The 66,738-nt window shown below is 37.5% G+C and overlaps 3 protein-coding genes across 3 annotated transcripts; 2 read left to right on the top strand and 1 right to left on the bottom strand.

Annotated features, from left to right (window-relative positions):
- The first annotated feature begins 17,654 nt into the window (after window positions 1–17,654).
- LOC122304242 (peroxiredoxin Q, chloroplastic) lies at window positions 17,655–19,592 on the top strand. The gene is made up of 4 exons (XM_043116392.1): window positions 17,655–17,915; window positions 18,042–18,179; window positions 18,469–18,558; window positions 19,161–19,592. Exons 1-4 carry the CDS (start codon window positions 17,721–17,723, stop codon window positions 19,377–19,379), a joined length of 642 nt encoding a protein of 213 aa, XP_042972326.1. The 5' UTR covers window positions 17,655–17,720; the 3' UTR covers window positions 19,380–19,592.
- Window positions 19,593–19,990: 398 nt separating this feature from the next.
- On the bottom strand, window positions 19,991–24,556 carry LOC122304241 (probable flavin-containing monooxygenase 1). Its single transcript, XM_043116391.1, has 5 exons — window positions 23,756–24,556; window positions 22,964–23,204; window positions 21,072–21,250; window positions 20,617–20,966; window positions 19,991–20,524 (listed from the first exon to the last, which is right to left on the bottom strand). The coding sequence occupies exons 1-5, from the start codon at window positions 24,188–24,190 to the stop codon at window positions 20,182–20,184; spliced, it is 1,548 nt and encodes a 515-aa protein (XP_042972325.1). The 5' UTR covers window positions 24,191–24,556; the 3' UTR covers window positions 19,991–20,181.
- Window positions 24,557–59,818: 35,262 nt separating this feature from the next.
- Window positions 59,819–60,866, top strand: LOC122304243. Its single transcript, XM_043116393.1, has one exon. The coding sequence runs from the start codon at window positions 60,111–60,113 to the stop codon at window positions 60,690–60,692; it is 582 nt and encodes a 193-aa protein (XP_042972327.1). The 5' UTR covers window positions 59,819–60,110; the 3' UTR covers window positions 60,693–60,866.
- The last annotated feature ends 5,872 nt before the right edge of the window (window positions 60,867–66,738 follow it).

Genomic DNA, 66,738 nt, shown 5'->3' on the forward strand with positions numbered 1-66,738 from the left:
CGATAAGGTGGGGAGCAAATCGCCCAAGTTCTATGAATCTCCGGGCATACTGTTCCACTGCTGTGCCCCCTTGGACCAAATTTGAGAACTCTCTTGCCTTTTGCTTCCTTACCACTACGGGAAAGAAGCGGTCATTAAATTCTTTCTTGAAGCGCTGCCAGGTCACAGCAGCGAAATATCCCAATTCTGATTCCAGCATCACCCTCTTGGTATCCCACCAATCAAACGCGGTACCTTGCAACAGATAGCTGGCGTAGAGTACCTGTTGCACCTCGGTGCAACTACACACCTCAAATGTTCTTTCCAGGTCTTTGATCCATTTTCCAGCTTGAAGTGGATCCTCTTCTCCAGTGAAGTGTGGGGTTCTATGCACTAGGAAGCGCTCATAGGTGCATCCGGCTTGCACCATGCTACTGGACCCTCCTGGGTATATCCAAGGCCCTCCCTGATGTGGCCAAGGACCTCCTAGTTGTGGCCAAAACCCTCCTTGCTGTGGACAAGGCCCTCCTTGTTGTGGTCAGGGACCCCCTTGTTGTGGCCAAGGTCCTCCTTGTTGTGGCCAAGGTCCTCCTTGTTGTGGCCAAGGCCCTGTCTATTGTGGCCTAATATTCTGCTGCATAAACTCCGTCATCTGCCGTATTGCTTCGGCTATGGAGTCATCTCTTGAGGTATTGTCCCGTGGCTTCTGAGTAGATTTCCTTGGTCTCCCCATTCCCTGCCACCACAACCTTTGACCCCCTTTCAGAAAACAAAACAAATAAAACCAACAACAAACAAAAACAGAACCAAAGACCAACACCACATCACATAAAACAAAAGAAACCAACTTGCAAAAATATAACTAAATAAATAAAAACAAACAAACAAGCTCAAACAAATAAAGCAATTAAAACAAATTAAATAACTGTACTTAACATAATTTTTAAAACACAACCTAAAAAAAACATTCTGGTACTACCTACGGGACATGTGGTTTTACCCAGAGCCAAACCGCTCTGATACCACCTGTGACGCCCCCAAATCCCCACGCATGGACACGGGGAAATCGAGACATCCGGATGGTGACAACCCGGGTCATCACCCTATCGACAAGTACCAAGTGTGTGCAAAAGCAACATATGTGTACGAAGAAACACGCAGCGGATAACGAAAGTCACAACTAAGTACCAAAATTTTCTTAATATAATATAAGCTGTTTAAAACATACATAATTAAGTATTACAAAAAACACAAATATAGTTTTAAACCAAACTATAAAGCATAACTTCGACTCAAAACTCCGGCGAAGCCGCATCCTCGGGCTCAGCCTCCTCCTCCTCCTCGAATCCTGCACCAAAATCTACAGAACCAAAAATGGTACCGTAGGTAAGTAAAATCCAAACACCACCAGATAAAAGCATATAGAACTCAAACAATATGCATGAAGTGATGCCAATGCGCAAACCCATAAAAACATATTTTTCTACGCACGCCCAAAATCCCATTTGGCCCAAAAACATATCCTTTCCAAATATCACGCCAAAAGTCACATTTGGCCCATATCCATCTCAAACCATTATCCAGTTTATCCGTATGCACCATGACCTCTCCTAGGGGTCATCCACACACCCTGGCTCTAGTGCCACACCGCAGAGTACCACCACGCATGTGACACCTAACGAGCGATGCCCAGTTCTGCGCCCCACGTGTTTGTAGCCAAGCATCCTCTAGCCCTCGCCAGCGAAGGGCCACGGAGTCGATGCGTAGAGCGATGCCCAGTTCCACGCCCGGCGCGTTCATAGCCAAGCATCCCCTAGCCCCCGCTCTCGTCGTCGCCCAACGACAACCCAGGGGACATCACTCAGTTTATTCCGCTCCCGAGTGACTAGAGGAGTTCCACCGAGATAATACTCCATCCCGGCTTGGGGTCGTGATACACACGCACCCGTAGGTCCACTTACGCCAATAAAACAGGCTTTTCTCAATTAAATAAAAACGCACGTGCATGCACCATGTAAATGCCATATCAATGCACAAAAATAACCAACCAACATAAATTTATAAAACAAGCAACTCCGTCCTCCATCCATCCGACCCCCGAACTCCTCGGACTCAGTCCGGAATCAACCAACCAGCAGATAAATTATTGAAAGAGCAATATATATTTAAATCTGAAAATAGGGTTTGGAAAATACTTACAATGCTATATGGTATTTTTAGAAAGCTTGCGGCGTTGCAAACGGTGGAGAAAAAGCAACGTAACAGTGAAAATTCACTGTGGCCGTGGGTTGTAAAATACCCATTTTTGAACGGGGACAAACCAGGGTTTGGGATTAATAGGAAATGGTCTAAGGATGATTATGAAGCTATTGGAAGTGGTGGTTGGCCGTGGGTGGCAGCGAAAACGGTGGAGGGAGGCCGGATTTCCCAAAATGGAAAGCTAGCTCGTAGGAGCTGTTCCGATGGCTATTAAGGGCCGAAAATGGGTGGGTTAGGAGGGCAAGGGACCGGTGATGAAGTGGTGAAGAGGTGGTGGCCGGAGGTGGAGCGACGGCGGCGGATCGGGGCAAAATCCATGGGGCTTCAAGGGCATTTTCCGGCCAAACGGCTGGCCGGATGGAGCTGAGATTCGGTGGGGTGGTGCGCCGGAGGGAGAGGCTTCGACCGGTGGGGGTGGTGTGCCGCACGGCGGCCGGACGGCAGTGGGTCGAGGGGCTGAGCTGGGTTACGGCGTGGGAGAGGAGAGAGAGAGAGAGAGAGAGAGAGAGAGAGAGAGAGAGAGAGAGAGAGAGAGAGAGAGAGAGAGAGAGAGAGAGAGAGAGAGAGAGAGAGAGAGAGAGAGACGGATGGAACGCGGGAAGAAGAAAAAAGAAAAGGAAGAAGAAAAGAAAAAGAAAAAGAAAGAAAAAAAGAAAAAGAAAAAGAAAGAAGAAAAAGAAAAGAGAAAAAGGGAAAAAGGAAAAAAAGGGAAAAAGAGATGTAGGAAAGAAATGAGGTCCAATCCTCACTCCGGGAAAACAAAACAAAACCGCCGAGAAAGAGATTAAAAAAACCGTAAAACAAATAAATAAATAAAACACAACATCCATCAAATAAAAAAAACTAAATTTAAAACGCAATAATTTAAAATAAATAAACTAATATATTAATTAAAATAAAAACAACCCTTCAGTGAAAATACATGCAGAAGCGGGTCATCACAAAAGGACTCCCATCAACTCACACCCCAAAGCCCATGAACCATCAATTCATACTCATGGCCTTTTTAAGCCCAACAAGGCCCAAGGCCTTGTTTTGCTTCTTTTCACTCTTCAATATGAAGGCCCACTACAGCATACCATGGGTTTCCTCAACCATAGCTCACCCTTAGTAATTCCTTGAACCCAAATTCAGTTTTGAAATTTTGTTAGGACTATTAATCAACCTACCCAGGATTAGTGATCTTTAAACATTGTTTTGAGCTTAATTTTATTTCTTAATCTTTATAACCTTTTTAATTGAAATTTTCTTGTTCCACTATTTAAATACATCATTCTTATATTATATTAAAATCCTAGATAAGCCTCCACACATGTCATTAAGGAAAATGATATAGCAAACTGCAAACTACACCATTCGGCACACATGTGTGTCCTTTTTATGTGCACTGAACTGTTTTACCCTTAAGTCCAATCTTTTTTGCATTTTTCTCAAGGGCACTATGGTCCTTAAACACCTCATGAGACCCCTTTAAACCCATACCAAGCCCTAGGCGAGTTTGGTTTCAAGAACCAAACCAAAACCAAATTGCACCTTGGGTGCTAGTTGGATGGAGACCAAGTTGGTTGAGTTTCAACCTCCCATCTGCCCTTGGCTGAGCCACCACCCCACGCCACCTCCATCACCACCCAATTTTCAAGAGGTCTTCTTGGCCATCATGAGCTTTGGACTCATTTTTCCTAGCCAAAGAAAACACAAACCGAAATCTGCTCAAGAAAAACCATTCACCCATTGAAACCATCTACTTATGTATGATGATTATCTATTTTCCTTTCTTTTTCTCTGCACCAAGACTAGACCAGCTTCTTTAGGCTCAATGTAGTACCTGACTTGATGAAGTCATGGTGATTTGCGGCCATTATTCCCACTGCACAAGATGACACCAGCTGATGAAGACAATCTGAAATTTTCAGCCAACCAATCCCCAAGCGCTTAGGCCAATGTCTCCTCCCCTTTGCCTACCTATAAAAGGCCCGTTCAGCCCTTTATTTCCTCCACACCTCAACTCCAGTTCCTCTTGAACATTTGAGAGCCATCTCCCCCTTAGTTCTTGAGAGCAACTGAAAGGTGTGTATGAGCTTGAGTGTTCTCGAAGTTCTTGGTATTCTTGTGTTGGAAGCTTGAGTGGGCCACGAAATTTGTGAGTTTTCTTGCCCTAGATCTTAGTTTACATATCAAGTCTTGTTCTCAAGTGTTAGAATTAATTTTAGTTAGGTTTAGATAAGGTTACCATGTTTGATTCAAAATCGGGTTCATTAAGAATAGTTTAAAAGTTTAAATTCTTTTTAGTGGAAAGGCTAGGGCATGTCTTACCATTTTATGTTATGATTTATTAATGTTTTAGAATGATCATTGAATGTTTGATTTTGAAATTAGAAGCATGCCATGATAAGTTTTGATTATCAAGCATGCTTGGTTTTGATTTTAGCCACTACGAATTTTCAAACTCAGGAAGTTTGTAAGTTAGTTTCTAACTTACTTTTAAATAATTTATTCATGATTTTGTTGTAAACGCCACATTCATGTTAAATGTCATTTTGAGCATGAAATATCATATGATATATCATTGAACATTTGATTACTTGCTTACATGACATGTAAAATTTTCACTATTTTAGCATATCGCATTAGCATTTTTTTCATATGTTGAACTTGATTGTTTCACATAATATTGATTCAAAAAAATACAAGATGGATTTTAGCATCGAATAGACTTGATTTATGTTTTGGAGAGCACGATGAGAGTTGATTGATCTGCCTCTATACTTCCTCATCCGCATTCGATCTGAATCATGACTAAAGATAGTCTACTGTATGCATTGATAATTTCTATTGTATGCATTCGATGTGCTAATGACAGAGTGGAGACAACTACAGATTGGGCCCTTAACAAGATCACTTTTAGCAAGAGCAAGGGCCACTTGCGGAAGGCTGGCATTAATGTTGTAGCGGCACAAGGTATTGGCACGGAGTGTGATCTAGCTTCTACGGATGCCAGTGCTGATATAGAGGCTGCAGGGACTACTACTAGGGAGATGCGATCCTTGCTCGATGAGTATTGAACACTTATGATCTAGGACATAGAGAGGATCACTACGCCCATCATGGTTCAACTATAAGAGATTGAGGACACATTACTGTGATGTAGAAGGACTTGGATAATCTTACATAGTTGTATTATTTTGTATCAACTTAAATAATATTTATTTTTAAAATATTTAATTATTTTTCAATAAATTTCTATAACTAAATTTATATTGATTGTCTACGCCATAGTTCTAATGAATCTTATGAGCATTCAAATGGATTATAAATCCGTTCGAATGTAAAATGACCATTCGAATAGGATAACAACCATTCCTGCTAGATATATTTATAACTTCCCATTAAAAAAATTGTTCAAATGATTGTTACAACATTCGAATAGAAAATTACATACCGTTGAACAATCTCAAAACCCATTCGAATGAAAATCTCGCATTTGAACAATTTCTAACTTTCGCCTACCACAATTATGTATACTTTCTAGCCATGACTATTATTCAAATAGTTATGTCAATATTCAAATGTGAAATACCATACTTTTTGAACTTGTTTTGGAATGTTCAAAGGTCTCATCAGGTCTCTGACTAAACTGACTAATTTGCTCTTGCAAAAACTGAGTTCTCTGAAAAGAAAAATTTTTTTGTAAGAATTCACGCTGCATATCAGACCAACTAGAAATAGAATTAGGCCTCAAAGAATTAAACCAAATCTTCGCTTTATCCTTTAAAGAGAAAGGAAACAAACGAAGTCCCATGATAAAAGTGGTGCAAGCCAACTCAAAGTCTGTCAAATGCTGGTAAGGGCTCTCAGAATCCATCCCGTGGAACTGAGGTATCACTGACATCATGCCATGCTTAATAGAGAAATTAGATGCATTTTCAGGTAAAACTATGCATGATGGTGTAGTGGTGCGAGTGGGTTGCAAATAATCCTTGAGAGTGCATGGTGCAGGTGCAGCCATGTTTTCTGGTTCAATTTCAATTTCCTCACCTGACTCACTAATAGAAAAGATAGAAGAGGTATCTATCTCCAAACTGTGTATACTACTCTCAACACTCGATGGGACTCTATGCAACCTATTTGAACTGTCCCTCACCCATGACATGAAACATCAGTGTAAAGAGCATAACAAAAAAAAATAACGAGTTTAAATTTAAGTCAAAATACTTTCCCCAGCAACGGCGACAAAAACTTGACTCACTCAAAAATGAGTAGCACTAAAGCTATCCCAAGTGCAGGAGGATGTCGTGTAATAATTAGGAATAAATTCCTAGATCGTCTCCTCAGGGAAAGTTACTTAGAAATCAAACTTATTAAAAAATGTGAAAAACTTCACAAAGAGAAAATAAAATGATGGTATGTGCAATGGATGGGAGAGGACACTAGTCTTGGACTAGATTCATATTTTTGGATTTTGATTGTCGGATCGGAATGTAAAGGACTAATAGATTAAACTCAGAAATTGATAAAACTAAATTAAGAATTAAACTAAATTATGAAGTAATTGACAAACCATGCACTGAAATTGAAAAGCCCCAAAATCAATGTTCTAGGGTTCATCATTATGTTCAAATCACAAATTCTCAAATTAACCACCGTAATTGTAATCAATACTAAAATGAAAGTTTAACAAAACGATAAAAATAAATAACATGAATTGAATGAATAACAAATAAATTTCTCAAACGTCTAAATCAAAATTCTCTAAAATAATTCAGAAACTCAAAACTGAAATGAAATAGCTAGTAGGGAATTGAAAAGATCAAGCCAGTTGAATGGAGATGAAGATTCAAAGTGGTGAAAGAGGCTGAGCTGCAGTGGCAATTGGACCCCTCAAGGAGTTCTTCAATCTGCTGCAGTGTGAGTGAATGATCCAGTGGAAATTGTGTGGCTGCGTGAATGATCGATTGATTGAATCTTCCTCTTTGAATCTGAACGAAAATCAAAGGAAAAATGAATTCTAAGCGTTTCTCTACTCAAAAATCGAGTTTTCCAGCGCAAGAGTCGTGGCTCTAGAGTGAAAAATTGCTTTTATATGGTCTCACGGCGGAAAACCTAAAATCTGTCAAAATACGATGTTCGCTCGAGCGGGGTGTCGAGCGCGCGTCGAGCGTTCGACTCTGCCTGATTTCGCTCGAGCGGCCAATGTCTCCGCTCGAGCGATCTTTGTTTTTCAGCAACCCGCTCTAGCGGCCTGTCGAGCGAACATCGAGCGTTCGACTCTGCCTGAATTTGCTCGAGCGGCCAAATGCCTCCGCTCGAGCGATCTCTTTTCCCGCATCTCGCTCGAGCCCACTGTCGAGCAGAAGTCGAGCGTTTGAATCTGCCTGGCTTCGCTCGAGCGGCGGCTTCTGGCCGCCGCTCGAGCGAAATGTACCATAATCCATATTAATTGGCAGTTGATAAAATTAGAGCAGAAATTCATGCTTTTAATCAATTAAAATCACAATTTTGATTTATTCATTTTTCCATATAAAACCAATGATAAAGTAATAAAAGAATTAATATATATTGGTTCCAAAAGCATTAAAAATGCAATAATTCAACTCAATCACACCCCCCAACTAGCATTTTGCTAATCCTTGAGCAAAATAGTGAAAATTAATTGAGATGAATATTGCATAAAGATCGAAATTCAAACAAAAACAATCAAACACAATTCTGAATTCTCACAAAAGTGACACGTTACTACTCAACCCCCAAGGGTTATACCCACCAAGACTATCTTAACAATCTTTCACATAGAATTAAGGCAAATGTCTCAGAACTCAAATGTGTGTGTGGAGCTAGATCGGTTGTGTGTTCCTCATTACTAGCCATGATTTGCCATAGGATTTTTCAACCTTAAGATTAATCATTGCTGATTCTAACTACCTCAAAGCCCAAGGGTCTAGTAGTTTTCACGCCAGCTCTGTTTTTAAAGGTTGGACACTCAACCCCCAAAGTCTTGGGTAACTGTTTCTATCCCTTTTTACTTAGGAAAGTTCACTAAGTTGCCTTTATTCTTTTTCTCTTTGTTTTTTTTTCTTTTTTTTTTCTTTTTTTTCTTTTCATTCTAATCTTTTCAAATCCTTTTCCCTTTTTTTTTTCTTTGTTTTCTTTTTTTTTTCTTCTCTTTTTTTTTTCTTTTTGGCATGGCTCGGTAGTCCTGCAGTTTACTTCTCCAGTGTTAAATTAATGAATGGTAAATAAGGAACACTACAAGCGTAAGCATGTGCAAAATGTCCTTCAAAATTTGCCTTTTGTTCTACAAAAATTTTATCAAGTTTCATCTCAAAAAGCATAACATCTCGGTGTTTCAAGCCACATATCAACAAAATATGATGCATCAAAAATCATGCTCTATGTTTAAGCTTGAAAATAAATCTTCACAAATGATCCCGCTCAACTACTCCACCAAGATGCTCAAATTTCACAAATCTTTTTTTTTTTTTAAACTGTGCACACATGCTACCCCCCAACTAGTGAGAGACATAGTCCTCAATGAGTCGAACGAAAGAAAAGAAAGTGCACAGAACTAAGCAAGCAAAACAAACAATCAACATGAAATATAAAATCAAAGCAAAAGAACAAATAAAAACAAAGCAAGTAAAGAAAACTGTAAAGAAAGAGAAACAAATCAAAACACTTCCCTGGGGTCTTGCACAAGCAAGATCTCTTCATGTGGATCAAAGACCTTCAGAAATGACTTTAGACGTTGTCCGTTGACAGTGAAGCTATTACCATTCTTCGGATTGACAATGTCTACCGTACCATGAGGATGAACGGTCTTTACAATGTACGGCCCACTCCATCAGGATTTCAACTTTCCAGGAAAAATGTGCAAGCGAGAGTTGTAAAGAAGAACTTCCTGGCCAAGTGTGAAATGCTTTGGATGAATTTTCTGATCATGCAGAATTTTCATGCGCTCCTTTGCAATCTGAGCGTTGTCATAAGCATTCCAACGAGCTTCATCCAATTCATTGATCTGCAATTTTCTCAACCCTGAAGCTTCATCAAGTGACATGTTAACATGTTTTATGGCCCAAAGAGCTCGATGCTGAATATCAACAGGTAAATGACAAGCTTTACCATAAACTAATCGATAAGGAGACATCCCTAGATTTGTTTTAAAAGCTGTCCTATAAGCCCACAAAGCATCAAGAAGTTTAACCGACCAATCTTTCCTATTAGGCTTGATGGTTTTCTCTAAAATAATTTTTATCTCTTTGTTTGCCAATTCAGCTTGCCCATTTGTTTGAGGGTGATAAGGGGTAGAAACTCTGTGTGTAATACCATATTTCTTCACAAGTGTAGAAAATGGTTTATTGCAAAAATGAGAACCCCCATCACTTATAATAACTTTTGGCATGCCAAAACGAGCAAACAAAGATTGCAAAAATTTCAGGACAACATGATGGTCATTTGTTTTGCAAGCAATGGCCTCCACCCATTTTGAAACATAATCCACAGCTAAAAGAATATATGTGTTTCTAAAAGAAACCGGAAAAGGTCTCATGAAGTCGATTCCCCAACAATCAAAAATTTCTAAAGTCAGAATAGGGGAAAGAGGCATCATGTCTCTTTTGCTAATGGATCCCAATTTTTGACAAGGCTCACAAGCCTTGCAAAAATTATAAGCATCTTTAAACATGGAAGGCCAGTAAAAACTGCTTTGCAAAATTTTTGAAACTGTTTTCTTTGCTGAAAAATGACCACCACATGCACCCATATGACAAAATCTCAAAACAGAAGAAAACTCATCATCAGGAATGCATTTTCGAATCAATTGGTCCAAACAATATTTAAAAAGATATGGATCATCAAAATAAAAGTGTCGTACCTCAGAGAGAAACCGACGCTTATCTTGGGTGGACCATTCAGAAGGCATTCTCTCAGTCACCAGATAATTGACTATGTCAGCATACCGGGGAGCTCTATCAACCACAAACAGCTGCTCATCCGGGAAACTATCATCAAGAGGAAGGCTGACATTTGAAGAAGGAGATGATGACAATCTAGAGAGGTGGTCAGCTACCACATTTTCAACTCCTTTCTTGTCCTTAATGTTGATGTTGAACTCTTGAAGTAATAAAATCCAGCGAATCAAGCGTGGCTTTGCATCTTTCTTAGCCAACAAATACTTAAGAGCAGAGTGGTCAGTGAAAATAATAACAGGAGAAACAAGAATATAAGTCCGAAATTTATCAAGTGCAAAAACCACTGCAAGCAATTCTTTTTCAGTAGTGGTATAATTTTTCTGGGCATCATTCAAGGTCCTACTAGCATAATAAATCACAAATGGCCTATTATCCACCCGCTGCCCCAAAACAGCTCCTAAAGCATAGTCACTAGCATCTGTCATAATCTCAAAGTGAAGGTCCCACTGCCGAGGTTGCACAATAGGTGCAGTGGTAAGCGACTTTTTCAAGGTATCAAAAGATTTTTGGCACTCATCAGTCCAAACAAATTCAATATCATTTTGTAAAAGAGTGCACAAAGGTTTTGCAATAGAACTAAACCCTTGAATAAACCGCCTATAAAAGCTAGCATGACCAAGAAAAGAACGAATATCCCTAACTGTCCTAGGAATAGGAAGTTTAGATATTAATTCAATCTTTACCTTGTCAACCTTTATACCCTCAGAAGAAACAATATGCCCCAATACAATGCCCTGAGTGACCATAAATTGGCATTTCTCCCAATTAAGTAAAAGATTTTTTTCCTCACATCTCTGGAGAATACGTGCCAAATTATGCAAACAACTCTCAAAGGATTTTTTAAAAACAGAGAAATCATCCATGAATATTTCACAAATGTCATCAATCATATCAGAAAAAATACTCATCATGCATCTCTGAAAAGTAGCTGGAGTATTACACAAACCGAAAGGCATTCTAGTAAAAGCAAAAGTGCCAAAAGGACAGGTGAAAGTGGTTTTCTCCTGATCCTCAGGTGCTACAACAATTTGATAATAACCAGAATAGCCATCTAAGAAACAATAAAATGCATTACTAGCTACTCTTTCCAAAATTTGATCCAAGAATGGTAAAGGAAAATGATCCTTCCTACTGGCTGAGTTAAGTTTTCTATAGTCAATGCACATTCTCCAGCCAGTAACCATTCTAGTTGGAATCAACTCATTTTTATCATTTTTTATGACAGTCAAACCAGATTTCTTTGGTACCACTTGAGTTGGACTTACCCACTTACTGTCTGAGATGGGATAAATGATACCCACTGCGAGTAGCTTAAGCACCTCCTCTTTCACAACTTCCTTCATGGTAGGATTGAGCCTACGTTGAGCATCACGAACTGGTCTAGCATCGTCTTCAAGATGGATTCTGTGGGTACATACAGCGGCATCAATGCCTTTGATGTCAGCTATTGTCCAACCAATTGCACCTCGATGCTTCCTTAATACTTCAATCAACTGGGTTTCATCCTTCTGATTTAGCTTTGAGGAAATCACCACCGGAAAAGTGCCTTCTTCAGGACCAAGGAACACATACTTTAAATCTTGAGGAAGTGGTTTCAGTTCCAACTGGGGAACTTCTTCCTCTGAAGATTTAAGCATGTCTGGTGGTGGTAGAGCTTCAAACTGGGGTTTCCATCTTGCTCCCGCAAATTGTACTTCAAGTGGTAAAGATGAATCTGCAAAACAATCAAAAAAATCAAAGTCATCTTCATTGATATGATCAATTTTCTCATGAAGTAAAAATTCAGGTGTTTGAAAAATATAATCATCACCAGAGAATGGAGAAGTTGAGCAAGTAAAATCTGTTGGTGTCAAACTCTCTACAGCATTTAGATCGCTTGTGTCATCAAAATGTGCTGGCATCTTGCAAGCGTTGAAAACGTTCAACTCAAGTGCCATGTTCCCAAAGGTAAGCTTTAAAACTCCACTTCTGCAATTGATCAATGCATTTGATGTAGCTAGAAATGGTCTTCCTAGGATGACAGGAGCTTGATAAATACTAGAGACTGGCTGCTGCATGTCAAGAACCACAAAATCCACTGGGTAGTAGAATTTGTCCACCTGGACCAACACGTCCTCTATAATACCCCTCGGTACCTTAACTGATCTGTCAGCCAGCTGTAGCATGATGGAGGTCTTTTTCAGCTCACCTAATCCCAACTGCTCATATATTGAGAACGGCAGCAAGTTCACGCTACTCCCCAAATCAAGTAAAGCTCTCCCAATGCGTGATTCAGCAATCATAATGGAAATGTTAGGAGAGCCAGGATCTCCAAACTTCTGAGGAGTCTCACTCAATATCAATGCACTAACTTGCTCCATTAGGAAAGCTTTCTTCTTCACATTCAGCTTCCTCTTCACTGTGCACAAGTCCTTCAAAAATTTTGCATATGAAGGCGCTTGTTGTATGGCATCCAAGAGTGGAATATTGATCTTCACTTGCTTGAAAATCTCTTGGATCTCCGTGTGATACTTGTTCTTTTGGCCAGCTGCCAATCTCTGAGGATAGGGAACCACAGGTTGGTATCCCTTACTAGTCTCAACATCTGCACTCACAGGCTTCTTCAGCTCTGGTCTCACTACCTCTGGTTCTTTCTCAACTTCATCAGTCTCTGTTACATCTTCAGGTGTAGGACCAACTACCTGTGTGTCTATAGGCATCTCTGGTTGGGGAACTTCCTTCCCACTTCTCAAAGTAAGAACTGCCTTTGCTGTCTCAATAACATCCCCTGAGACATTATGCACTTGTTGTTGTTGCTGCCTATACACTTGAGGATTAGGCTAAGGCTGTGCTGGAAATTTCTCTTTCTCTAGGGTGCTCAAGGTTGTGCTCATCTTATTAATAGTGCCTCGCAACTCATTTATGGCCTGAGTATTCTAATTATTTGTGGTGGCCTGAATCTGCATGAATTGCTGAAGTGTATTGGCCATATGAGCCATACTGTCATCTAGAGTCTTCTTTGCAGATGATGAAGGCTGAGAACTCTGTGCAGCTACATGAGGCTGAAATCCAGGAGGAGCTACATAAGGATAGCTCTGAAGATTCTGATATGGTGGATACTGGTGCTGAGGAGCACCTTGACTAAATGGCTGCTGCTAAGGTGGTGGGGACCGACCAGGCTGATCATTTCTCCATGAGAAATTTGGGTGATTCCTCCACCCCGGATTATATGTGTTGGAGAAAGCCTGATTCTGTGCTCTATTAACCCAGTTAGCTGATTGCATCTGCTCAGACCCACCTTCTTGAAATACTGGCATAATCGGGCAGTCTTGGGTCTTATGGGTTGAATCAGCACATATAGAACATGCCTCTACTACTTTCACAGCCTTCACTTTTTCCATTTCCATGACCTCTAGTCTTCTAGTCAATGCAGCTATTCGGGCCTGAACATCGGTGTCCTTTTTAAGCTCATATCTACCCCCTCCAGATATAGCCCTCAGTGGCTGTGCTGCTAATGGAACTCGATCAGTACGAGTGTTCTACTGTTGTGCGCTCTCAGCAAGGTAGTCAAAAAATGATAGTGCTTCATCAGGTTCTTTGCTGAAGAACTCCCCATTGCACATTGTCTGAACAAACTGCTTGCATTCTGGAGTAAGACCAGTGTAAAAATAGCTCACCAACCTCCAAGATTCAAAACCATGATGTGGACAGATGTTCATCAAATCCTTAAATTTTTCCCAACTGGCCTGAAAGGTCTCATCAGGTCTATAACTAAACTGACTAATTTGCTCTTGCAAAAACTGAGTTCTCTGAAAAGGAAAAAATTTTTGTAAGAATTCACGCTGTATATCAGACCAACTAGAAATAGAATTAGGCCTCAAAGAATTAAACCAAATCTTCGCTTTATCCTTTAAAGAGAAAGGAAACAAACGAAGTCTAATGAATTCATCAGTAACAACCCTAGTGATAAAAGTGGTGCAAGCTAACTCAAAGTCTGTCAAATGCTGGTAAGGGCTCTCAGAATCCATCCCGTGGAATTGAAGCATCACTGACATCATGCCATGCTTAATAGAGAAATTAGATGCATTTTCAGGTAAAACTATGCATGATGGTGTAGTGGTGCGAGTGGGTTGCAAATAATCCTTGAGAGTGCGTGGTGCAGGTACAGCCATGTTTTCTGGTTCAATTTCAATTTCCTCACCTAACTCACTAATAGAAAAGATAGAAGAGCTATCTATCTCCAAACTGTGTATACTACTCTCAACACTCGATGGGACTCTATGCAACCTATTTGAACTGTCCCTCACCCATGACATGAAACATCAGTGTAAAGAGCATAACAAAAAAAAAATAACGAGTTTAAATTTAAGTCAAAATACTTTTCCCGGCAACGGCGCCAAAAACTTGACTCACTCAAAAATGAGTAGCACTAAAGCTATCCCAAGTGCAGGAGGATGTCATGTAATAATTAGGAATAAATTCCTAGATCGTCTCCTCAGGAAAAGTTACTTAGAAATCAAACTCATTGAAAAATGTGAAAAACTTCACAAAGAGAAAATAAAATGATGGTATGTGCAATGGATGGGAGAGGACACTAGTCTTGGACTAGATTCATATTTTTGGATTTTGATTGTCGGATCGGAATGTAAAGGACTAATAGATTAAACTCAGAAATTGATAAAACTAAATTAAGAATTAAACTAAATTATGAAGTAATTGACAAACCATGCACTGAAATTGAAAAGCCCCAAAATCAATGTTCTAGGGTTCATCATTATGTTCAAATCACAAATTCTCAAATTATCCACCGTAATTGTAATCAATACTAAAATGAAAGTTTAACAAAACGATAAAAATAAATAACATGAATTGAATGAATAACAAATAAATTTCTCAAACGTCTAAATCAAAATTCTCTAAAATAATTCAGAAACTCAAAACTGAAATGAAATAGCTAGTAGGGAATTGAAAAGATCAAGCCAGTTGAATGGAGATGAAGATTCGAAGTGGTGGAGGAGGCTGAGCTGCAGTGGCAATTGGACCCCTCAAGGAGTTCTTCAATCTGCTGCAGTGTGAGTGAATGATCCAGTGAAAATTGTGTGGCTGTGTGAATGATCGATTGAATGAATCTTCCTCTTCGAATCTGAACGAAAATCAAAGGAAAAATGAATTCTAAGTGTTTCTCTACTCAAAAACCGAGTTTTCCAGCCCAAGAGTTGTGGCTCTAGAGTGAAAAATTGCTTTTATATGGTCTCAGGCGGAAAACCTAAAATCTGTCAAAATACGATGTTCGCTCGAGCGGGGTGTCGAGCGCGCGTCGAGCGTTCGACTCTGCCTGATTTTGCTCGAGCGGCCAATGTCTCCGCTCGAGCGATCTTTGTTTTTCAGCAACCCGCTCTAGCGGCTTGTCGAGCGAACATCAAGCGTTCGACTCTGCCTGAATTCGCTCGAGCGGCCAAATGCCTCCGCTCCAGCGATCTCTTTTCCCGCATCTCGCTCGAGCCCACTGTCGAGCGGAAGTCGAGCATTTGAATCTGCCTAGCTTCGGTCGAGCGGCGGCTTCTGGCCGCTCGAGCGAAATGTACCATAACCCATATTAATTGGCAGTTGATAAAATTAGAGCAGAAATTCATACTTTTAATCAATTAAAATCACAATTTTGATTTATTCATTTTTCCATATAAAACCAATGATAAAGTAATGAAAGAATTAATATATATTGGTTTCAAAAGCATTAAAAATGCAATAATTCAACTCAATCACTATAGTATAATTTTTAAAGGATCAATGAGCTGCAAAATGTGGCGGCACAGTAACGTAAAAGTGAAAAATGGACAAGGGTTGTGGGTCTCAAAAATCCAACTTTTGAACAGGAACAAATGAAGACTTGGGATGGGCTTAGGAGTGTTGATGAAACTAATGGTGGTAGTGGTTGGTCGTGGGTGGCAGCGTGGAAGCCAAAAAGCCCAAATTGGAAAATGAGTTAAAGGGGTTTCAACGGTGGCGGTTCGAGGCTAAGGAAGGGTGGGTTAAGTAGCTAGGAGGTCGATGGTGAAGTGGTGGTGGCCAGCGGCGGCGCTGGAGCACAAAAGTCATGCAGCTTGGTGGTCTTCGTGGGAGCAAACGGTTAAGAGTTAAGGGTTGAGCATGGTAGAGGATGATGGTCGGTGGGAGGGGAAGTTGTGGTGGTAGTGGTGGCGCCATTGAGCGGTGCAGTAAATTAATGGCCCTTTTGGGCTCTACATGGATAGGAGAGAGAAGGAGGGTGTGGGGTTGGTGGCTGAGGTGGCTGAGCTTGTCGGAGGGTGGTGAAGCTAATGGGCTGGGTGGTGTCGTCGGATGATTGGGCAAGGCTGGGTTGGGAAAGGTTGAATGGAACGGAAGAGAAAAGGGGAGGGGGAGGCTCGTGCACGGGAGAAATACAAGGGAGGAAGAAAGAAAAAGGAAGAAAAAGAAAAGAGGAAGAAAAAGAGAAAAGAGAAAAAGAAAAACAAAGAGAAAAGAAATGAGATCCAACATTTTTAACTTAACGTTTCAAAACTGATCTAACGAAAAAAATTTCAAAACGGCAAGTTTAATAAAATAATTTAAACGCAGTAACTAATTAAAATAAAGTAATAAAATAATTTAGAAGACAGAGCAATTTAAATAATGAACTATATTTTTTAAAAAAAAAAAGAAAAAGAAAACACTTTAAATTAAATTTCACATTTAAAATTCATAAAATAATGCCACTTAAATCATCTAAAATTTAAAACAAAAAATTCCATAATCTTACTTAATAAAATAATTTATTTAATTAAAATACACATAAATACGAGATATCACAACTTATGTCATGCATTCTAAATAAGATATTAATGATAAGGTCTAATTAATAATATATGATCTCTTGAGAGCATAATTAAGCCTTTAAATAGATTTTGAGGGGAAAAGAAAACTCTTAAAATTTCCTATCCCTCTAAATGCGAAATGATATTTATAATCTTATAGTGAATAAATTATGTATACTTTTTTTAAAAAAAAATGAATAAACCTAAAAAATTTATATGAAAAAAATACTTTTCAATAATGAATCCCTTTTTTTAAAAAGAAATATATAAAATTTATATATTCTAAAACTGTATTTAATATTATTACAATGAAAATAATATTAGATCACGCGGTAGGGACAAAGGAACTAAAACTTCACAAAATATTAAATCAAACTATCTCACTACAATTTATAAATTATTTTTATTATTATATATTAACAAAATTCTCATTTCATCTCTTTAATTACTTATAAATTTATATACCAATAGCATCCGAGTTATAACTAATTACCTAGTGGTTCGAAGTTACGGTTGGGCCAGCTGGACATAGGTGCCTCAGGGATCATCCGAGGTTAGGGTCAGCAATCTTCCACGACACAAGCTATTCTATCCCCAACCCCTATCTTTCCCAACTAAGCAATGACACAAATTGTTAAAATATAAAGGGAACAAATACGAAGTGGCTTATTGCAGAACTTTTCAGTGCGCTCTCTAGTCTATACCCATGGCTACACTCACTCTCCCAAAGCACTCTATTCCCTCTCTGCTCCCGACTCAAAGTCCCACACACCCATTGTCTCATAACTTCCCAATACTCTCCAAGTCATCTCAATCTCAGTTTTATGGCCTCCAGGTCTCTTATTCTCCCTCTCGTTCAATCCCCTCATTTTCTTCGATGAAGGGTTCCATTTTTGCCAAGGTACATTACTCAAAACATATGAAATTTTGTGCCAGAGTTGGTCTTTCTGTAAAGCGTTGAAACATTTTTGGTTACTACTCACGAGTGTGTGTTTGTTTGTCTGTGTATGTGTATGTTTCTTTACAGGTGAACAAAGGTACGGTCCCACCATCGTTCACATTGAAAGATCAGGATGGAAGGAATGTGAGTCTCTCCAAATTCAAAGGCAAGCCAGTGGTTGTCTATTTCTACCCTGCAGATGAGACCCCTGGCTGCACAAAACAGGTCCTTCCATAGCAATATCTTTTTTCTTGTTTATCTTGCATATTAAATTTTGCCAGGTCCAAGTTAGCAATCTGGAATGACATTCCCTAACTTATAAAAGGTTATACTTGTGCCCCTAAAATCAATGTAAGTGCCATGGTTAATGGCTTTGCTCGTGGATTCCTGCTCCAGAATCAGGTGTATGTTTAGATTGAAAAGGTTATTTGTCAGTTTCTCGTAAGTTGACACTCAAAGTCTCAAATAGGAGCATTCAGGTTATACAGGGCCTAACAAATTGATATTCGGACAGGCTTGTGCTTTCAGGGATTCTTATGAGAAATTTAAGAAAGCAGGAGCTGAGGTTGTTGGGATTAGTGGTGATGATTCATCGTCTCACAAGGTAATACAGAAACTTTACCTGTATAGAATAGTTTTAACACGGGAGGAATCCTGTTTGCCCTTTTCTGATACTTCAAATACAAATTACAATGAGACTTCGACTGCATGCATAAAAGTCTGTTTTTTTTCCCCTTTTGGGATAAGAAAACCGTGCATAAAATTCACAAACATACATAAAAGTCGTATGGTAGCTCTGTATTTTTTAATTATATAATCCCATCAATATTTCGTATGTTCTGCTATCTGTTACATTTAGTGTATTCTGCAATAAGCGGAATGGACCCATCTTTAGTCATGTTGCGATGAATGGAGAATAAGCAGGCTTTCTCAATTTTATATAAATTATCAACTTGTCTTAAATAACTGATTTGGTAGCTATGCAGAAGCTGGTTCATGTTTTTTACACGGAAGTAATATTTTTTATCACAGCACCTGGCCTGTAAAATTTTTTTGTCAAGCTTTTGCAAATTCAAAACTAAAAGCTTTCAAAATTACAGATCTTATCCTACCATTGTTACCCTTGAGTTTTTGTGATATTAAGCTTGTAATCGTTCCTCATCTTGCTTAAAGTTGACAAAAAAAAAATTAATTAAATGTTTGTAGGCTTTTGCAAAGAAATATAGGCTTCCTTTCACTTTGCTTAGTGACGAGGGAAATAAGGTGAGGAAAGATTGGGGAGTGCCTGCAGATCTGTTTGGAACACTGCCTGGGAGACAGACTTACGTTCTTGACAAGAAAGGGGTGGTTCAGCTCGTCTACAACAACCAGTTCCAACCCGAAAAGCATATCGATGAGACCTTGAAACTACTTCAAAGTCTTTGATGGCTTCTTCTTTTCCCTTTTTATAATGTGTCTCGGACTTGCAGCAATAATAATTCTTCTATGATTCAGAGCCCTAAGTAATTACTTCAGCTGTTAGCCAAATTTGGACCCATCATCCTATCAGGTGAGAAGCTGATCGGTTCGGCTCTAGAACATCAAAGTATTTAGACATGTTTTTAAAGAATGAGAAATGAAGTATGATGCTTCTTGTTACCGGTGAGACTTCAGTTGTTTGCATGGTGAAATTCTATGTTCAATAGATAATGTAGCCACCCACAATGGTTTCCAAGCGGGTTGTATTTGATGTGTCAAACTCTGCTATTGGATGCAGAGACTATACCATGTATTATATATCCCTATCAGAGCAATGTTTATATAATCCACACATGATAGGCATTAAGAACATGATCACCTGAATGACTCTTATCATGGGCACTAGGCTTCTCTGATGTATTATAAACTCATAATTCATTAATTAAGGTGGAGAAACGCAGTTAATACAACCGGCCAGAAGCTAGCCTAACATTCCTGTAGTCTAACCCTATGAAGAGAGAAAATGATTTATTCAATTGTTTGAACTAAACCTTGCTACTGGTTTACTATATCACAAATTTCAAGACAATGTAAAAGTACTTTTATTGAAACATAGAGATCATCTTCAATCCTATTCTTCACATGCTATGTATACATATAGATATGATCTTTGATTAACTTTCCTTAGACGGTTATAAGATAAATTACACTAGAAACCTCTCAGATCCTATGGAAGTAATTAAAGGACATTAATGTGCTTATCACAACTTCAATTCTCCTTGTCATAGTCTTGACTACCATAGGGGCTAAATGCTTCTGAAAGCCAATTCTTCTTCCTCCAAGAAGTCCATCCCATCTCCTCACATATTTCATCACTGTGATTAATGCTAAAGGTAGAAATGCAGTGCCTCTTATAGAACCTCGTTGTCTTCTTCGAGACTTCCATTTCTTTTGTTGCCTGTTCAATCATCTTCTCAACACTAGGGAGCTTAAATTTGTCATCTAAAAGGCGAGCTAGCCATATGGAACGCAGCTCTGAAGAGTGAAGGTTTGAAACACTCTCAAGGTAACCCACAAAAGCCATATTTGGAATCAATGGATGGACTGTACCCCTGCAATGAATAAGGAGAGCTGCACCATTATTCTCCATTGATATATATATAGAGCTGTAGCAGCAGGCTACAAATTTAACAGGATTGCTTACCTGTATAAGGGCATGACACCTGAAGGATATTCCAGCAAACTACGGAAAGGGTCAGGTAAAATAGCTTTGAGCTTTTTCTTGCCATCATAACCAGTTGCAAGAACTACAACATCAGCATCCACTTTAGTGTCATCATCAAATTCAATTCCTTCCTTGGAGAACCACCACTTTGATGCTCTTTTGAAGACAATCTTTCCCTTATCAGCCTCAGAGAAAAAATTGTCTGGCATGATAGCCATCTGACAAGAAGCGTAGTCTTCCTCGAAAGGGTGGTCTGGTTTCAATCCATACTTTTGCAGAGGAAGTTTCCACAGCAGATATGACTCGATGAATTTGGATATTCCATGCCTCTGTTGAAAATCATAATAGATCAAGTACTACTAATTAATTAACATCGGCAACTCTACTATAAAAATTCGGAAGTACTGCACAAAGAAATAATGTTGAATTAATACCATTGGAGATAAAAGAAGGCAAAGAAGGGTTCTGAGAAGGCTTTGATTAGGTCTGTCATGGAGAAATTGAGAAGCTCTTGTTGAGTAGAACATGTAAAATGGCAAACCCCAAACCCAGTAATGGGGAACTGTCCAGTGCAAAGTCCTTACAACCATGGTGCATGGTTGCCCTTCAGGTCCTTCAAAACATGAAGACAACAGTATCAATCACTACAGATGCAGCTTAACTTAGAAGTACTGGTATTTCCAAAGCATTTCTGGAATCTATATATATAGTAATTGACTACTCCAAAGTCATACTTATAATGTTTTCCTAAATTTTAAAGACCCTAATATTTGATCATTTATTCAATATAATATCTTACTAAAATACCAGTAATTGATTTGGTAAATTCGAGCAATGTAATTAAAAAAAAAATAGTATGGTATTATTAACTCAATAATTTAGCAAAACTATAGATCAGTTGGCTAATTTTGATTAAAGGAATTAAGAAAAGGCGAGCCAGAAGGAGATGGAGAATTTTCAATTCCCTGATAATTTTCTACTCCGAAGAAAAACATGATGAAGAATTTCTAAAAATTTGAAAATAGATCCAAATTTCCCCACGTCACAAGATATTGACAAGGCCTATATATTAAGAGGATGGGAACTGATTTGGTATCTCATGAAGACTTTTCCAAGATTAACTGGCCGGCCTGGCCTAAGAAGCAGCAGACGTAGATTCCTTCAGTTGACACCTGTCTATCTTTTTTCCTCTCATTGCACGTGATAATGATAGATAAAGTCAAATATGATGTGTGGAATTCAAATTCGTGTGATTAGAATCGTTGAAAACGTATTAATTATTATGTAGCAAGCGATCAAATTCATCCCAATTAATCATGTATGAAAACAAAACCATGCAAATTCCAAAAATATGACGTGGAAAATCACAATTAATTAATTAAAATCTATGCACACTTTCACTACTACCTTTTTAATTCCCATCAAATCAACTAAAGCAATAATTTAGACGAAACTATTTTAATATATATATATATATATAAAATAATGTTATTGATTGTGATCATGATATGTAAATTTAAAATGAAGAACAATATTTATCAATTAATTAATAATAGTATATATAGTTGTCTACTTTGCTAAAACAATAGAAATAAAAGGTAATTGAACCTAAAATGAACACCAAAACAAAAGGTAATTACTGGGGATAAAACAACCGAAAACTACAAGCAATTTCATCTAAAAAGTCAAAAAACCAATATATATATTTTTATAATACCCAAATGGAGGAGTTTGCACATTATAATTAAGTAATATGTTTAAAATATTAATAAACGAGTATGAAAATGGATATTTTCTTTATGCAAAGTACAAGCATGCATGCAACTACTGACATGAATGATGAGCAAAAATCATTATTAGTTATAGGTATCCATACACCATGCCATCCTCTAATTTGCTTAATAAAAATAACATAATTGCAAAAAAAAAAAAAAAAAAAAAAAAAAAAAAAGAAAAAAAGGAAGACAACGTGGTCATATATAGATCACAATCGATCGGAGTGATCACAAGTGAATTGGAGCATGAGATCAACGTCTAAATTACATGATCCACGAATTCTTCGTATCATTGTAGATGGCTAGCTTATAAGGATCATATACTTCTTAGTATTTTACGAGGGAGAGGAAAGAAAAATATCCAACCAAAGGCTTCTTAGTATTTTACAAGGGAAAGGAAAGGAAATATCCAACCAAAACAAAGGAAAGTTAAGAAGGAAAAAATAAAAGACGTTTTAAAACAATTGAAAACCTTGTTATTACCTCAATATTAAGCCTGTTTTTTGGTATCTAATTAATAAACATGATAAATTACAAGTTATTATAGGTACCTTGGTTCGCCTCTGCGCACTCTAGTGCTAAATCAATAGCTGATTTCTTGTAGCCAATGACTACAACTTTCTTCCCTTTGAGTAGATTTGAAGCAGACTCCTTGTCGAGTTTGCAGTAATCAAGGGCATGCAAGACTTCACCTTGAAATATCTCAGGGCCTCTGTTGCATGGAAATTCAGGAATTCTAGGGAGATCCCCATATTTTCCAATGCATACCACAATGAACTCGAAGGCGTACCACTGAAATTAGAAGAATATAAACAAAAGCAATAAGCTTTCTGTACTCGCCAACAAACTGGGTTAAATGATGATCATAATAATAATCCCAGTACGTACTTGCAACAAGCTGCACAATCAGACAAACATATATATTATATCACATACACACAAGCATAATACTTCTATAGGGATTTTGATGCTGCCAACTTGACGGCTGGTGGGTAAAACCAACAAATAAAAGGACTACACAATCGACTTTCACTCTGTATCCTATGACCAAGATATCCCATGGGGTAAGAAATAAAAACTAGCAAAATATATGAGACTTCAAAGAAGATTGTTGCCCAACAATTTGCTTAAAGCTGGGCATTTTTCTTTTCGTTTGTTGACAGATAGGGCGGCTTGCGTCTGGAGGTTTAAGAAACTGACGAGAAAAACAGAAAGAAAGGTGCAAGCGAGAAAATCAGGTATTACTATTCTGCCTTCTATTTTCTTTCTTTTGGAACCCTAATTATACGTTCAACGCCAGTAGTTTCTTTTATTTGACAAAAACGAAAAGGTTGACGATCAACCTTAACGGAGTCTGAATCGTTGGTTTTCACAGCAACCTCCCAAACTGGGTGTCCGGGCAAGGGGCTCCCCGGTTTCCCACTGAAATCGGAAGCTTCCCGGCCGTCACTAACAAACTTGATCTCCACCACCTTTGAGTTGAACCTCACAAACTTGAGCACATCAAAGTGGTTAGCATAGGAGTGCAGATACTCCAATATCTCAGTATGAGATGGGAAACTGGTGTTCTCCCTGTCAGGCCAAGGAAAATCTGAAAACTCATAATCACAACGAAACGACTGAAGTTTTGTGGAATTGTAAGAACAATGCCTCCAGACCCCTCCAATGGAGTCAGTTGCCTCAAAAACTATGGGGTTGTGGTGGGAAACTTGTTTAGCAGCTGCTAAGCCGCTAACACCAGCTCCGATTATGCCAATTTTTGAGACTATGGGAGCCATTTGTTTTTTCTTTTTCTGAATATGTGTGAAAGATATGTGCTTGCAATATAATGTTTGAGCGTAGGGAGAATGCGGGATCGAAGTTGGGACTGGCTGGTATTTATAGAGGCATGAATACGTGAGTGCAGGCCACGGTGGCAGCACGTGAAAGACTTTCGAGAGCAGGCCGGGTGAAAGAGGTGGCAAGCTATAGCTTGCTTGCTAGGTTTTTGTTTTTATTTTTTTATTTTATAGGCAGGAAGAGCAGGCTAGGTTGGTGAAGGGCAAAGTTAAGATGACTTTCTATTAAATAAATTATTAGTAATTGTATGTATATATATATATATATATATTTATTTGTTTTTTTGTTTTATTTTTATAGTCAAGGTAGCTAGTGAAATTCGGGAGTTTCCTTTCACTTACTGGTTTCCATACCTCGTAGACCATAATACCAAAATTTATTTGTTCCTTGGAGGAGTTCTAACAACTTTTAAAGAATACTATTATATATATAATATGATTACATATATGTACGTACCGGTTTCCCAGAAATGGCCAGTCTGTTCCCTTTCATGCATATATATATATATATATATATAATTATTGCTTATAGAAATATCAATAAATATAATTATTTATATATACAGCTCCATCACAAGAACAATATTATATCATGATACTTTGATATTCAGCAAAAGTACTTGAATTAGGAGAATTAATGCATGGGAAACCCGGCCATAAATTATTATGATAACAAAAAATTAAATAAAAAACATGTCAAAGGTTTGAACACGAGAGAAAATGTTCTATCTTGACATACATACATACATACAAATATATATATATATATATATATATAAATATACTATATAGTACAGGTTGCCTTAGTAAATGAAGATGTTGAACAACGGATGCAATTAGCAATTTCTGGGTAGTTTAATCCGTGGACATTTTGAGGGTCAAAATGCAAGTCGTGTAAAGTTCAAGGACACTTCCAAAGTTGTTAAGAATCCATTTCCATGCATGCTATGACTAAATGATCATTATCAGGACTATCTATTCAATTATCAACGCCGCGCGCGTTCCTTCACCTGTTGGCGCCATGCTCCAATTAACTCTTGCATGGAACGTTGCTAAGTGTGTGTTAGTTTCTTCATCGTATATATGCATGCATGTCGTTGTACAACGCACGTACGGTTAAAATAATTGTTGATTTTTGTTCCCTAGTCGTAGCCATCAAAACTATCCCTTATATATATCTCTTGATCTGTTTGGAATCATGGGAAATTTCTTTTTTGTTCGAAATACCGAAAGAATATGTTGCAATGGAGACTCAGAAGAGTCATACATATAACGAAGAGCGAACTAAGCTTGCAATATTTTTCGTATATGTACACGAAACCGTATATATAAGAGATCGAATAGATTATATAGAATATATAGCATACTGGGTTCGGTCTTAATTAAAATACAATGTAAACATGCATGAATCTCTCGTTTTCATGTAGTAGCAGTACTAACACTGGCTTTGAGCGCCGGCTTACTTTTGGAAAACTCGACCGTGACACATGCAGAAAAGTAAGCATCCAAGAATGCACGTAGAAACTTGGAGGAAATGAGGCAGTACTTATTTGGAAGTACGTACCAACTTTAAGAATAATATAATTTAATACATATATAGAATAAGTACTTGATAAATGAGAATCGCACGTCTCTAGCAGCTTGAAACCAAAGCTTTTTTACCATAGAATATTTCTACCAAAATAAGATACAGTCCATTTTCTTGATTCAAGGTTCTCAATATAGGTAAAAGTCAGGACTTCATGTTGATATATTCAATTTTCTTATATATATATATTTATTCATTTAATTTTATTTTTTATTTTTTAATTCTTTTTATAATTTTGTAGTGTATTTTTCACGTTTAGGCTGGTCAATTTCTTGATTTAGTTAAACCTAACAACTCGTTTATCTAATTAATTGTCTAGTGCTCTTAACAACTTAAAGCATGCCATATAGTGTGTATATATATATATATATTTAGATCAGATCAAAGAAGATGCCTACACCTTTACCACGACAGAGCTAGGGAATTAATTTACGAAATTGAAATCACGAGAAATTTAAAATATTTCTAGGTTTTTTGCGACCATGCAATTAGCTGTAAGTCATAAATTGCTTATACATCACGTGGAGTATAGCTTGAAATCTGCTTGATCAAACGAAATGACCGTGGAACAGGTACTGCAATTCATAGCTCAGTTTGACCCATGGAAAATTGCCTAACTCGCTGCCATATATGCATGCATGACCATCATGGCAGAGTCTAGATTTTTAGTCATCAAGTTATATATCAAACCTCACGTACGTACTACAAGACATGGCCTACATGCATGCATATATATAATATAAGCATGTATGTTTAATTACCTTTTTTTAACGAATTACGTACACTATTAGTTTGCTCTGTCGAGGTCATATAATCTCCGTAAAGTGGAATATTTAACGTCTTAAATTAGAGGTTTAGTGTAAAATGAAGTTTCGAAGTTAAAAAATCTCTGAGTTAATACCAATATTCTTGCTCTAGATTACGAGATATATCCCAAAATCTTAACTTGATCATGAGATATACAAGTATAATTAACGTGCATAATTAAGTTATTATGTTATTAGATAAAGGCAGTTCTTTATATTGAAAAGAATTGTCATGAATCTAATTATTTAGCTAATAATATGTCACAAGCATTCATCCATGAAACTCATGTATGTGTGCGTGTATATATATATATATATCATGTGTTAGCATGAGAATTACGAGCACTTAGTAGTTAGTGCGATGGCTTGCTGATCCAAACTGTGGCGCGCACGTGTTATATATAGAAATAAATGTGCGATGGCTTCCGCACCAGATTTCTATAATCAAATGTGGAAATCCAAGTTGTATTTAGTTTTACCTTGACTTTTCAAAACCCTACAAATTCGTCTTTTCACAACTTGTGATGGGGAATTTAAGACAACGTAGTGATCAGTTTTGTGCATATATACCTGCACAGCTTTGTTTTTTGGACCAAACTGTCTCTCGATCTGTCCTTCATATTTTTAGCAGACACATTCAAGTTTTATGATCATGCATATATACGTGGGATTAATTGGAATTCATAGGCAAGAACTTATGTTCATCATGACAAGAACTTGGGCTGCATGTAAGAGTACTGGTGTGGGGAGGTTTGAATCAGAACACCTTCTCATGTGATCTCTGACTTCAAGTCCCCATCATAAAAGTGAATTGGTGTGGGCTATATAATATATGTGAAGTTTCTTAGACTGGCCATTTTGCTTAAATTGTCTCTTTCTTTTATTTTTGCAGTAGGACCCTCCAACAACGTTGTGGAACTGGAGCCCTTTGTACGTATAACAGTTTTGGTTTTTTCTGACCGAATTAATCGTCAAAAAATATTTGAAACCTGTTTTTTGTGACGGAGAAAAACAGCTGCTTAAGCATCTAATATAAGTTATTATCATATAAGAATATTTTGTAACGGTTTACTGTTCAACCATAAATAAAAATATTTTTTATGACCGTTTACGAGCGCTTGTTACGTTGAACGATGTATGAACGTGAGAAGTCTTTTATGACAATTGAGTTCTATCACCAATTTGACATTTGAACATAAAATTTATTGTTTGAATGTATAAATTCAAATGTGTGAACATGGATATCGATGTTCAAACACACAATAATTGTGTTCGATATATATGAGTCAACGTACGTTCAAATGTAAGCAAATTTGAATGTCAGGGAATTGATGTTAGAAGTACTTACTATTGTTTACAGTCGCTTTTAAATACCAAACAGTGTTTGAATGTCAATACAATGAACACCATTATGTTCTAATGCATGTATTGCAACACATTTGAACGTAAGAATTTTTATATTCTAACGCTTTATCGATCGTTTAAACATTTCAAACGTAAATTTTGCATTTGATTCAAGGCCATGTCCAAACATATTATTGTTATTCGGACAAAACATGCGGCTTACTCAATATGTATTTTGCATTTGAACATATCCGATTTTTATTTATTTTTAATAAAAGAATAGTTTGATTTCATCAAGAATAATGAGATCGAACAATGTTTTTCCTACGACACAGAGCTAGAATAGAAACATATAGGTCCCTCATCAATCCATAGACGTTGTTCATTCGATCTCCACAGTAAGCTAGCCCTATTTTTCCTAGCTGATGAGCAATGGAATTTCCTTCCCCACGAATAAATTGAACATTCGAGTGTGGCCATTTTTGCATGAGATATCTTACATCATTGATGACTTGAGTCGTATATAACTTAATGTCCAGTTTTCAAAAGAGCTATTTTTATCATTTATCAAAGCTTGAGCATCCCCTTCAAAAATAGCTGATAAAAACCTCATATCGATCTTGACATGCATCCATTGCCCGGCCTCCACTAGGGGTGTAACGAGTTCGGTCTGATTTTGGACAAAATTTAAGACTAAACCGGCCAGTATATATCGATTTTGTATTTTTTAAAACCGATTACGCACCGGTTACTCTTCTAAACCAGTACTTCCGTTTTATCAGTTTTTTGTCTGATCTGGTTCGGTCCGATTTTTCAGTTTTAATATACTATATACTATATTATATATAATATATATTATATATAATATAGTATATTATAGTATATTATAATATAGTGATATAGTATTAGTATAACTATTAATACAATAAACTATAGTGATATAAGATTTTAAAATTTAATATTATATTAATTATTAATTTATCATATAATTCAAAATTATTTTATATATAATTATATATCATAATAAAAATTATATAAAATATAAAAAATTAATATATATATATAAACCGGTCCGGTCTGGTTTGGTCTAGTTTTAGAATAAAAGAAATTAGAACCAGATCGATTTTGACCGATTTTAAGAAAAATAAAACTGGTACTGGATTAAACCAAACTCGATATCGGACCAAACTCACCGGTTAGGTCTAGTCCTGTCCGGTTCACCGGTTTTTGTTTTTTACACACCTACCCTCCACAGTTCCATACTTTTAGCAATAGTACTTGATTTGTTATGAATCTCTTGTTTGCACATAGAGATAACAGCAAATTCCCATTTGAATATCTTATTACTCCAATACTCATTCTTTTAATTTGTTTCCCTATATGTAGCAGCATCTCAATTAAGTTTGATAGAATTTGCATCCGGCTTTCTTGGCCATCTTGTTTCGATATCTTCAGCTACCACGTTATTGTTCTGCACTTTCTTACCTAACTGTTGAGCTTCATGGTATATATTCATCTAAATCAAGTTTTTGTGCTTGGACCACTACTTGAGGACTTGCAAATTTATCTTAAAAAATTAATCCATTCCTCCTTAACCATTACTTTAATGGGTAAGCTAGTTGTATGATCAAAATTCTCTTTTGGTATAGACTTTGTCACAAAATTATTCACTCCATCATGCCCATCTTTAATATGGAGTTTAATAGTTTTTCCATCCAAAATTAAGAAAAATATTGTACCTTTGGACAACCAATCTTTTCTATAATTTTGGTGCAAACCATTTGTCCCATATGAGATAAACAATTATATATGGAATAACAATAATTTAAACAAAAATCAACATAATATAATTCATGCATTTATTGAATAGTAAAAACATATTATTGCCCCTTTTATTCTTCTCAGACTAGGCCATGGCCACGGCCCAGTATGGGCCCAAAGCCTTTTACAGGTTGAAGAAAACCCTACCCAACTGTCTTTCTTCTTCATCCACAAGCTGCTGCACCAGACCTCTTTCCTTTGTTCTGGAGCAACCATGGGCATCATTGGTGAGGAGAGGCCGACATGGAGTCCCCGACCTCCTCTCATTGCCGATGTCCATATCTCTTTTAATTTCTCCATTCTTTTTTTTTTTCTTTTTTTACCAAAATTGTTGTTGCGCCCACTTGGCTTTATAGCCTGTTGTGTCTCTGTCACAGAGGCACCGATGAGGTTTTCAAACTCCTCTCAGCGTCACACACTCTCCCTTTTATTTTCTTTGATTTTTCAAAACCCATCTTAAAGAGAGATCAAGCCATCGAATAGAGAGGAGATTGATGGCTGCGGCAGGAGTACGAACAAGGGCACTCCGACCACCTTGCGCCGCCTCTACCCAACCCCACTCAGTGGCTCCTTCTCATTGTTCTCTCTGAGACCATACAAAAAATGAAACATTTTTGTTGATTTTCTCTTAGACAACAATGTACAAACAACAAAGAGAAAAATAAAACTCAAGTTCATGAAAACGAAGTATTTCCATAGGATATCGCTGCACAAATTTTATATCGAGTAACCGAAACAATAATTTTAAATTTTCAAACAATAGCATGAATTCTCTCTTTGACCAAAACAAAGATAACACTAGGTGTTAATGATGTGTCTCACCACCACAAATGCAACCGTTCAACTGTAAATGTTAAGAAAACTCAAGCGTGATACGCCTGGGAACACTCTGATGCTTAAGTCAGTAAAATGTCTCATACAAGTAATTTAGAATTCAAAGTTGTCTTTGGGGTTACCTGGTATATATAGAGGTTTCCTGTTGAATTAAATCAACACTATATGAGATTACCATCACGTGACGTCTATCTTGTTTAGTGTTTATCAACTTAGATCATCTCTAAGTAACCGAAACAATCACGTACATACATAAAATTTGCTCCTTCCCAAGTTAGGCAACATGTAGCATGTAGATCCCTGTTGGGCCTAGGCTCCTTAATTTAGGCTAGTTGAGAGAGAGCTTTTATATTGGGCTTAAATATGAAATGTGCCCTCCTGCTACCCTGCTAATTCCCTTCACTCCATGGTGGGGGGAATTTATGTTGACAAATTTCACAGACACATTTTTATTATTATTTTATTTTATATTTTTTTTGGGCTTGAACCTTGCCTGGGCCCCCTTTCCATTTCAAGCCCATTTTTAAGCATCCCCTAACCCATCTGCAAACCACTAAGTACCTCGCTATCCCTTCACATTTCTCTTTTTGTGTCGTTTCATGACATTTTCAAAAATCGAAGAGCCCTCATGATTTACTGCTGACATAAAGACAGTAAGGGTTTTGTGAGACAGTTACTTTTCTATTCCAGTGTTAGGTCATGATGCCTACGGCTGGCGTTTCATATTCACCCCTTTTAAATACCCCCTTGCTAGTCTCCTCTATTCTTCCCTTTGCTCACTTCTTTTCTTTGTGCCTTTCTTGCCCGTGCTTTCTCTTTGTTCTTGTTTCTTTGCACTTGCTCATCCCATTTTCTTTGTTTTCTTTCCATTCTTTACCTCAAGTTTCCATGGTCAAATACGGTGGCAATTCTGCACAACCTTCCCAAGCATCAGATGCCTCAATCTTTGATGGATATGGGTGACTTTCAGCCCTTAGGCAGAAAAATTCCTACAATTTGGGATGAATTTTGCATCCCTAAGGAGGCAGTGCTAGAGGTTCCTCCATTTGGGTGTTGCGATGTTGAAGGTTTTGCCGGCAAGGTTACTCTGACAATGTCCCTTCTGGCAAACGAGTTGAGGCTTCCCTTTTGCCGCCCTCTGTGTGATATTCTAAATCTCTTTCAACTTGCTCCTACTTAACTTCACCCACTCACGTTGAGGGCTTTTTTCTACACCTATGTAGTCTTTCGCATGGTCTTGAAGCCCCTTGGTGATATTTACGCCAACTTGACTGTTCGGGAGTTCTTGTCATTTTATAATATGAGGCCAGCCACAAAAGGCAATGTTGCTAGCTTTCGCAAGAATGATAAAGGGCAGACGTTGGCTCGATTTGAAACTCGGCACTCTAATGTCAAAAATTGGACGAGCAAGTTTTTCTTCAAGATTGGCCAGGGTTCGGAGTTTCCTGGACTTGAAACCCCTTTAAGGAATTTTCCAATTAGGGCGATCTGGGGCGCCCTTCCTAATGAGAAAGTTTATGGGCGAACATGGAACATTTGTCAATTAGGGAGCTGACCCGAATTGAAACTGTCTGTTTATGGGCTGAGGCTCACCTTGACCATCTTTTGACCGATTTCCTGCTGATGCTCACCCACATTGATCTGTTCTTGATGTCTCCCAATAGCTCCCATGTTTAAGGGAGCTCGTTCTTGATTTCGGCCACAATTCCTCCTTCTAAATTTGATAAACCCTCAGAGAAAGACAAGAAGGATGGTCAAGCCATACAAGAAAAGAAGGAAAAGAAAAGGTTGTCCGAAAAGGAAGAAGGCGAAGAGAAAAATGAGAAAATGATCAAGAAAGAGAGGGAAGAGAAGAAAGAAAAGAGATAGAAGAAAGAGAGGAAGGAGAAAGAAATAGAAGAGAAAATGCAAAAGAAAAGGGCTCATGTCGATGACGCCTCTCCTCCTGCACCCAAGTAAAAGAAAACTCTAGCGCCCTTAGAGGGCGACCATGTCCAGGCACCTACCCTTCTAGTCACTGTTGTGCTCCCTATGCCTGGCATTTCTCCCATGCAGCTACATTCTCCTGGCCTGGGAGACACTAAGGGCTTGGCTAGCTTGGCCCTCTCAGATATAGCTGCCACCTTCTAGCTCAAGCCCCCCAACAGGTGTGCAGCTTGGCGTCCAACCTCATATTTGAATTCCCTGTTTTTAAAGATCTGGTAGGGGAGGGTGAGCTGGATTTGAAGTTGCGGTTGCCCTCAACTTGGACCTATCACGGGTGAAGAGCTTCGTCCACCTGTGGCAGGGGGTTTCGTTCCTTCTCCGATTGGGGATGTTCGCGAAGGGACAACAAGTGTCCTTCCTACTAATGGGACAGATAGAGCTTCCACCCATAGGGAAGACCTGCGAGATGCTAAAGACCTTGGTGGTGCGGTTGGGGGCAAATCGCCTCGTCACGAGGAACTACGCAATGAGGCAGCCGCCAAATCGCCCTTCCCAGAGACCCTGCCGGTTATTATCTCTTGGGGCAATACTCCTTCGATGACCGGCAGTGGCGAGTGCTTCTCCCTTCCTCCTCTCTTCGCTCCATCCTTTGGTGGAGATACTAAATCCCTCATTCTCGAGGGTTTGGTGGTTCGTTAAGAGAAGACGTCCGCCTAATTGAGGCTGACTTAGCCTACACCAAGACCTCCCTTCCATCTGTAAGCCTTAGAGGTCCTTCAGAAGGAATGACGAATTTAACACCGAGGCTTGACAAGATTTTCTTGCCAAGGGGTGTTTCTAGCCCTGAAGAGATCTTTGGAGGAGAGGCCAGTGGCGGTGCCTCCTCTTCTTTTGCCATTGCCCAAGCTGAGGCCACTGCTCATATGGCTAGCCGTCTAAAGGACTTGTTTTCTGAGGTATCATCAGCAAGCGACTTGCTTTCCTTCTTTATATGCTTTTATGTAATTTCTTACTTCAGTGCTTTTTTTTTTTAATTTTTATTTTGTAGGGCATTAATGATCTAGCGGCTTAGATTAATGCAGATCGAGCCTTTCTTGAGGAGGAGGTCAGAGAGTGGCGAAGGCTATGCTACAGTACCAAGCTTGCCTTCGAGAAGTGGCTGGAGGACAGGGCAAAGCAGGAAAGTTTGGCAGAGAAGAAGAAGGAGTTGAAGATATTGTTAGAGCAGTCAATAGGCTACTCCCACTCCTTACATGGAAATTTGGATATTCTTGAGAGTGAAGTCTCTGAGCTTCGCAATACTATGCGTCATGCCCAAGAGGCGAAGATTAGGGATGATTTTGCCTTCAGGCTTATTTAGTCAGAAAGGGATTATGCAAAGTCTCAACTTTCTGACATTCGAAAAGGCTTCGAGTTTGATTTGGCCTATCTTAATTCTAAGCTTCTCACCCATAGCAGGGAGTTAAGCTTGACCCACAAGGAACTGACCCATATGCAGGAACGCAGTCAGGGGCTAGCTCAGGAGTTGGTGACCACCGCAGAGAAGACTCACCTTACCACCCTTGATCTTTCTTAGTCGCATGGGGCCTTGATAGAACTCCAGGATTGCCACCAACAATATAAGGATATCCACAATAACTCAAACGAGGAGCTTAGGAAGTTAAATCTGGCTTTCCTTGCTAAGGACCAGTAGTTGACGGAGAAAAAGAATGAGCTAGCTGTTGCTCAAGCTTGGCCAATTAGCCCTCACCCTTGCTACCAGGGATTGTGCCTTTGCTTTCGGCTATGGAGTTGGCATCATGAGGCTTAGTTCCTGCCCCCTAACTGACCTTGCTACAGACCTCATGGCTCTTGATCGGGACTTATTCTTCCCTGAAGCAGCTTCTCGTCGCCGAGTCGATACCTTTGGGTGGGAAGAGATGCCTAACACTTTCATTGGCGTACCTCCACTGTCGCCCCCCATTGGAATGACGCCCAGCCCCTTAGCTTCCTGACCCCTTCTTCTTGTTTCTTGAATACTTTTGTATTTTGTACACGTTATACTTACTCTTTTTACTTTGTACTTTTTATACTGACATTTTTGTTAATAATAAACTTTGGTTTAACCTAAAGTTTACGATGATGAACATTTGTTGATTTTGTTTGCTACACATTTTTGGCCCTTGGCCTTCTATTTTATTTGGATTGCTTGCTTTTGACCTTTTGTTTTACAAGTCGCCAAGGCTCGTGATAGGTACTTAGGGGTGGTATGGTCTAGTGATCTCCGCGCCCCTTTTCATGGCACTGCAAACTGCTAAGACTTTTTACAGGTGTTTAAGAGTGGCGTGGTCTAGTAACCTTCGTGCCCCTTTTCATGGCACCATAAGCTGCTAAGGCTTGTTATAGGTGTTTAAGAGTGGAGTGGTTTAGTGACCTCCGCACCCATTTTCATGGCATCACAAGCTGCTAAAGTTTGTCATAAGTGTTTAAGGGTGGCATGGTCTAGTGGCCTTCACGCCCCTTTTCATGGTACTGCAAGTTGCTACGATTTGTCATAGGTGTTTAAGGGTGTCATGGTCTAGTGACCTCCGTGCCCCTTTTCATGGTGTGCTCGCTAGGTTTGGCACAAATGCTCGCCTTGGGGGTACTTGTTTTTACCAGGAAATAATCAATGAAACAGAGCATGGCAAGATTTAAGTAGTGATAAGCAAATGCAAGTGCTACCACAAATATGAATGTAAATGTAATAATGTCAACACAAAAGAAACGAAATTAATATAAATGAAACCACTATAAATGCTACTGATAAAATTTCCTTAAGTGCTCTACGTTTCATGGGTGTGACAATTCCTTGCCCTAGCTATCTTTCAAACAGTACGACCCAGGTCTGTTGTTTGCTACCACTAAGTAAGGCCCTTCCCACTGGGGCCCCATCTTCCCTTCATCTTGGGTAGACATCCCGTTTTTCTTTAAAACCAGATCTCCTACCTTAAAAGTCCTGGGCTTTACCCTTTTGTTGAAATATTGCTCGGTTTTCACTTTTTCTGGCAACATTCTGGCTTTTGCTATTTCTCTTTCTTTCTCCACTAAATCGAGTTACTCTTCTATTTTCTCATCATTTTGGGCGACTGAGAAGTAAGTCATTGGGTAACTTGGGAGCCCTACTTCGACTGGGGGAATCGCCTTGCACCCATATGCCAATGTAAATGGGGATTCCCCTGTTGGAGTTTTTGCCAATGCTCTATATGCCTAAAGCACCCTTGGCATCTCGTCCGCCCACTCTCCCTTTCTCTTTGCGACCATTTTCTTCAGAATTGAGAGTAACACCTTGTTTGTTGCTTATGCTTGCTCGTTCAATTGTTGATGGCCTGGTGAGGAGTATTTCACCTTAATCTTCAACTCCGCACACCATTCTCTACAATGGTTAGAGTCAAACTGGCATCCATTGTCTGATACTATGCTTTGCAGGATTCTAAATTTGCAAACAATGTTTTTCCATATAAACCTTGTCACGGTCTTGCTTGTCCTGCTTGCCAGTCTCTCTGTCTCTACCTACTTCATGAAGTAACCTACAGCGACAATCATGAACTTTACTCCGCCTCTCCCTGGTGGGAAAGGCCCAACTAGATCCACGCCTCATTGGGCAAAAGGCCATGGCGCTATCATAGATGTTAACTCCTCTGGAAGGGTGTGCAGTATTGGCGCGTACGTCTGGCACTTGACGCACGTCTTAGTGAATTCTCAAGCTTCCCTTAATGCATTGGCCAATAGTATCCTATCCTTACCGCCTTCCTGGCTAAAGTCTTTCCACCAGAATGGTTTTCACATATTCCTCTATATATTTCTACTAAGATATACTGCGCCTCTTGCAGTAATGGGGTTGAGAAACCCCTTCTATAAAGGACTTCATCAATGAGCATGAACCTTACCGTCCTTCTTCTTATCCTCCTTGCCTCCTCCATTTTCTCCGGTAACTTTCCCTCATCTAGGTACTTGACCACACCATTCACCCATTCTGGGATATTGGAGCCCAGGACACCCACTTCTCTCCCAATGGCCGGGACCTCGAAGATCCTCCTTTTCGCTTGCCATGGGAGATGCGCCTCCTCTAATCTTGATGCTGTTTGTGCCAACTTATCCACTACTTCATTATCCACCCTTGGTATCTAAGTTATATTTAAATACGAGAAGAGGTCGCGTGCCTCCCAGACTCGTACTAGATATTTTTTCAACTTCTCCCCCTTCGTAGCGTATAGGCCCAACACTCGATTTGCATTCACCTGCGAATCAAATTTTGCCTATATCTCAATTGCCCCTATCTTGGCAGCTATAAAGAGCCCAGCCACAAGTGCTTCATATCCAGCTTCATTGTTGGTTACCTTGAATGTTAACACTACCATGTAGTATGGCTCTTTACCGTCGGGCTCAGTAGGATAAGCCAATTATGAAAAGTACCTATGGCTTTCCTATTGGAGCTACCGTGTCTTCTAAGGGAAAACTCGAAAACTCTGCCATTGCTTGTCTCTTTACCGCCTTCCTTGGCATATATTTCAAATCGAACTCACTTAGTTCAATTGACCACCCTACCAATCTTCCTGAGCTATCAAGTTTTCTTAGGATTTTTTCTAACGAGCTCTCTGTAAGCACCGTTATTGTGTGGGCTTGAAAGAATGGGTGGAGTCTTTTGGCTACCGTTACCAAGGAAAAAGCTAGCATCTCGACTCGAGGGTACCTCACTTCTGCTCCTCTGAGAGCCTCACTTATGTAATTCATAGAATGTTGGGTGGCCCCGCTCCTCTTTTACTAGGATGTCAAACACTATATGTGGGAAAACTGCTAGGTATGCACAAAGTATATCGCCTTTCTCTGGCTGCTTTAGGAGTGGCGGGCTAACCAAGTGTTGCTTCAACTTCTCGAAGGCCTCATCACACTCTTCATTCCAGGGGTGCATCTTGCGTAATACTCAGAAAAAGAGAGGCATTTGTTTGTTGACCTGGCTATGAATCTACTCAGGGCAACTACCCTGCCCGCCAACCGCTAAGTTTCATTCAGATTTCTTGGATGTTTCATGTTAAGTATGGCTTCTATCTTCTCTAGAGAGGCTTCAATTCCTCTTTCAAATACGATAAATCCCAAAAACTTTCCTGACTCAACTCTAAAACCACATTTTGCAAGGTTTAGTCTCATTCTGTAATGACATAAGATCCTAAACACCCCTCGCAAGTTGTCAAGGTGCTTGGCAGGTTCCTTACTCTTTACCAACAAGTGATCTATGTACACCTCCATAGACTTTCCAATCTACTCCTTAAACATGCGATTAACCAACATTTAGTAGGTTGCTCCTGCATTCTTTAATCTGAATGACATAACTTGGTAGCAATATAGCCCAAGATCCGTTATGAATGAGGTTTTCTCCTCATTTGCTGCGTGCATTCATATCTAGTTGTAACCTGAGTAGGTGTCCATGAAACTCAGCATACGGTGTCCTGCTGTTGCATCCACGATAACGTCGATACGTGGTAAAGGAAAATTGTCCTTTGGGCAAGTTTCATTTAGGTCGATAAAGTCCACGCACATTCTCCACTTTCCATTCGCCTTCTTTACCAAGACAACAATAGATAACCATTTTGAGTAATGAGCTTCCTTGCTGAACCCAGCAGCGAGTAGTCTCTTTACTTCCTCGTTAATGGCAGCATACTTTTTCGTACTGAATGACATTCTTTCTTGGTGCACTATCTTGTGGGTGGGATCCACGCACAATCGGTGTTCAATGATGTTGTTATCTATGCCGGGCATCTCTTTGTGACTCCATGCAAACACATCCATGCGCTTTATTAACAACTGCTTCAGGGCTTCTCTATCCTCTGGAGGGACTTGGGTCCCAATACGTGTGGTAGTTTTAGGGTGGTCTGGATATAACATCACAAGTTCCAACGGTTCGTTGGCCTCGGCATGCTGCTGACGCTCGTCCTTGACTTCCACACCCTTTTCTAAAGTCACCACCAAAGGCAGTGGAAGGGGTGGTGCCAGTGCTTTGTTTTGCTCTGGTACGACACAAACTTCACCTCAACCAATTCTTAATTCTTCAACATAACATTCTCGTGCTAGAGCTTGTTTAGCTCATGACTCCTCCATCCCATTATCAGTCGGGAACTGCATCTTGAGGTGGTATGTGGACGTCATCGCCCTGAGATGGTTGAGCGTTGATCTTTCCAATATTGCATTATAGGAAGATGGAGCTTTCACCACCAAGAATTCGGTCATGGTGGTGGCCGTCCGCATACCAATTCCAGTGGTTACTAGGAGGGTGGTAGCCCCAACGGACTATATTGTATCTCCAGAGAAACCCTTTAATGAAGTTGGGGAGGGCCTTAGTTTATTGGCATTGATACCCATTTTGGCCAACGCTTCCCAGAACAGTATTTGAAAAGCTTCCATTGTTAATTAGTACACACCTTGTCGTGTAGTTTGTTATCACATGGGTGACCACTAAAGCATCATTGTGTGGATACAACACTTCTTCCTGATCCTCCTCAAAAGATATTGTCATATGGTTACTAAGCTTTTGGTCCTTAAGGGCTTTATCTGTCACATATACCTCTTAATATCTTGCCCTTCGTGTATACGCTTTCCTGCTACATGTGGACACACCTCCTCTAGCAAAGCCCCCTGCTATTGTCCAAATTTCTCCTATGGGTGCCTTGTTTCTATCACCCTTTGTGGGCAGCTTGTCCCTATCATTTTGGCGACCATAAGCTCGGCGTTGACGCAATTGCTCAGGACTACTGCTCCTCCTAATACCACGCTTGGATTCCTTGCACATTCTGTGTTTTGAGCATTCTACAATCATTCGTTCCAATTCTCCCATTCCTGCCGGTTCAGTTACTCTCTTCTTCAAGGTTGTGCAATCCTCAGTCCAGTGCGACCCTATCTGGTGGTGCTTGAAGTAGCGATTGCCTATCTTAAATTGATATTGTTCCTTTCTCTCCTTCTCTTCTTCCATTATGTTTAAATTACTATGCATCAATCTGGGATTGTGGTCTGGCCGCCTTTCTTTCCTCCTTTCTTGTCGATTCACACCAATTTTTCTATCAACTTGCCCACTTCTCCATTCGACTTTGTTGTCCTCCTTCCAAGGATCCACCAGAGCCTGCAGTGTATCTTCAGTGTTAACAAAGTCATCTGCCCTATCCATGAACTCCCTAAGGGTGGAAGAAGTCTTTCTGGCTAACTCTGCCATAAAGGGACATGGCCATATCCCACTTTGGAGGGTGGCGAGGGTAATCTTTTCATCCTAGTCATTTGTTGTTAACCTCTCTTTGTTGAAGTGGATAAGGTAGGTCTTCAAGTTCTCATCTTCCTTTTGTTTTACTATTAGCAGGCAACTGGGCACCGACACCTCCTGTTGAGCATAAATAGGGTTAGAAATTGTTTAGCCAACTCTTCAAAACTGTTTATTGGCATTGGCTTAAGGGTTCCAAACCACCCTCTTGTTGTTCCTCTTAGCGTCAAAGAAAAAGCTCGACATGGAATCTCCCCTGGAGAACTACGGAGCTTGATGTGGGCCTTGAAGTTCTCTAGATGGTCTATTGGATCTTTGCACCCATCATACATGTCTATCCGGGGTACCTTGAACTTTGGCGAGAGCGGCATGGGCATAATCTGTTCACTATATGGTAGGTCAGTTTGGTTTAGCAAGTATTCTACTGAGGAAGATCCCCCCATCCTCATCACCATCTTTCCGTACTTTCTCGCCAGTTCTTTTAGTTCATTGTGCATATTTTTCTTCTCCACCCTTCTTAGGCTTGACTCTACATTACATTGCGCCTCCCCTTCACCTTGCCCACTGTGACCAGGTATAGCGCCGCTTTGACCAGGTATGGTGGTGTCGATAGATTCAACATTCTTTTGCCGCAATTCAACATTCTTTCTTCAGGATTTCCATGGCCTCCAATGCCTTCTTTGGTTTTTCCTCAATTGCTGCTAGTTGTGCTTCCATGGCTATTGGCTATGTATCAATCTCTCGGTTTCCTAATGAACGGGTTACATTCTGCATGTGAGAACCACGTTGGTCTGTAACGAGAGACCAAATTCGTATCTCACAAATGGTGCCAATGTTAATTACGTGTCCCACCACTAGAAATACAACCATTCACTTGCAAAAGTTAAGAAGACTCTAGCGTGATATGCCTGGGAACACTCTGATGCTTAAGTCAGTAAAGTGTATCACACAAGTAATTTAGAATTTAAAGATGGATCGTCTTTGGGTTTGCCTAGCATATATAGAGGTTCTCTATTAGAGTAGATCAACATTATATAAGATTATGATCACTTGACGTCTATCTTGTTCATCTCTAAGTAATCGAAACAATCATGTACATGCATGAAATTCGCTTGTTCCCAAGTTAGGCGGCATGTAGTGTGTAGATCCCTATTGGCCAGGCTCCTTAGTTTAGGCCGGTTAACAGAGAGCTTTTATATTGGGATTAAATATGAAATGGACCCTCCATCGGGTTTTCAATCACAACACATCAACAATCTGAGACAAGCATGCAAGGCCATATAAAATCAAAACGCTTTTATTATATCTTTACAACATATTTTATCAAGATCATAAAATATCTATAACATGAAGTTTTGTTCGCATGTTAATGTTAGTTTCAATATAGAGTCTCGTTTTGTTTGAACATACGACAATTTTACCTTTTTTTTTTTTTTATCACAGTCTAGTGCTCTCTAAAATCATGAGAATATTTGAAATCATTCTAGCTAACAATCTTGCAATTAACCTTTAATTTTCTTTCTAGGTCTTTGTAAGCATTTACACCTATCAACAACGTTATTTTTAATAAGTTTAGCTTTCATTAAAAAATACCAAAGTGCAAATAATCATGCATGCATGGGAGACGTGAGAAAATCCGGAACAACTACTACGCGCGTACAATTAAAGGGTAATAATTCCCTCTACAACTATTAAGTTGATAGAGGTAAAATAACTATAAATAGGTCCAACATGATCAAAATAACTCCACGTTATAATGTGATCATATTCTAGGTTCCAAATTCTTTAAGATATTGGCATGAGTTAATTGGTTTCTAAATGTTTGGCAGTCAATACTTAATCAACTATGTTAAAAAAGAATGATTTAATTATTGTGATGAGATTGTAACCAATTTAATATATGGTGGTGAAACATGAAGGAGTAAGAAAAATCACTAAATTGGATTGATACTTAAAAGGAAACGATGCACCATTAACTTGTTGCATGTCTTGCATGTCCCCATAACATTGCATGTTAATGTAGGTTAATAACCTAATTGCAAAGAAAAAAAAAATCGAATGGTTGAAAATTGGAACTCAGCGTATTGTTGTCCATTATGCTAAATAATTTACTAAGCATTACAATCCTAAATGTAATATCAACAATACAAGTTATTGGACTCGTCTCAAATATAGCAGGTAATGGAAGTTTTATTTGTTCTGCATGTTAAGCGAATACAAGGGGGGAAAAGTCATGCATATAAACTTGACAATCTACTGGCGCGGGTGGGTGTTATCAGGATGGGAAACTCCAGTGGCAACCTTGGCGACGTCAATGGCAGAGGCTTCAGGCTTCTTCTTGGAATATAAGATGAAGTAGGCAAGGGTGGCAGTGATGGCAAAGCCACCAATGGCCATTCTCATAGGACAATAAGGCAGTTTCCTGCGCTGGTGAAGTGCCTCAGTCGAATGCTGCCCCGGTGATGGCCCTTTCATTGCCTCGGCTCCTACTGCCTTCACATTTTCTGGCCCTGCCATATTTTATTCCTCTAGATACTCTTGTTTACCCACACTTTTCTATTTTTTGCTTCCTTTTTCTCTATTACTCTGTTTTGTGCATATGTGCTTGTGTTCCGTTTGTGTTATGCTATGGAGGTGGTTATGATAGCTTAGACAAAAGAAAGAAGGGATGTGACTGTGGTGGAAGAAATAGGAGGCGAAGGTGAGTGTTTGACGGACATTTGGAGCATGCAGAATTAAAGAGATCCAAAGTTTTATGCATGATGATTGACTTTTAGTAGTAGCGTGAGGTGTAATGGATAGAGTTTGATATGATGTTAGTTGTTTTGTATGACTTTTTCCATACAGCGATGGAATCGCTCTACATGGCTTTGATTTACTCATAGCCACGTTTATAGGGTAGATAAAAGTTAACAAATTCCTTAATTTTCCAAAGTTTTATTATAATATACTCATATATTTACCGTAGATAGGAGATGGAAACCTATCTATCTACAATTTGGGTGGTGATCATTTTTCTGCTAAGATTATCTCAAAATCATCGCGTTGTCGTTCTGATTTGAAACTTGATAAGGAGTCCAAAAAGATACAGACAAGGATCCTTTCTTGATAAAGATCGATTCTTTTTATCCAGTATTATTCTCATTACCACGTCAAACATTTTTAGGATGGTTTTAACCATATAAAACTACAACCTATTTTAAAACCATTAGTTCCAAGCCCATGTCAGTATCAAACTACGGTAATCCTGAAAAGATGTGCATGATTGAACTAAGCCTCCATAATTTTAGAATCTCTTTACTTAGAATAAATGCAATTTTCATGCTACATTCTTATTGCTGATCAAAATAAAATGGTACACTACAATAGAAATCCCCTTTTGGGACGAAAAATGACGAAATTCTTCTTCCCAAAAAATTGAGATTTTGTCCCAAAAGGGCTGTTGCGAAAGACATTTGGGGATGAGAAAAAATAATAATCCGGCCTAGAAAATATCTTTTGGAATGAAATTTGTCCGACCCGTTTCAACAAGAGAGAGAGAGAGAGAGAGAGAGAGCATTTCGTCCCTAAAAGCATTTAACCAGCCACCTTTCATTCGAACATATAGTTACATTCAAATGAGTTGAGAAACATTCGAAGGGGATGGCAGGTTGGTCGAATATTAAAGACATGCACGTTCGAATAAGATTGATTTGTGTTTGAATGTTGAGATCGTATAAGGTTTGAAGGTATGCTGTTATTGTTTGAACTGTCATTTGATTTGTTCGAATAAGAAAGTTTCTAATTCGAATAAGGGTGATGGAACATTCAAACGATGTAACCATAAATGGTTTGGACGTTTTACCTTTTCATTTGAACATAAAAGGGTAACACTATTGATGTTCAAATATGAGTGATTAGCATTCAAATGCTTTGTTATACCCATTCAAATATGCGTTCAAAGATGTATGCACTCCTTTTGAATACTGAAACTACATATGGTTCAAACAATTTATGTCATGGTTCAAACACTATTGTTGTCAAAATCCTTGCATTTGAATAGATGTGAGTTCATCTAAATAAAAAAAAATGTATGTGTTCGAATGGGATGACGACTTGTAGTTTGAACTATTATCGTAACCATTCGAACATCATATGTTAACGCTATATGATTCGAATAGCGATTATAATGTTCCAAACATAAAATAGGGTAATTGTTCAAACAAATGAAGTTCCATTCGAATGACATGCAGTAAACTTGAAAATCAAACATAACATATAATCCAACAATTGTTCATGAAAATGTTATGAAACTATAATCAAACTCTAAGTTAGGATTATCATATAAAAAAAATTACAAAATGTGTGTAATGGAACTTATAATTATGAATAAATATATATATATATATTACTAAGATTATAATTATGAAAAAAAAAACACATTAAATGTATTCTATCATAATTTATGCAGCTGTCACACAACCTCGTACATCTTGAAGTATTACAAGAGGCATTGGGTTGGGCAAGTTGCACAAGACGGAAAAAATCATAGTTAATATTGATGATGAACACGCTAGTGGCAGTGGATATCTAGCAACTTGTCTAGCATCGTACGTAGGTAGTCTTATTCGTACCTACCAACCTATGGCTACATCATCTTGGTTCAAAGTTCCACAGCATATAAAGAAGCATTGCTTAGTAAGTAAAAACGTGTTGTGTATTTAGTATTAAACATAGTGTGTTTAATATGCTTTCCTTTCGTGCCAGGATAGAAAAGACTCAATGTTTATAAATAAAACTTGTTTTCTTAATTAAAAGGTTACAACGGAAAACATGATATTTTATAATTAAATTCTCTTGTACAAAATAACATGCTTAAGCTTTCGAGTTCTTCCCCTTAGGCTATGCCCGTCCTGACGTGTCATGCTCATTTTGTCCTTGGGAGGGCATACATTAAAACTAAAATGAGCCGATCACTCGTAAGCATTATTTCATACAATTAAAATATAATAACATAGGTTTTCAATCATGCATTCATCACTCCATACATATCATACATAGACATTTGATTCGTTTTAAAATGTTACGAGATGGGATTTTTCTTTAAGGAGGATTTTCTTTCGTAAAATAGTTCCTCATGCCTTGCTGCCTTAATTTCTTAAAGAGTCTTTTCATGCATACATATTTTCTTACATACATGCATTCTTTCTTAACATATATACATCTTTTCATACATATATGCATTCTTTCTTAATATGCATACATTCTTTCTTATCGCTTTCATTGGCTGTTGCACACCGTTACACCCCGTGTTGGGGTTAGAGGTCTTTTGGACCTAATTCCACTCATGGCCACTGGTTAAGAATCCATTCCATCAGGGTGCAGCACTGGGTATACTACCAGTACTACTTACCCGGCATTGTAATCTACCCAATCCAGTCCTTTGGTACCTTTTCCTTTTCATTCATGTGGCCGTTACGTATTTTCATATATCAAACATTCAGCCCTTTCCATTCATTCCTTTTTAGTTCTTTACAGTCCAGTCCTTTACAGTTCTTTTGTTCCTTCCTTTCAGTTCATTCATTTATTTCAGTTCTTTACAGTTCTTACAGTCCTTCAGTCCTTTCATTCATAAAAGTCATTTTAAAACACTTTCTTCGGGCTGAGGCCTCTCGTTTCATCTCGTAAAAATACATACAATACATACCACGTATAACATCCATCCACATACATACACTTACGTACTTTCGATGTGTGAAAATGGGCTGCCAAGGAGAGCCGTTACGTACGTATACTTAAAAACTTACGCTTAGCGTTTTTTCTTAAAATGTGTTTCGCATCAGTTCATAAAGCATCTTAAAGAAAAGCGTTTCGTTTTCATTTTTCTTATCTTTTAGGAAACTCTAGAAGAGTATGAACGCAATACTTACTTAGACTGGATAGGACTTCATGCCATACTCATTCCATGCAGTCCATTTGTGTGCATGTCAGATGGAAACCTACATGCATACACATAATCTCCTATCATTCTCTATCTAATGCATAAGCAACTATACTAAAAATAGATCTACGCTGCACTTGGAACACTCTCCGTCCATCCCTGGGCTCTTACATGTCATTTACTATGCTAAAACTTTCGGAGTCTTATCCCTTAAAGTGAAGCTCCGTGATTCACCTTAGGGTTAAGACACTAAGACCTTTGGCTTATTCTTCTATCAACCACATGTTGACGCATGACTTAGACTGACTAAGTCACGTATCCCAATCTTAGGCAACTTACCCATTACTACCTTCATGTATCCTAGCCCATACTCAATCCTCATTTTCATTCATATAGGCTACATGACATTAAGCCAACTCTGAGGCTTAAATATTGTGCAACCATACTGAGGATAGATTACCCATTATATATGGTAAACCTATCCAACACACGTGTCTCGCCAGAGGCACATGCACCTTATCCCTTTTTCACCTAAGATCAACGTATAGTTCAATGATCGTCCGCTTGTATAAATAAGCTCCATACTCCGATACCAACTTCTATTCAGACCCAGTCAGTCAAACTCTTCCTACTTTTCGACCTTCTACAAATTCATCCCGACACTTAACAAGACAGGACTGCATCCACAAATGCACCTATGTCACTTCACGTAGCTCGAGATAAATCTCAAGTCACGTCACGACACCCGTCATGCTTCCGCTATGCTACTCTTATACTTTTCCACCACTTCACACATACTCTCAGCCATAAGTCAACCACAAGGTGACACCCGTCACCTTGGACTACAGGCCACATCACAGCTATTTCGGAACACTGTTACATAGTTTCCGACACTATAAAACACATTCTACGCTCCTCAACTACTCAACTATCCTTTTATTCGCGACATGCCATACAGTGCATCGCTACACAACATGGAGTACATGCCACATGCACTCTCTTCACTCTACCCCACATGTTACTACGGCGCACGTCACATGGTGCGTTGCTGCACTACATGGAGTACACTCCACGTGTACTCCCTTTACACACTATGCCGCATCACAACTATGGCATACAGCTCACGCCCATACCTCACAGCACAGTCCACAATACTACACAGTTATGCCCAACACTTCATGACACAGCCACACTTCACTTCACAACTATGCAGTGAACTCCACAATATTAACAACACAATCCACAACCTATTAACTAACTTATATCATAAATAACAAGAGATAGAGGGTTATACCATCGACAGAACAACCCGTGCGTTGGCCGCTATCCATCACGGTCAATGGTGTCGGAGGAGTTGTACGTGGCGGTTAGCTATATACAGTGGTTGTCCACCACGTAAAGTGATGGTTTGAGCTTAGGAATAGCTAGGCGTAGTCTTGGAAAGACTCAACGTGGCCTCATGGTGGTCTGGGTGGAAGAGCACGGCGGATCTCACCATGAACAGTGCACCTGAGAGAGAGTGAGGGTGCGTGTGAGTCAAGGGAAGGGCTAAAATTTATGGCTAGACATGGAGGAACTTGAGGGAGTTGTGGTGGAGCTGTGGTGGCGAGGTGGTGGTTGGACGGTGGCTCACAGTGACGGATCTAGCCATGAGTGGTGCAAGCCATACATGGGAGAGTGGGGGAGAGTGAGAGAAGTAGGGACTTCGGTTGGGCATGAAATTGGCTAGGGGAGGTCGTGGTGGTCAAGGGATCATGGTGGTGGTGGAATGGTGGCGTGGGTAGCCGTGCACGGTGGAGAAACCGTGTGTGTGTGTAGTGACCCAATGAAGAAAGAGGGAGGTAGGGGAAAGAAGACCATGGAAAGGAAGCCCATAGAGTAGGGATACCGTTGGTGGTGGTAGGTGGCCAAGCTGGCCATGTACGGCAGCGCTAAGGTGAGAAATGGGCTTGAACCCATTTTGTTGAAGTTGCCGTGGGAGGAGGAGGAGGGCAAGTGGGGGCTCGCCGGTGGGAGGAGGCCAGAGGGAGAGGAGCAGCTGATGACCTGTGGTGAGGCTAAGGGTGATCGGTGGTGAGGCCAAGGGTGCCCGGGCTGGGGAGGAGAAGAATTTTGCTAAGGGGGAAGCCGAACCATCAAGTTCAAGGGGAGAGAGGAGAGAGAAGGGAAAGAGAGGAAATGAGGAGAAAATACTCGAGACTTGGGTATTTAATCCAGGCCCTTCGTTTCGAGATCTACAAAACAATCTAACGGTGAGCTTAAATACTGATTTGAAAATACATAAGCATTTTATTTAATTTAAAACACCAAGAGGAATTAAGATAAAATATTATTTTATAAACTTTAGTTTTTAAAATAATATTCCTTCATCATTAATTAAAATGATGAAGTCTCGTTAATTATTTGAAGAGAATAAAATCATTTAATTTAATTTAGAGTTTTCAACATAAGTTTTAAATCTCGTAATATTTTTAAATGACAATTTAATTTAAATAATTTTTCACAATTATAATATTTTTGGAGTTTTTCAAAAAAATTATAATTGTGTTATTTAAAAACAAGTTTAGTCCAATAATACTAGAAATATTACATAAAATATTTTTAGAATATTTAAAATATTTGTAAGTTTTAAAATACTGAGCTTGCTTTTAAAATCCACGCGTTATCTTTTAAAACACGTCATCGAGACTCGACATGTAAAACGAAACTCGTAATTATAGAAGAAAGAATGAGTAGGTTATTACAACCACATATTCAAATGAAACTGATTTAGATATGCGATTAATGCAGCGATGACAATAGGAGCTACAAAGGGAGTTAGCACTTCAGAACCAGGAAATGCTTCACGAGATGCAGATGATGATGTCGGGATAATTTGTCTCCACCCTCTTGGAAATATTTTCATATATGAGACTAATATTTTGCTACCATTTATCTACGTGGTTTGATAACAATCTAGACAATTGTGTTGTTATGGATAATTTTGTCAATGGATTTGAATGGGATACAATCATACATCTCTTATAATCTACTATATTATTATAATTTAAAAATATATGAATTTGAATCTTTGAATGAGATTTATAATAGTTATTTTGATAGATTTGGGGTAATATATATATAACAGATATATTTATAATATACTAAAACATATATTAAAAAGCTTTAGCTTCTAAGTTAACTAATTTATGTACACTAATAAATTAGATTAATAGATTCAAATATATAAGTTAGATAAATGGGATTTATGTTATGTCATTTGAATATAAACTATATTGTTCTAACACAATGTAGAATGTTTGAACTCTGATATATAACGTTCGAACGACCTTTAACGATCTTCAATTTGAATTATCCCTTTGAACAAAAACCAGGGTGAATAAATACTCGAGTCCTTCCTTCCATATGCATACATTTTTCAAACTTGAAATCCCTTTTTCTCACACTCGTTCAAATACCCAACTACCGTTCACCACCGTCTTCGTCATCTACTTCGCCACCGTCACTTAACTTTCTAGCCGCCAAAAGGTACATTGTTTGCCCTTGTATTTAATATAGCTTGTTTTTCAACATGGTTTGAATCCTGTTTTTGGATCCAAAGTAAATGCATTATTTTTCGGGCACCACACACGGTGGAAAGAATTGGCTCAGCCTTTGATGTCTTCTTGAGTCCTATGTTCAAACTTCTGCTTTAAAGGTTCAAACTCTTAAAGTTGTCAAGCACTATTACTCAATGTTCAAACACTAAATAATAGAGTTTGACTATTACTTAACGTTCAAATATATGTTGGACATAAGATTTGTCCATTTGAACCATATTCGTTGGTTCAGACCACATCATTCCCGATATGACTAATTATATTGTTCAAATAGAGTTAGATTTCATTCGAACACCAACCCTAATATGTGTTCGGGAAGAACTTTTGTTTACATACTGCTTGTTCTTCGAATGAAGACTACATTAGTTCGAACAAAAACCTGAATAAATGTTCCACTTATGTCTTGTTTACATACTGCTTCTTGTTCGAACAATGTTTACGTTAGTCCGAACACCAATCCGAATATGTGTTCATTTTTCTCCTTTTTCACATACTGCTTGTGGTTCTTACGAAAACTATATTCATTCAAATAGAAACCTGAATAAGTGTTCAAGTTACATTTTGTGTACATACTATTTGTTATTCGAATAAAGTTTCCATTAGTTCAAACTCCGACCCGAATACATGTTCAACTTCACACTTTTTCACATAATGCGTGTTCGAACAAAGTTTACATTCGTTCAAATAACAACTAGAATACGTAATTGAAGTTACATCTTTTTCACATACTACATGTTGTTCGAACGAAGTTTATATTAGTTCGATCACCAACCTGAGTTTTGATTCTAATAAAATTCAAATCCTTTCCCTTGTTCGAACCACATTCATGTCTGTTTGAACACAAACCATAATACAAAATTTACTTAAAACACCAGTGTATTAGGATGCTTCAAATATTTATTGATCTTAATGATTGTTTTTTAAATCTGTAGATTTTATACATCATGTCTACTTCTAGATTGAAATGTGTTAGATTATCAAAGGAACATCGTTGACTGCACTAAATTGGCCTCCCAGGCCGATACTTATCAATACAGTCGTTAAGCTCAGTGACTTCACTGATAATGGATGGGGTCCCATTTGTGACTAGTTGGGGGTTGCTTATCCTGACATGCTATACAAGTTCTATTAGGGAGTCAATGAGATGAGGCATTCACTTTCACTATATGGGAGGTGAGTATGATATTCTTAGCTAACAAGATAGTTGAGATTCTTCCCATCCCTTGCGAGCTTGATGGATATCTTATGTTGGAAGTGGTTCAGCAAGAGGATGGAACTGTGGAGCTCATGGAGCAAACTATCCCTTATGACAAGTTTTCTGACGAGTACGTACATCGGTTGATGGTCAAGTATACAACTCCTTATCATTGCAACAATGCCATTTGGCAAGTGAACTGCATAGCATTCTTTCATATATTGGCACTTATCATCACATATAACATAGACTTGGGGAAGAATAGGATAAATTTTAGAATCGATTGGACTTTATTCATATTGTGATTGGTGAGAGACTATTTGATTGATCTGCCCCTATATTACTTGTCCTGGATTAGAGTTGAGTCTTAAGTATTTGCCTGGAAGTATTCTATCATTTACGCTGACGATCTCTAGAGTACTTATGTCTGCTAAAGTGGAGGTCACTTTGTCTGAGTGTCAGCAAGCACAAATTGAACCGATAAATATCATCACATTAGTCAAAACTGTGGGACACCTCCATACTTAGGAAACAATCAGAGCCTACTAAATGCACAAGTATTCCACCCTCAAGTAAACGTACATTTTACAATTTGGTACTTGGCTTAGGGCCCAACCAATGATGGTGAATCGAAAAAGATAGGAAAAAGAGAAACACTTACAACTTAAAAGAAAAAGACAACATTGACATTGGACAAACATATTGGCATAGACCAAAGACTTAAAAGAGAAAGATGTACATTTTTCCAAACACTCCAATGCCTAGTACTTAAAAGAGAAAGACAACATGGACATTGGACAAACATATTGGCAACATAAACATAAAACTTACAACTTATTTTGCGTCATTCTAAATGCAGTTAATAGTTAGTTGTATGACCATAGATGGTGGTGTCGATGGTGATTAACATTCATGGCTTGTTAAAATAAGTATATGAGAAAAAATAAAAAATAAAAGAATACAAGGGTTTCGGGCAGTGCAATTTATATATTGATATCTATTCTATTATAATAAGTGGCTATCTAACTATAAATAGTAACTTTTGTTATTTTTCCGTTAACTTTTCTTGTTTTTCTGTTGTTTTGCCAAAAGGTCCTTAAAACCCTTGATCAAATTACATGTTGCTCCCCTGTAAAGTTTAATGAAATATTTTGTTTTACCCAAAGACCCTTAATAGCCCCGTGAAGCACGTGACAAGGAGACGTGAGAGACTATTTGATTGATCTAACCCTATATTACTTGTCCCTCATTAGAGTTGAGTCTAAGTATTTGCCTAGAAGTATTCTTTCATTTATGCTGACGATCTCTAGAGTACTTCTGTCTGTGAAAGTGGAGGTCACTTTGTCCAAGTGTTGGCAAGCACAAATTGAATTGATAAATATCGTCACATTAGTCAAAAGTGTGGGCCACCTCCATACTTAGGAAACAATCAGAGCCTACTGAGTGCACAAGTATTCCACCCTCAGGGAGACGTACATTTTGCAATTTGGTACTTGGGTTTAGGCCCAACCGATGATGGTGAATCGAAAAAGACAGAAAAAAGAGAAACACTTTCAACTTAAAAGAGAAAGACAACATTAACATTGGACAAACATATTGGCATGGACCAAAGACTTAAAAGAGAAAGACGTACATTTTTCCAAACACTCCAATGCCTAGCACTTAAAAGAGAAAGACAACATGGACATTGGACAAACATATTGGCAGCAAAAACATAAAACTTACAACTTATTTTGCATCATTCCAAACGTAGTTAATAGTCAGTTGTATGACCATAGATGGTGGTGTCGATGGTCATGAACATTCATGGCTTGTTAAAATAAGTAGATGAGAAAAAAAAAATACAAGGGTTTCAGGCAGTGCAATTTATATATTGATATGTATTCTATTATAATAAGTGGCTATCTAACTATAAATAATAACTTTTGTTATTTTTCCATTAACTTTTCTTATTTTTTCGTTAAGTCATGTTTTGCCAAAAGGTCCTTAAGACTCTTGACCATTTGACATGTTGCTCCCTTGTAAAATTTAATGAAAGATTCTGTTTTACCAAAAAGCCCTTAATAGCCCCGCGGCACACATGAATTGATGTCTCCTTTTCATATCTTTTTTGTTCTGATAGTGTACTCACTTTTCTTTAATTTTGTTTCAATTTTTTTAAATAAAAGAATTAAAATGACTATACTCTTTAGAACAAAAACACTTTAGAGCATTCTCATTGTAAAATTCATCTTTAAGTAAATTTAACTAATAAAATACTTAAAACGCTCAATATATAATATTAATTATTAATTTAATTAGATTATAATTATTATTAATATTAATATTTAATATTATTAATTTGATTATAATATAATTATTATTAATATTTTAATTAGTAGAACTATATATATAATGTGATAAAAACAAAAAAATAATAAAAATATTAGAGTAATAATATTTTATTATTATATAGAGAGTAAATAAATAATTCAATATGAATATAGACCAATACTCATACTTTTTTAAAGTTTAGATTTTTTTTTGTTTTTATCTTGATTTTTTGTCTTTTTTTTATTTAAATCATTATGTGATCAGGTGTAACTCGAGACTAACACACCCGAGACCATTTCTTAGTGTATATATATATATATATATATATATTGAGGCCAACTTCTATGTAACTCTCTGAAGGAGTGCGGAAGAAAAAGAGAGAGTGAACCGGGAAGAAGATAAAAGCCCTCCTTCCCTCAGTACAATAATCCCCATTTTCTTTTTCTTTATTGACTTTTGTCTTTTCTTATCAATCTATCAAACTTTTTTAACATTTCTGAGGCCCACAATCCAATAGGCTATAAAAGATCTTGGACTGGCTAATTACTCCTTAGAAACTTTGCAATGCGTTACGTATTACCCCCATTAGCTCATCTTCTTTATTGACTAAGTTCTTATGGTTTAATTTCTTTCTTGCAACGTTTAGCCCTCCTCGAATGAACATAGCTTTCTTCCAATTTCTAGTCCTTTTTAATTTATTAATAATCTCCCCATAATTAACCACATGTTGGTCCAACCAAATCTTGTTTGGCTCTATTTATTTCCTCCCTTAATTTGTTCTTTAACTCAATAAGCGTAATTGTAATTCCAATGACTATGAGTAATAAAAGTTCTACGACATTAATAATCAAGAATACAGGCTCATTTGAAGAGTGAGATAAGATATAAATTTTATAAATAGTAATGAGATACAGTAGTGAAATAGTTTGAATTGAGTATTTTTTAGGTTTTAGAAAATAAGAAAAAAAAGTAAATAAAAAATATTATAAAATTAAAATATTATTAGAATATTATTTTATAATATTATTTTTATTTAGAAATTTGAAAAAGTTAAATTGTTTTTTATTTTTTACTTGAAAGTTTGGAAAAGTTGTAATGATTAGTTTGAAAAAATTATAATAATTAGTTTTACAATTTGTAGAGAATGTAATGAGAGTTTTTCAAGAGGCCAAGTTTTAACACATTTTTGCTCAGATAAGTGATATATATATATATATATATATATATATATTATCCTTTTAATCAGTTCCCTTGCAACATCCTCTAATGTGGCAACAAATGATTGACAAAACTATTTATCATCCTTTAACAGGAGATACCACAAAAAAAAGATGATGGGAGGGTGATGATTAAGAGGATTAATATAAATAGCATATATATTTTCCTTCATAAGAATGGATCACCGTCATTAATGATCAACGTCTTCATTAACAGTTCACAAAATACAGAAAAATAACAAAGCATTTAACCCCAAGAAAAATATTGGGAGTTTATTCCAAACATGTGACATATTAAAATATCAGAGTCCAAGCCCAATAACTTGAGTCCACTAGCTTATCATTTAAATCCATCTCAAATAGCGTAGTCCAAGGCTCAACAACTATCACTTTAGTCCCATCTTCAAATGCCCAATTTAGTCATGGGCCAAGATAAAAACAAGTCCTAATCCATTATTCATTGGCCCATATTTTTTCATTTCCTTCTAATAGTCAAATATAATCTAAGAGTTTTGCTATATACAAATACAATCGCGTACTAATTTGTATACCAATACTGATTCATTCATACTTAAAATTTAAATTAATACTGTTTTCAATAAAATCTACTTTTTGACCAATCACATCATATTGGTATACAGATTAGTACACAACTGTGCTTGCAACTATATTTTTCCATAATCTAAACATCATTCTGAACCGAGCAATAGCATTGAAGTAACTTAAGGAAAAGCTTTTTTTTTTTTTTTTTCCTTTTCAAAAGGAAACCTGAAATTTCATTAATGAAAGGAAGTTACAGGCATTTATCAAACCAAAATGCTTGAGAAATAAAGTCTAGACAACAATCACACCACATTGAGATGCTCTCAACTTTCCAAGCATATCGAGTAAGAATGTGAGCAACATGATTGCCTTCTCTATAGATATGCTAAAATTTGCACTCTACAAACAGCCCTTGCAGCTTTATGATTTCACTCAATAATGGAACTAACATTGCTTCAGATATGCCTTTTGCCTTTTCAGAGATTCACATATTAGATTATCTACCTATTAGCCAAAATAATAATAATAAATATTAATAATATTTTTTTATCTAATTTATTTTCTCATATTTTGCAATTCAAATCTCTTGTAAATAGTATGAACCCATGCGCCTATATATATATATAAAATAATTAGTGGTGCAACTGTTATGTGGCAACAAAAAACTTAACATACTTGGTCATCAGAGAAAATAACACATTCTCAATTCATTTGCTTTCAGCACCTTCAAAATGAGTAAAATGTACTTTAGAATCCAATTGAATCACTTCAAAAAACGTAGAGACCAAAAGTTTCTTTCTTGCACTTCTCCCACAGTTTCATTTAAAAAGCATTATTATATCAAAAAACACTTATGAAATCCTGGGACCAAGATTCTTTGGCGAATACTAACAAGAATCAATGACAGACCAGAACAATGCCACCTCTAGTGGCAATATATGAAAGGTAGGCATAATTCTTCTCACAACCCTCAATAGTAGGTGAGGGCCAAAAAATAAGACATACTTTTTGCTTCACTGGTTTTTGGCTTCAGTACTCTAGACCTGGTTTGGATAGAAAGATACTTCCATCTCATTATATATATTTCATCTCTTCTAAAACAGAAATGTTAAACCTACCGAAGTTAATTAGTTCAATGGTATGTTCTGATGTAATTTTTATTTTTATTTTTTAGTGATTAAAGAAATAACTTTTAATGATGTTATGGTATTTTTTAAAATAAAAATATTTAAAGATGTTAAAAAAATATAAGTAAAAAAAAAAAGTAAAAAAATAAAAAAGATGAAATACACTTATCCAAAGTTGGGTCCCGACTTGGTAACAGCTTTACTATTTAGAAAATAATATTTTTAAGCCGGCACAATATTTAATAAAATAATTATATGATATAATTTAATTTAAAAAATAAATTTTAAAATTTAGATCTCATAAATTAAATATTGCAAATTAACTCCTATAAATCTCACAAATTAAATCTTACTGTTTAACTTTAACTAAAATTCCAATGTTTTGTTAATCTGGAGATCAAATTTGCCAATAAAATTGACTAAAGTTCATCAGGTTCGATCGGCTGCTACTCCCAATTGTAGTTCATTAGTCCACTTGTTGGACATTAGCTAGCATTTCTTTTTTACGGTACTTTCCTTAGCAAAGCCTCAAGGAACAGGTGATCAAGATGTTTGTTCATTACCTTTTTTTTTTTCCAACTTTCTTTGTATGCCTTGGGTTAATTTTATTGGGGGCTATGTTTGGATGTCCCACTCACTACTCTTGTGTATATACTTGAATTTTAATGTAATGTATCAATGATTAAAAAATGTACGTGTTGATTGGGGATGGGGGGGAGTTGAACTAGAATTTTGCATTCTTCCTCCTAAATAAAACACGTCGTTTGTATATATGATAAGTGGATCTTGATAAAACAATATGCAAAATTTTCGAATGGTTCACTTGTTGGAATAACCCCCAGCTCCCTGGAGTTAGAAATAATGGAGATTGCACTTAAGGTGCTGGCTTTGATACCATAATGAAGATCGCATTTAAGGTATTTGGAGAAAATTCTCACTCAACGTGAGAGTGTATTGAGAGTCCTCTTTCTTATATATACATTACCGAAGACATGAGATCAAGAAAATATTACATAGAAAAATAGATTTTTCTCTATTATGGAAAGAAAATAAAAGATTTCCTAAAATGAGATTAAGATAGCCTTTGGGAGTGTTGAGAGCTTGCAGTAGATAGTTATGGTAGTAGCCGTTGCTTGTAATCTTTCCATATGTACATGGACTAGCCGTTGGGCACCTTGCCCTGTTTGTCTTCAATAGATACGTTGCTCTGTTTATCTTCAATAAGAAATGACAATTAGTATTTGTAAACCGTGTTCTTGCCATGTCAAATCATGAGCTAGAATATATGGATCAACATGAATATGACCTGTTAAAGCAAATATGTCAAACTTTTAAACCTTAACTTTCATTGATTTAAATAATAGGTCGCCTTGTGACATTCATTTAATAATTAATTAGAAATAGGTCAATATAATACGATTCATTTCAAACCATTTCATAAAAATGGATTGAATTAACACGCATAACCTATTTGACTTGACTACTATAATTTTACATAAAAGTTAAATATATATACTTATTGGTAGCCATGATATCTATGAAAAAAGAACAAAAAGACTACCTACTAATAAAAAATGTTAATATTTTTCAAATTTTTATCTATAATAAAATCAATATTATAAACCCTACAGCATAGGTTTAGAATTATAATCCCAATAATTAAAAAATAAGTATATTGAGAAATATTAATATTACAACTTAATAATAATAAAATTATAATTTTGAAATAAATTTAAAAAAGGTTATTATGGGTTGATTTCGGATTAAACGGGTTGACCCGTTTATTACTCATGTCATAATGAGTCAACCTATTTTGACTTGAATCCATTTATATCAAACCAAAACCTGTTAAATTTATGTCGTGTTCTTCTTCGATTCATGGATCGTGTCACATATTGTCACCCTTATTTAAAGTTGCCTAGTTATTATTTTTAGGGCTTTTTCTGACATATTTAACTTTCTTTTCTTATGTTTTTAAAAATAATTTTTATTTTTATTTTTGGAAAAAATGGGAGTAGGGTATTCTAAAAATTTTGATTTAATTCCAATCAATACATAATAGTTTCCATCAAAACAAGATAATGTGAATTTTTATTTTTATTTTTATGTTTTAAGAGAATGGGATTTTAAAAAATTTAATAGGAAATTCCTTCTTTTTTTGTGATGGATAAAAGTATAGGAAAAAAATATTATACCACCTAAGATGTACTGCTCAAGTATATCGATAATTTTTTTTTTCACTTATTAATTAAATAAATGATTTTAAGTATATTGGTATATATTTTTTATTTTTTAAATATATTAAAAAATGTGAAAAAAATTAAAAATAAAAAAAATAAAAAGCCTGGGCGGCATAAGTAGCCCGACCCAAAAGTAAATAATAATATATGTATTCGAAGTGCAATGTTAACTTTGAACCGCGAAAACATCTACTTTGGAGTTATATATTCGTGAGAGACAAATTTAAGGGTTAATTTAAATAGTGAATTGAGATGATTTGTGAATAATAATAAGATATTTTATGAATAATAGTGAAATAATTTGAATTAAAATATTTAATGTGGTTTTAAAAAAGAGAAAAAAAAAGTTGAATAAAAATATTATTAAATTAAAATATTGTTAGAATATAATTTTTTTAATATTATTTTTATTTTAAAATTAAAAAAATTTGAATTATTTTTTATATTTTATTTGAAAGTTAAAAAAAATTGTTATAATTTGGTAAGATTAAATGAAAAAGTTAAAGATGTGAATTGAAAAGTGTTAATCTATTTTTGTAGTGTTTGGATATGACAGATTGGTTTCCAAACTCATTTAATCTCAATTTTTTTAAATTTAAATATAAAATATAATAAATAATTAAATTTTTTTAAATTTTAAAATAATAATAATATTAAATAATATCTTATTCAACTTCTAATTTTTATCTATTCAACTCAATTTAAGGTCCAAACTCAGCCTTATATACTCTTACCCAATTCCTTAATAAACGTGTCAGGCTAAAAAAATTATTGGCCTCTGCAAAGTCAACAGTCACTATTGCCTCTTGCCCTCAACGGTCCAACACGATCTACCAAACCCTCCTCGCCAACCGGCAACCACCACATGCATTGGGTTCACATTCGTTTAACAATTAAAAGGGGGATCATACGAATCTGCGTTGCTTTTGAGGGTCCTGACCACACATAATTCAAACTCTTTAAGTTTTTTAAAAATATAAATAACAAATAAAAGTATTGCACGGATGACGCCTTAAAGATTCGGTACAACCCCGCTTACGTGTTCCCACGGGAAGCCACTGATCACCTAAAACCTCGCGTTTCGTAAATATACTCTTTCTCCAGTAAATACGATTCTATTTAAAAAACTTTATACCATGTTATTATTTAGTAACATTTTAACAAAAAGAAAAAAAAATAGTAACATAATTTAATTTAAAAAATAAATTTTACAATTTAAATGTTATAAATAAAATTATATCATATAAATAGTGTGTAATTTAAATTTTACTCTAATATCTTGATATTTATTTAAATGTTTATGATTCATTTTATATATTCATCTCTTTATTTAAATTTTAAGAATCAATAAGAGTCTAAAAGATCTAAAAGATATTTTTTATTTATAAAAAAACCTCATAAAAAAATTATAAATTAATATGATTTAACATAATATGTTTTTTTATTGAAATATAAACTTTTTAAGTAATATTAAGTATTTAATAAATAATTAGATATTTCTATTTTTCAAAACCCTACTGTGCCATAATTATATTAGAAATCAAAGGGCGTAAAATTTTTAGACACAAAATTTATAGCTAAGAGGTAAGTTGGAAAAAAAAAGTTTGCAAATTGATAGGATTATCATGATATTAAAAATGAGGAAATTTTTTTATTAATATATAAATTATTTGAATAATATTAAATATTTAATAAATAATTAAGTACTTACATATACTTTCTATCTGTTTTACAAAACTCCCCTAAAATTATATTAGAAATCAAAGGCGTGACAGCCTTGGATGCAAAAATTCTGGGTGAGAGATCAGTTTACTAGATCCGTTGCTGACCTTACACGTGTACTGCCCCAAAAGGCACAAATCTGAAAATTGGGTATAAAATTTCGGATCTGCTTCATCAATCGGCATCTTGGCTTTCGATTCTCGGTATCTCCATCAGATCCCCACAACTTGCAGTCTGATCCAACGGTTCCTATTGAATCTCGCCTTCTCTCACCTCCCCCCATAAATCCTCCTTCCCCAGACCTCCTCGTTCTCCCTCAGTCTCTCGTATTCATTCGTACCCAACGCCCACAGAATCCAAAACCTAAAAAGACAAGGAGACGTCTCAGACTCCAAAACTTCGAAATGAACGTGTTGGAGTCTCCTCTCGAAGCTCTCGCTCTTAACTATCTGAGCCTTGGCGTCCTCACCGTCGTAAATAATCTATGGACGTGGGTCGCCGTCATAACCGCCGCATTCAGCTTCTGGAGAATCAGAACCGCCGGCAGGTCCACCATATCTGCTGCCTTCCTGAAATCCGGAGACTCTCCGCCTCCTCATCGCAATGATAGAAGCTCAAGCCGATCTGAGCCGGTTCCCGACGTGTCGTCTGATGAGCCAACAGCTCCAGTTCCAGCTCCTAGTTCGGGAGTGGGGATTGGAGAGGTTGAATTCGACGGAGTGACTAAGGGGGCCAAGTTTGTTGCAGTGTATAAGGGGGAAGATAAGTGCAGTCATGGGCTAACGGCGGCGGTGGAGAATGAGTGGGATGAGAACGGCGTGGCTGACCTCGTTGAGTGCGGAGAGTGGTGGGAGAGTTGGGACAAAGCAGCGTTGAGGATGAGAACGGGGGAGATGGGGTGGTACAGGTGCCAGGACATGACGGTGTTAAACGGCAACGTCGTTAGATTATGGGAGGTTCCAAGGACGCACAAGGAATGTAATTAGGTAAAGACTGAGCTGTCTTGCGTGGTAGTTGGATTTAGATGGTGTTTGGGGGTTAGTTGCAAGTTTATGAAATTGTATATATATTAAATATAAGCTATGTACTCTCGTTAGTTCCGACCAACCAATCATATTCGAAAACATAATAATATTATGCGAATCATGTTTGCTGTTCAAGGTTGGTTTTTCCAGCTAGGTCCATGCATTATTGCTCTTGAGTTTGCGTAATGCGTACGTACGTTCTATACATGATCAGCAACTTGATCTTGTGAAACAGAGGTACTTACTGAGTAATATAGAAGCAGTGAGGTGTAGCGGTCAAAGATGCTACCCACTGTACGCCAGCTAGAAACTAACAATGCTAAGTTGCTAACAATAATTACAAGTGGTCCTAATTGCTCTACTTTCCGGTGAAACACGTATCCTGGACTGTAAAAGAGTCAAAACTTTCTCAAGAATGTTGAGTTCATGCTGTTTCGTGCACGACTCTTTTCTCCTAATTTGTTTGGAAGTAAAACTTGGAGCAGATATGACAATTAAAGTTACTTTGGATGCAAGAGTATTTTGGATAAATTTTTAATAATAATGAGATAACTTGTAAATAATATTAAATAGTTTATGAATATATAATAATAAATTATTTATAAATAATAATAAAATAATCTCAGAATAGCTTAGTTCCCACATATAAAATGTTATTTTAATAAGAAAATGAAATAGCTATATTCGTACAAAAGTTCCCACAGAAGAGATACCAATAATGTAAATAGATATATTCGTAAAAAAGTAAGTGACTGGGTCTTCGTTTTCGCAATAATTTGCCCGCCATCGCTCACCATTATCAGCCATAGAGATTTCTTAAAGCTTGTTTGGTTACGAAAAGTGTTTCATCTAGTTATATCATTTCATAATTATAATTTTTTTTAAATTTTTTTATAAAATATAATAAATAATTAATTTTCTTAAATATCAAAATAATAATAATATTATTAAAAAATAATATTTTAATAATATTTTATTTAAATTTCATCTCAACTTATTATCCAAACTACACATTTGAGATATTACTCAAGCACAATAAATCCTATAACATTTATAAAGTATTACATGATGTTGTTGGCTCATTCTACTATAAAGTTGAAAATTGATCATGATTTTTTTAATTGAAAACTCAAGACTTTTAATTTTGCACTTTGGCTATAGAATTTCTGACATCATAAAGTTTAAATAACATATTTGTTCATTTTTACAAAATTTTTCATCTCATCTAATATTACAAATTTTTTAAAATTTCACATAAAATAAAATAAATAATTCAATTTTTTTTAAATTCTAATATAAAAATAATATTAAAATAAAATTTTATTTATTTTTTAATTTTAATCTTAACTCATTCCATCTTATTTTTAAAAACAAACGTTAATTTTATGGCGTCAGTAATTGTGGTTTGGTACATTGCTAGAGAGAGGCACGTACGTACATGCATACACGTACATCACGAGTTCAGCATCACCAGACACCAGGTATCAATAAACTAATTAAATTAAGAAGAAAACGATTTTTCAGGTATATCCAATATTCTGGTCTCGATGTATTGGGTATATATGGACAGTACATATAAAAACAAATTTGGTAGTCTATTAACATAACACAACATGAGTGGCGTTTTGGTGTTGTGGGGGCTAAAGATTGCTCCAGCTTGTCACATCTACAACCTGCAGTCTCGGAAAATAATGAAATTAACTTAGTTATATATATATATATATAATATATTCGGACGTGTCTCACTTTTAATTTCTCACAGTTCAATCATTCTTTTTTGATGAAATTCGAGGGGAACTCCTCCTGTAAATACTCCGATGCTAAAGTCGATTCAGAAATACTATTATCTTTAAACCTTAAAGATTACCTGTATATATAGGTTCGTTTGACGTACATATCTCATCTAGGATTTATCAGAACAGATTAAGGATTAGGATTTTGAATAATCCTATCACTTCTTGCTGTTTTTATTCTTCTGTTAAAGGTGGCCCCATGTATGTCTTTTTTTTAATTCCTCCCTTTGTGACTTTTGGGCTCATGCTGGGCCCAAACTCTGGGATTCTTGGTATTTAATGTATTACAGGCCATTTTAATATGCTTTAGGGCCATCCGGTTGGAATGATCCCTCCAGCTACCCCGCCAATTCTATTTGCTTTCTGGCAGATGGAATTTATTTTTGACCAATCTTGTCGCTGTGAAAATGCTAGGTGTGACTACATGAGTTTGGGTACTTGGAAATTATGTAGACATGGTCATGAGCCCAAACAACCCACGGCCTTTCTGTGTTTTATGGCCCGTTACACCCTCTGGCGGTTTTATGTCATTTCTTTCCCCCATAAAGATTTGGTTATGAAAAACCGTAGATTTGATATCATTTCTCGCTATTGTGGCAGAGAAGACAGACAGTTTACTTGTGCCAGTTAGTCTTCTTGGAAAGTTACTTTTTCTTTCCGTTTGGCCTTTCGCATTTCACTACCCTTCAAAACTTCATTATTTTCCTTACCTCTCATTCCTTTCCCTGTTACATTCTCTGCCTCTTCATTCCTTTCCTTGTTACGCTCTCTACTCATCTTGCTCTTTTCTTGCTATCTTTTCCCAATTGATTTTAATGGCTTCTTACGTTGAAGGCGAAGTTTCTGAAAGCCCCTTTGCGATCCCTGAGGGCACATTCTTCACTAGGCACCGGTGGCGTTCATGTTTCCGAGAGAAAAATCTTCCCACGATTCGAGAGGACTATCGTATTCCTGAGACTGTTGTCTTAACCCTTCCTGAATATGGAGTTTGTGATAGTGAGGGCTTTGCCCCTAGAGTGGCTATCCTTGTTTCTCATTTGCAGCACTGGTTGAGGCTCCCTTTCTGCCACCCTCTCCGTGACCTTTTGGATCTCCTCAACCTTGTTCCCTCTCAAATGCACCCTTTCGCGTTGAGGACGTATCTCTGCGCTTGTATTGTGTTTCGCATGGCTTTGGAGCCTCTCGGGGACCCTTATCTTGATCTGACGGCCCGGGAGTTTTTGTCGTTCAATAACCTGAGGGAAGCTTCCAAGGGCAATGTCCTCAGCTTCCGTAGAAAAGATGATGGGCAAACGTTGGCTCGGTTTGAGACTCGCTACTCCAATGCCAAGTTGTGGACCACTAGGTTCTTTTATGTCTCCGGCCAAAATTGGGAATACCCCGGCACGGAAGAAGTTTTTTGTGATTTCCCAATTAGAACGATTTGGCGCCCTCTTCCCGATGAGAAGGATCTATGGCATAAGATGTCGGCCCTGTCGCTTCGTGAATTGGCTCGAATTGCAACAGTTGATTCTTAGGCCAAAGCTAATCCAGAGGTGCTCTGGACTGACAACTTGCTGACCATCGCCCACATTGATCAGTTCTTGAAGTCTCCAAGCCGGTCTTTTGTTCAAGGGCGCAACTTCATGATTACAGATACCATTCCTCCTCCCCTGCCGAAGTCCACTAAGAAAACCATGAGGTATGAATCCTTTAAGTGGAAGAAATGTTTGGGAAAGGAGGAGGAGGAGGAAGAGGCTATCAAAAAGAGGGAAAAAAGGAGCAAAAAGAAGAACGATGGAGAAAAGGAGGTAGCCGCTGAGAAGAGAGAGAAGAGGACCAAGAAGAAGAACGAAGCAAGCAATTGCCAAAAGAAAGCTCACTCTAGAAGTCCATCTCCGCCTTCTTTTGCTCTACAGGGGACTTTGGCGCCCTCAAGGGGTGCCCAAGGCTTGGTGCTGCAGGAGGGCACTCCTTCTCTTGAGTCTCTGCAGCTGGCCGCTGTTGAGTCCCTGTTGCCCCAACCGGAGGTCCTTGCAGTATCTTTGGAGGAGGGCCATAGCCAGGGTTCTACCCCGCCTAGTACCGCTAAGCCTTCCTTGCCACTGCCATCCCTGTTGCCGCCACGTTCTCGCAACCTGAAGGACGTGGAGAGCTTAGCCGACCTGGCCCTTTTTGGCTTGGCCACCTCTCCCCAGGCCGTGTCTGGGACACAACAGCCTCCCTAACACCTGCCCCTGCTTTTGAGTTTCTTGTGTTGGCGAGGTGGGTGAGTCAGTTCGAGCTAAGCGCCATAGTGGTTGCGGCCCTCAATCACGACTCAATCACTTCACTGGGAGCTTGCTCGCCCCCTTCTACTACTGCTGCCCTTGTAGAGGCGGCCACTGTTTTTCCCATAGGCGGCCATGGGGAAATGCCAGGCGCCTTACCTATGGATGAGGCGGAAGGCGCTACAAGGGACGTCCCTCCATGCCCAGCTGAAACAGGCGGCGAGATTGGTTCATGCCCAACTTCCCCAGAGAGCTTATCGGACACCATCTCTGGGGGAAAAACCCCTTCACCCATTGGTAGTGGGTCTAGACTTCTCTTCCTCCTACCCATGCCTCCTCTGTTGGTGGGGATACTGACTCATTCCTTGAGGAGGAGTGGGCAAATTTCTTGAAGGAAGACGCCTGCCTTCGTGATGCTGACTTGGCTCAACCACCACCTCCTCAGCCATGTTCGGGACGTGTCTCACTTCCAATCTCCCACAGCTCAACCGTTCTTCTTTGATGAAACTCAATGGGGGCTCCTTTTGCAAACACTCCGATGCTAAAGTCAGTTTAGAGAGATTATTCTCTTTAAACCTTAAAGATTACCTGTATATATGGGCTCATTTGCTGTACATATCTCTTCCAGGATTTATCGGGACATATCAAGACTTAGGATTTTGAATAATCCTATCACTTTTTGCTATTTTTATCCTTCCGTTAAAGGTGGCGACATGTATGTCTCTTTTTGAATTCCTCTTAACCATCCCTTCGTGACTTTTGGGCTCATGCTAGGAACAAACTCTGGACTTCTTGGTATTTAATGTATTATGGACCCTTTTTATATGCTCAGGGCCCTCCGGTTGGAATAGTCCCTCCAATATATTCTTTTAATATTTAGATTTTAATTACACATATTATTTAACAAAAAGACTCCTTTGATTTTCCAGAATACGTACGTACGAGACACTACAACAAAAATCAGATTTAGTGATAGACGAAACTGTCACAAGAAATAGAAAAAAGGTCACGAAATACATTAGGTGACGGTTATAAACCATCACCCCCACCGTCACGAAATGTGCGTCACAGAATACATATGGTGACGGTTTACTGTACAAGTGTCACTAAAAATATTTTTAGTGACGGTTTGTGATGTGCCATTTTATATAATGTTCGAACGTTTGCTTTTCTATGAGGGTTAGAATCTATCACAAAATATAACGTTCGAACGAAAAAAATAACGTTCGAACGTAAAGCAGACAAATTGACATCCGAATGAGGGTAGGTAAAGTTTGTTGATTACCGTTCGAACGTATTAAATTTATGTTCGAACATTTATATGTTCGAACGTTACGTTCGAATTTAGATTCCAACGTAAAGGAAACAATGTCCGAACGTTTTCATTGTAACGTTCAGATGTTCTTTCCGATGTTAAGAAACTAGAGTTCGAACGCAATAAGTACGTTCGGAGGTTTGGAACGTTAAAAGTTTAAACATTCAAACGTAAGTTTCAATCGTCGCTGTAAACGTTCGAACATTATGTGTGGTAACGTTTGAACGTGTGTTCAAATGTGAAATACTGTTTAAAGGTTTTTATTTACATTCGAACGTACATATCAGAAATACTAAACTCATCCCATTAATAAACATACCAATTGTATCATATTACATAACATATTTCACAACCAATAATGTTTGTAATTGTTTTCCAAGTAGATATCAAAAATTTAATACACTAATAAAATTCATTTTTTTTCCTTTCCTCGTCCACCACGATTCTGTTGCAATGACATAACACGCTCCATTTGTAGCATCATCTCCTACTGCACTTGCTCTTGGACCTCACTACGTATTCTTTCCTCCTGGTCTCTTTGTTGATCCTGCAAACGCGTCTCTAAATGAGACTGTCGCTCTAAAAGGGACTCCAACTCTTGCTATCTGGATCTCATATACTCATTCTCGCGTCGTGCAGCTTCTAACTCT

Source organism: Carya illinoinensis, chromosome 3 (assembly GCF_018687715.1).
Source record: "Carya illinoinensis cultivar Pawnee chromosome 3, C.illinoinensisPawnee_v1, whole genome shotgun sequence".
In the NCBI taxonomy this organism is placed as follows: Eukaryota; Viridiplantae; Streptophyta; class Magnoliopsida; order Fagales; family Juglandaceae; genus Carya; species Carya illinoinensis.

What these genes read in the sequence shown, in the direction of transcription:
- LOC122304243 (XM_043116393.1), top strand. Translation starts at nt 60,111, where the DNA reads ATGAACGTGTTGGAGTCTCCTCTCGAAGCTCTCGCTCTTAACTATCTG.
- LOC122304242 (XM_043116392.1), top strand. Translation starts at nt 17,721, where the DNA reads ATGGCTACACTCACTCTCCCAAAGCACTCTATTCCCTCTCTGCTCCCG. An exon ending in AGGGTTCCATTTTTGCCAAG is followed by an intron (nt 17,916 to 18,041) that starts GTACATTACTCA and finishes GTTTCTTTACAG; the next exon opens with GTGAACAAAGGTACGGTCCC. An exon ending in CCCCTGGCTGCACAAAACAG is followed by an intron (nt 18,180 to 18,468) that starts GTCCTTCCATAG and finishes ATATTCGGACAG; the next exon opens with GCTTGTGCTTTCAGGGATTC.
- LOC122304241 (XM_043116391.1), bottom strand. Translation starts at nt 24,190, where the DNA reads ATGGCTCCCATAGTCTCAAAAATTGGCATAATCGGAGCTGGTGTTAGC. An exon ending in ACGATTCAGACTCCGTTAAG is followed by an intron (nt 23,205 to 23,755) that starts GTTGATCGTCAA and finishes TTCTAATTTCAG; the next exon opens with TGGTACGCCTTCGAGTTCAT. An exon ending in GTGCGCAGAGGCGAACCAAG is followed by an intron (nt 21,251 to 22,963) that starts GTACCTATAATA and finishes CATGTTTTGAAG; the next exon opens with GACCTGAAGGGCAACCATGC.